Below are 72,089 nucleotides of genomic sequence, written 5' to 3' on the forward strand. Positions count from 1 at the left end.
AAATACTTTAAAGATATTAATTTATATATATATACTTTGGTTTTCTAGTAAATTTGATTTGTTTTAATGATTTTTTAATTTTGAACACGTCTTGTTTTAGTTGAATCATTTCTGGTGGCAAAAAATTTGGCAGGTGTTATGTGGCAAAAACTTTGGCTGGTATATTAGTTGAAATCTTATAAATTTTAACCAGGGTTAACCAATGGAACACGTCTAATTGAACTAATGGAACACGTCTAATTGAACTAACAGAACATGTCTAATTACAACTAACGGAACACGTCTAAATGCAACTAACGGAACACGAATAAATAAGAGTTTTAAGACCGGTTCCTTGAACCGCTCTAACTGACATCGATCAATTAGTGCTGTCACAGATAGACGTGTTGGAAAACACGTCTAAAAGGCTCTTTTAACACGTCTTAATGGTGATTTTTGTAGTAGTGGTAAAGGGTTAGGAAGATCGCTTAATACATAGTTGAACTTAATGAGCTAAATGGTACAAAGTTTGATTGGATCAGGCCCACGGCATAAGGCGCGTCGCGGCCTTGCTTGGCGCGTCGCGGCCTACAATGTGTTTTGAATACAGAGCTTGTATGTAGGAACAAGTTTCAGTTCCAGGTCTGAGACGCGACGCGGCCCTATGTGGCGTGACGCGGCCTAAAGCGTAAAATGTGAACAGCTGCTTGTTGACCCAAAATTAAGGCATGTTGGTCCAAAACATTGTATATTAATTCTTGGTCATTTTGGAACGGTCTTAAGATCAAAATACACTTGTTTAGACACCATTTATGTAATAACCCGCATTTTTCCGTTAATTTATTTTAACGCCCGTCTTTTTATTTATATAATATCTTTCGTTATCTATATTCGTATCATCCGTTTATCTATTTTAAAGTCCGTTATTTAATAATAACACCTCTCGTTCACTCTAACGTATTTAAATTAACTCTTTCGGTTAATTCACACACCCGCTTTTAAACTCGAGGGACTAAACTTGCCAAGGGACCAAACTAGTTAACTAGGTTAACTAGTCAATCCCTCCTCCTCCACTCATTCATTTAACCTCCCATCTTCTCTTTTTCTCTCTAGTTTCAAGAACACCCATTTCACCCAAATCTTTAATTCATCATCTAAATCCAAATCAAGAAGCTAACACCAAAATAAATTGCATATTTGGAATCCTTGCATCTTCATCTACAACATGATACTAATTTCATCTCTTTTGGATAACTTTCTAAAAACTCTAGATTTCATGTTCTTGATGTTCTTGACTTAAAAGTGTGTTAATTAGTGTCTATGGCTCAAGTCTAACATGAATATGTGATTGGTTTGCTCGATTTTATTGTTTTGAGTAACTAGCATGAACACTTGAAATGGGTGTGTTTAATCTTTGATTTTGGTTGATTAAATGTTGATTAAATGTTAAAGTTCATGTATTAAATGTGTTACTAGTATCATTAGCTTCGTTTTGGTATGTAGGTTGACTTAGAAAAACTTCATTAACAAAAATGTTGATTTCATGATTCTTGGTTAGCGTTTGGTAGCATTTAAAATGAACTTTTGATGCCTTGAATGCTATGAGATGTTGCTAATAAGTGTTTAGTTGCAATGTATGTTTAGTTACATTCGAAACGGCGTATCGTATGTGTAAATTGGATTCCCGAATCATGAAATGCATTTTATGAACTTGAAACTTTAAATGATGAACTTTTAACGATCATTCGATGAGGATTTTGTTGTGGTAAATGATGAACTTGATTTATGATATGTGTTTAGTTGTATTCTTTGTCAAAATACCTTTCCAACGATATATGATATGCGTTTCATTAGTTGTGTTAAAATGAAGTTTGATTCGTGCATTAAGTGTTCAAAACTGCCCAGATTGCTGATCTGACACCCTAAGCGCCGCTCAGGGCCCCTGGAGCACCGCTCAAGGCCCCCATATGCCTATTTGAGCGCCACTTGGAGCTCAGCTCCGATTCCTGCTAACCAAACTCACTTTGTGATTTCACGTTTTCACCCCCGCTTACTCGCAACTCCGATTAACATGAAACTTGGCGAATATGTTTATATATGATTACTAATTGAAGAAAAACTATCGGATACCCGACCCGACCCCGCTGACTTTGACTTCGACTTTGACTTTGACCAACTTTGACTTTGAGTCAAACTTGACCAAACACTTATACAATCATTCTAACGTGCTTTTATACTTATATCTTGCATGAAACTTGACAACTTGATTCACATGCTATATTAATCGAGTCGTAACAAGCCATAGGACTAATTGAACACATTTCGCCCGATCTTGTGTCATAACCGGTAATTGATACAACTTATTTGTTTAGGTCAAGGCTAAGCAACTTTCATTTGCACAACGTTTAATTTCAAATACTTTGGTGTGCAACTACGGTGAGATCATAGTCCCACTTTTACTCTTTTATACTTATACTTGGGATGAGAAAACATAAACGTTTCGTTTTACAAAGTGAACACAAGTACGAAAACAAACATTCTACGTGCGAGTTAGAACAAAAATCCTCAAGTCCAATTATCATTAGTTACACTTGTAGGGTGTAAGCGATAACTTATGTTGTGTGGCCATACGGGTTTGACGAACCCTCATTCAGACGGTTCGCTACCGTTAGCGGATGAAATGTATTTTCGTGTATAGTGTAGGTTCTAACACTATGATGCAGATGTACCATTCAGTAAAGCCTTGATAATTGGGTGCTCGTGATACAAACAACATCTTTGGAATGCAAACCATTTGGATAATCAACTTATACTAAATCTTATGGTTCAATACAACTTACTTACTAAACCTATGATTTCACCAACATTTTTTGTTGACAGTTTTCTATATGTTTCTCAGGTTCATACTTGGCTACTTGATACATGCTTCCGTACACTTTGATTACTTGCTTGGGGTCAAGCATACATGCATACGCTAGTGATAGCACCTTTGGATTCAAATTTAATTTTTACATGCATACGCTATTGATAGCATTCGTGATTTTTAACTTATATTATGTCGCAAGTTATTTCAATTATACTTATTATACTTGTTGTCGAACCGTTTGGTTTACTTAAAAATTTTTGCAAGTCATGCACGTTTCAATTGAATGAAACATAATTTTGGTCAAACGCGTCTCATTTAGGGACTATGACCACGTAACGGGACCTAAGTTGACGGCGCCGTCAATGGCGATTTTGTCGGGTCGTCACATGTGGTATCAGAGCATTGATTGTAGGGAACTAGGATATGTTTTAATGTGTCTAACAGAGTCGTTAGGACGAATTAGTGAGTCTAGACTACAACCCGATAGTTAGCCATTGCATTCTGACATACATTTCCTATAGATAGCACTTACTTGACTACTTGTGCATTAATACTTGAAACTTTCTATGGTGAACTTCTTAATTGTACCTAACTCTCATGCAAATCCGTATTCTGCCATTTTCTGGTAACACGTATAAACTTAAGATTCATACGCGTAAGGATGACGTGACTTCATTCGTTAAACAAGTTTGGATATTCCGTCCTCCCATGTTTTTCGCCGCCGTCCCGGCTTACTATCTACCAGTGTGGTAAAACGTTCACAACTATTATGGTCACTACTCACTACTCACTACAGATATTACACTAGTGCTCCTCATTATATATCATCAATCGTTACTACTACCACTACTATTGATGAGTATCGTCATCACTACCTATCACTACTGTTGTGTACTACTCGTTACCACGATTCATTACTCTCTTTATACTTAAGGATGCCACTAATCAACTTTGAACGTTTTGACGTGAACAATCAGTTATACATTTTCCGCGGGAAACACATTTTCAGGGATTGCACTAACTTTTTCGATTAAATACGAGTCTTGTTAAAGACGTTGTTGCACCTTATTCATTTTTAATCTTCATGATTACACAAACTTAACCATATAGAGAGGTGTTGGAATGGAGGTATGAATTAGCGAAATATAACGACACTTGATCGACGTGGTTATATTACGGTAAGTCATACCAAAGTCCTAATGGATCAAAATGATGGTGGGTAAAGAATTCAAAATCTATCTAATACCTCTAGATCTAGAAAACTTCGATGTAATTTGGTATGGATTGGTTAGCCAAGATAAAATCCAACATTTCTTGTGATCTCAAACCACTTGTATCCCTATCGAGGACGGTGAACCCTTGATCGTTGTAGCAAAAAGAGTTGCACCGGGCTCAACCTCATTTCGTGCCTCAACGTTGAAGAATACCTTCGTATGGGTTGTTTTACGATCCTAGCCCACGTTTAGAAAGTCGAGACCGATGAGAAGCATATCGATGATGTGCCAATTGTTAGTGACTTTTCCAATGTAATTCCCGAAGAAATTCCGGGTCTTTTACCTCATCGATCGGTTGAATTCCAAATCAATCTTATACCAGGAGCCGCACCCGTAGCACGTGCACCTTATAGACTTGCTCCCTCCAAAATGCAAGAAGTACAAAGTCAACTCCAAGAACTAATCGACCGTGGTTTTATCTAACCTAGCCATCCACCATGGGGAGCCCCGATCATATTTATTAAGAAGAAAAATGGTTCCTTTAGAACGTGTATCGATTATCGTGAACTAAATAAATTATCGGTTAAGAATCGATATCCTCCTCCTCGTATTGATAACCTCTTGATCAATTACAAGGCACTCGTGTGTATTTTAAAATCGACCTCCATTCCGATTATCATCAATTGAAGGATTAGGGAGAAGATGTCTCCAAAACCGTGTTCCGAACTCGCTACGGTAATTATGAATTTCTTGTAGTGCCGTTCAGTTTAACTAATGCTCCGGCCATATCCATGGATCTCATGAATCGCGTATGCAAGCCTTATCTAGACAAATTCGTTATCGTATTCATAGATAATATCTTAATCTATTCAAAAAGCGAAAGAACATGAACAACATCTTCGTCTTGTGCACAAACTCTTGAGAAAAGAATAACTCTATGCCAAGTTTTTCAAGTGTGAATTTCTGGTTAAACGAAGTCCAATTTCTAGGCCATGTTGTTAGTGGTCAAAGTATTAAGTCGATCTCGCAAAAATCGAAGCCATACGTAATTGGGAAACCCCACGACTCTGACTCATATCCATAAATTTTTGGATCTCGCCGGTTATTACCGAAGATTCATTTCCGACTTTTCCCGTATTGCTCGTCCTTTAACCTCATTAACTCACGAAGGAAAGAAATTCGTTTGGTCCGCCGAACAAGAGTCGGCATTTCAAATCTTATAGAAGAAGTTAACCACCTCACCGATCTTATCTCTTCCCGAAGGCAATGATGATTTGTGGTATTTCGTGATGCCTCCAAACAAGGTTTTGGGTGTTGTTAATGCAACGAAGGAGAGTTATTGCTTACGCTTCCCGACAATTGAAATTTACGAACAAAACTACACAACACACAATCTTGAATTAAGAACCATTGTCTTTGCATTTAAAACGTGGAGACACTATCCTTATGGAACCAAAAGTACCATTCTCACCGACCACAAAAGCCTCCAACACATTTTCGACCAAAAACAACTCAACACAAGACAACGATGATGGATTGAAACTTTGAATGATTATGATTGTGAACTTCGTTATCATCCGGGCAAAGCAAACGTTGTAGCCGACGATTTGAGCCGAAAGGAAAGAATTAAACCTCTCCGTTTCCGAACCTTGAACGTGATTATCCACACCAACCTTACTAGCCAAATTCGTGTAGCACAAAAGGGAGCTCAATTATGAAAATATTTCTAAGTGAACACCTGAAAGGCCTCCTCTCTCGACTCGAAATCAAAAAGACTGAAATTCGTTATTTTTCCTGAAGAAATTTGGATACCAAATTAAGGGGCTCGATCAACCTTCTCATCACCACGTACCATGTTACATGACTCCATCATTTTTGTTGCTACCATCTGAAAACTTCGAGAATATTGACAACACAATCCAAGGATACATCTTTCTTCATTGACTTATCGTCCTTATGCTTCTGATAAATGGCCAGCTACTAAACTCCGAAACATATAACTACGTGTACTATCTCGTTTCCATCAAAGTCTCAACATTTGGCCACAAGACGCGCGATGCGACTATATCAAAAATGAAAACTCCTCCTATCATTATGCTCATACTTCCGTATAAGGAAATCTTATCATCTGATCTCTCAATGGAGAGAGACCCCACACACTATGCCAGTATACACCACGAGGGGGAATAATCTTATCAAACATTTTTAGAAACCGACAAAATGGGAAAAACTTGCACAACTATACATTGAAGGAATTCTATTCCAACACGGTGTGCCATTGTCAATTATCTCGAATCGAGATGCTCGTTTCACTTCTAAATTTTGGGGTACCTTACAAGAAACTTTAATAACATATTAGATATAAGTACCACGTATCACCCACAAACCAACGGACAAAGCAAACGTACGATTCAAACCTTGGAAGCCATAATACGAGTTGAGTTATCAACTTCAAATGTACTTGGAAAAAGTAACTGCCTTTAGCCGAATTCTCTTACTACAATAGTTATCACTCGAGTATTAACGTCGTACCTTTCGAAAATTTATATGGCCGCAAATGTCGTTCTCCTAATTATTGGTCCAAAGTAGGCGACAAGTAAATCACCGGACCCGAACTCATTTATGCAATAACCGTTAAGATCGTTCAAATCCGAGAAGGGCTCAAGACGGCCCGTAGTCGTCAAAAGAGCTATGCCGACGTTAGACGTAAACCTCTCGAATTCCAAGCGAGCGACCGCATAATGTTAAAAGTCGCACCTTTAAAAGGTGTAATCCATTTCGAGAAACGTAGAAAGCTATATCCGCGATATTTTGATCCTTTCGAAATTTTGGAGCGTATTGGATCCGTTGCTTACCGTTTCGAACTCCCAACCCAATCAAATTCCTGTTCATGTTGCATTCCATGTATCAAATCTAAAGAAGTGTCTTGCCGAACAAGAACTTTTTATTCCTTTCGATGAGCTTACTATCGATGGAAAACTTCACTTCGTAGAAGAACCCGTTAAAAATTGTGGACCGTGAGTTCAAACCTTGTAACAAAGTCGGATCCCGTTTGTTCGAGTTCGTTGGAACACCAAAGGAGAACCCGAATTTACTTTGGAACGAGAAGATCCAAATGCAACGAAAGTTTCCTCATCTACTCGGAGATCCGATGACGCAAAACCTCGAGGAGGATGCGACGTTTACTACGTCTACCTAAATTTAGGGACAAAATTTCTTTTAAGGTCTGGGTAATGTAATAACCCGCATTTTTTCGTTAATTTATTTTAACGCCCGTCTTTTTATTTATATAATATCTTTCGTTATCTATATTCGTATCATCCATTTATCTATTTTAAAGTCCGTTATTTAATAATAACACCTATCATTCACTCTAACGTATTTAAATTAACTCGTTCAGTTAATTCACGCACCCGCTTTTAAATGCGAGGGACTAAACTTGCCAAGGGACCAAACTAGTTGACTAGGTCAACTAGTCAATCCCTCCTCCGCCACTCATTCATTCAACCTCCCATGTTTTCTTTTTCTCTCTAGTTGCAAGAACACCCATTTCACCTAAATCTTTAATTCATCATCTAAATCCAAATCAAGAAGCTAACACCAAAACAAATTGCATATTTGGAATCCTTGCATCTTCCTCTACAACTTGATACTAATTTCATTTCTTTTGGGTAACTTTCTAAAAACTCTAGATTTCATGTTCTTGATGTTCTTGACTTAAAAGTGTGTTAATTAGTGCCTATGGCTCAAGTCTAACATGAATATGTGATTGGTTTGCTCGATTTTGTTGTTTTGAGTAACTAGCATGAACACTTGAAATGGATGTGTTTAATCTTTGATTTTGGTTGATTAAATGTTGATTAAATGTTAAAGTTCATGTATTAAATGTGTTACTAGTATCATTAGCTTCGTTTTGTTATGTAGGTTGACTTAGAAAAACTTCATTAACATAAATGTTGATTTCATGATTCTTGGTTAGGGTTTGGTAGCATTTAAAATGAACTTTTGATGCCTTGAATGCGATGAGATGTTGTTGATAAGTGTTTAGTTGCAATGTATGTTTAATTACCTTCGAAACGGCGTATCGTATGTATAAATTGGATTCCCGAATCATGAAATGCATTTTATGAACTTGAAACTTTAAATTGTGACGACCGGGAAATTTCTGAACAAATTTAAACTTAAATCTTTATATGTTTCCGACACGATAAGCAAAGTCTATAATGTTGAGTCTCAAAAATTTTGGAACTATGTTTATATATTCAATTACCTTTGACTATTCCTCGACGATTCATGAACAACTATTAGTAAATAGATACATATATATTTAAAAATATAAATATATATAAAGTCGAAATAAAATTTGAAATATTATATTATTTAATTATTAGAATTAATTTTGTAAAATAAAATAATATAAGATATAATAAAATTTATTATTAAAATGAATCTATATATATATAGATATAAAAGCTTATCGAATACATTGTGATACTCGGTTGATATTTCGTTAGTGTTCATATAAATCTAATACGAAATTATGGAAATTTAAAATAAAAGTTAGTCCGTAAATAGATTACGGAGATTATAGGTTTGAAGAAATATGTTTACCTTTTTAGTTTAAATTATAGTACTCCGTACGTATCACTTGGAACTAAAAATAAATATTAGATGAATCTTTTTGATTAGATTTATTACAGTTAATAACCAGAATAATAAATGGACTTAATGTAAAAATTGGAGATTTATCCGAAGACTTTTATATGTTAACTGATTAGCAATGGACACGATATAATACTTCGTGGATTGAAAGTAGGACAAGAGGCAGGCGGCTAACTATTTGACCCACTATAATCCGTGACTTTTGTTTGGATTACTAATCTTGTTTCTTGTATATGTAAACCTTATAAAAATATACTTATATATTTATGCATATAGAGATACAGCCACACACAAACATCAAATAAGGAAACCACCACAACCATCGTTCAATCTTTTTCAACTCAAATCACCACCGGCACCTTCTCCTGCAGTCGGACCACCACCCTCGTCCATCTCTATCCGCCACATTAACACCCCTTTTTCCTGTTTATATTCTATTGAACCATCACCTACAGTAACCTTTACCAAACCACCACTCTAACCCTCTTTTCTTTATTGTTTCTGTTCCGATTAACCAAACTCCATCATCACTGTTGTTGTTACGTTTCTACTTCGGTTTCAAATCACCACAATCATAAACCACCATGAAGAACTGCCACCATATACACCGTGAACCATCACCTTCATCATTAAACCCACTAAAACCACCTGTTAACTGCTTTGTTACTTCTATTTTTCTGTTACTGCTACTCGCTGTTGTTCGAACGGCTGGTTATCACCAAACACAAACCCAAAAACTGCTGTTCTTTTCTCCAGCTCACGAACAGCCCAAAAGACTATTAAAAACTAATAGGTCACTGTTAATATTTGATTCCTGTTACAACTACTAAAATTGTTTCGCTACTATCACAATTGTAATCGTTAAACAATGGTTACATCTTCCATGTTCTCTGTGCGAATGAGTCCAAGCCAAACACTCTTATATTCAAGATTAAACGACTGCCACTGCTCAATTTAAATGTTTATGTTATGATCAACTGGAAAACAACCACCGGATCATAATTTTTGTTTATCTCGCGTTGCAAACCCATAACTTACAACCTCCATCATCATCTCCAAACCACCGCAGCCCCATCTTCAAAACCCTCGCCATAATCACTGCAAGAACCCACAAAGTTATTATTTGTTTTCTTTCCTTTTTCCTTCTTCTTCGAAAAAACCGTGAACCAGGTTTCTTCTGTTATTGTTTCTTTATTTTTCTCGTTCGTTTTTGTACAACAATAAAGAAGATGAAAACAATTAGGTGAGCATAAATTTCTAAACCCACTTTTAGTCGTCCATGTTGTTGCTGCGTTCCTTTATGTTTCAAAACAAGGATTTAAATATTTTTTTTCGGGATGGCCGACAATATGGATCTTGAATATGGCGTTTATATTTTTTTTATAATGGCTATAAATTTAGAATATGGGAGACATAAGGGAAGGTTTGGTTTATTTTTATTAAGAAATTAGATGATAATTTAGTGATGATAATGGATGAGGAGTTGATGATGATGAAACAATGATGAGAGCAGGTGTTATTTTATTTTTATATCTTCTGTTCGATTTCCATATTACCAGATGGGATCGAGAACATAACAAGTCAATATTGTTGGGCTTAATATAGAAAACGGGCCGGTATTACTTTAGTGTGTGTGGACTGTTGGGCCTATTGTTGATAAGTTGGGCCGAAATCCATTTTAAGTTGCTGTTGGGCTGAAAGAAGCTGAGCCAGACGTAATTTATATATTTAAGTGGTGAATTAATCAGATAAAGAGAGAGAGATGGATGGTTATGTGTGTTGTTGGATTAACAGGAGGTCACAGGTTCAATCCTTGACTGTGGCATTTCTTTTTAGAAAATGAAGAAGATGAAAACAAAATAATGGGTTCTTTAAAAAGAAAACCGAATTTTGGGTTAAAACAATTTGGATCCGTATTATATCAGGAAATCACAAATGGAGTAATGGTTAAGGATATTATCGGGTTAGCGGGACGTCGCGGGTTCAAACCCGGACTTGGGCATTTTTTTTAGTGCTACTTCTTTGAGGTAGTATTACTATTACCATTATTATTATTATTATTATTATTATTATTATTATTATTATTATTATTATTATTATTATTATTATTATTATTATTATTATTATTATTATTATTATTATTATTATTATTATTATTATTATTATTATTATTATTACTATTATTAATCGTTGTTATTAGGGATATGCTAATTATTATTGTTATCATCATTAACATAGTTAAATATTATTATCATTATTGTTATTACTAAGTATTATCATTAGGTATTAGAAGTATTATTAATATTATTAATTTTAATATAGATATTATGATCATTATTATGATTATGATTATTATTACTAATATTATTTTAAAAACAATACAAATTATTAGTATTTTCATCAACATTAGTATTAGTATCATTTTTATTATTATTATTATTATTATTATTATTATTATTATTATTATTATTATTATTATTATTATTATTATTATTATTATTATTATTATTATTATTATTAACATAAGTATCACTATTAACAATATCATTTTTTATTAATAAAGTTGTTATTATTATTATTATTATTAGTGAATCATTATTATCAAAACTATTATTTTTAAACAGATAAATATTTTGTACATAAAATATACTTATTTCATATACTATAATTATATTAATATTTCATATAACTATATATCAAAAATATTAACATTACTTATATAAATACTTACATATAACAAACTATTGATATATTTTTAAATAATACTAATCATATATATAATATATAGATATATTAATATAACTAAATGTATTGATATTAATCATTTTAAATATATATACAAAATAAATGTATATAACATATAATTTAAGATATAATATAGGTATACGTTTTAAATGGAATTTAGTATAAATTCTATATAACTACAAATATATAAATACTATATATTAATAAATGAAATTATGTGATTTCCATTATATGTTTTAATAGATATACAATTGATATAGGTTCGTGAATCTGAGGCCAACCCTACATTGTTCAATATCGTCATATGTATTTTTACTACAAAATACAGTATCGTGAGTTTCATTACTCCCTTTTTAAATGCTTTAGGAATATATATTTTTGGGACTGAGAATACATTCGCTTTTATAAATATTTGACAAAATAGACACAATTAATTGAAACTACATTCTATGGTTGAATGATCGAAATCGAATATGCCCCTTTTAGCTTGGTAGCCTAAGAATTAGGGAACTGGCCCCTAATTGACACGAATCCTAAAGATAGATCTATTGGGCCTAACAAACCCCATCCAAAGTACCGGATGCTTTAGTACTTCGAAATTATCATGTTCGAAGGGAGTCCCGGAATGATGGGGATATTCTATATGCATCTTGTTAATGTCGGTTACCATGTGTTCAATCCATATGAATGATTGTTATCTCTATGTATGGGATGTTTATTTTTGAGAAATGAAAATGAAAATCTTGTGGTCTATTAAAATGATGGAAATGAATATTGATGATAAACTAATGAACTCACCAACCTTTTGGTTGACACTTTTAAGCATGTTTATTCTCAGGTATTAAAGAAATCTTCCGCTGTGTATTTGCTCATTTTGAAGATATTACTTGGAGTCATTCATAGCATATTTCAAAAGACGTTGCATTCAAGTCGTTGAGTTCAATAGATATTATTATTAAGTAAATGACAGATTAGGTCATTTATAAGTTGGATATTATGAAATGGTATGCATGCCTTTCAACTTTCGATGAAATGAAAGTTTGTCTTTAAAAACAAATGCAATGTTTGTAAAATGTATCATATAGAGGTCAAATACCTCGCAATGTAACCATATGTTATTGTATTCGTCCTTATGGATAAGGACGGGTCGTCTCATCTGGTATCAGAGCGGTGGTCTTAGCGAACCAGGTCTTGCATTAATGTGTCTAACTGATAGTTGTTTAGATGCATTAGTGGGTCTGGACTTCGAACGTGTCTGCATGTCAAAAGTTTTGCTTATCATTTCTTGTCAGAAATTACCTGCTTATCATTCTTAGTCTAGACACGTTTTACTGCATTGACTTCATGAATAGTGAATAGAAAAAATTCATATCTTAGCGTATCTGTTACTGTAGACTTGCCTGACATATGCCGTAAATTCCTCCGTAGTCTATGAACTCTTTAGTACTATATATATATATATATATATATATATATATATATATATATATATATATATATATATATATATATATATATATATATATATATATATATATTCTATGTAGTTAGAATATCATCCAATATTCGAAAATCGTTTCATATCGAAAAATCCTTTATTCGAAAGTACGAAATGGAACTCGTCACTAGTTCAAGCTCCTCAGATTCCGATATGGAGTTTCACTCAATCTCCGAAAGCAGCGTCATCGGAATGAATCAACCAATCAGCCATCATTAATTCTGGATGAATTGGAGATGGGTTCGTAATCGACTTAATCAATGGAGACGAGAAGAGGGCGATCCTTTCCATCAACCGAGTTCACCTCTTGGTGAAGAACCTGAAGCACTTACCGGCGAACCTGTCCGAAACACCATATTCACCCTCATTGCCAGGATATTTCACAACAATTATATGATATCCCAAATTCTGAACCTTATTCATCTGCTTGTTCCGACCGACAATCATTCCGGAATAATAGAAGAAGTCAATAAACTTCGCGCTCGAGTAATCAATTTGGAGAATATGGTGCAAAACTTACTAGCTTCAACAACATCACCAGCATCAGCAGCACCAGCAGCATAACCAATACCACCATCATCAACATCCGCATCCCACACCTCCACATCACAATCTGTACCTCGAGCATCAATGTCGTACGCACCATAGATACCAAGGAGTACCAACAACAACAACCGATGAAGTATTAATCTATAACATCTTTGGAGAAACATTTTGTGGCAATTAAGTAACCTCCAAAGCCTCAGAGATTATTTATTCTAGCTCAAATCAAAAAGCAAATGAGATTAATATCATATTAACTCATTAAATCCATGATTACATCTGAAGAAAATATATATGTATATATGTTTTCATAAAGGTTGTAATTAAAAATTCTTTTGTACAAACTGTTAATGGTGAAAATATTTTAACGGGTACGTAATACCCGAGGAATATTTAAATTTCACATTAATAAGTTACACTGTATATTCTTCAAATATGATTCAACAGTCATTTACTATCCTACTTACATCCACAGATATACGAATCCGTTCACCACAGACTAACCATTTTCATTCAATTTCAGATTTGAATTTTGACTTATCAGAATCCAACAAGTGGTATAATGAAGAAAACATTGGACAAAAATAAAATTTGTTAGAAACAAAAAAATTATGAGAAAATTTGTTAAGAATCCACGTTAACAAAATCCTAGCTAACTGTTCCTAGCTAACTGTTAATTCCTTATTACATTTATTTATCGCAATTTTATTTAACACAATTTTAATTCTCGCAATTTTATTTATCGTCATTTAATTTCTATTATTTATTTTATGCACTTTATTTATCGTCATTTAAATACTGTTATTTACACATTTTAAATATCGGGACACGTATACAAAGTTTTGACATATCATATCGACGTCATCTATATATATTATTTGGAATAACCATAGACACTCTATATGCGGTAATGTTCGAGTTAGCTATACAGGGTTGAGGTTGATTCTAAAATAATATATATACTTTGAGTTGTGATCGAGACTGAGACATGTATACAATGGGTCACGATACGTATTAATTAATTCGAATATTATATATATGAATTATTGAATTACTAAATGTGGACTACTAACTGTGGACTACCAATTTTGGACAATTAAAATGAATTAAAATATTAATTATAACATATGAAACTAAACATTTCTTCAAGTTTGCCACTTGATTTTATCTTAAACCTCATTTGTATCTTGACGATCACAATCTGCGTTCAAACCTTACATGATTCTTGAAAACACCTCAATCGAGAGGATGAACCAACCGCACTTCATCTACGGAAGAAAAGATTGATGCATATAGTTATGCACCTGAAAACACTCAGAACCTGAGTAAACGTTTAACACGTATCTGTGCTGGCTCCTTTAGCATTGTTATTTTCGAAAATAACAATGCAATTCCTCTCCAAATTAGCCAATTTTGTCACAGCTCCAGCAAATCAACTTCGACTTTTATTCGGATTAGCATTATTATAACCTCGATATATAAGTTTGCCCTTCGTCGTCGTTACCGGAGAACTGTTTATATCCCATCACATTAGTAGTAAACTTACCAGCAACTTCATTACTCATTGGCTTAAGTCTCTCCGAAAAACCATGATAGGTGATCATTAAAACCCTATCATATACTCATCTGCATCTTGTAACGATAATTGTCATACCAAATACCGAGAAGCAGCAATCAGTAGTTTGAATCTCGCAGCGTTTCTACATCAACAGTTATATGTATACATATAACATTTATCTCTTAGAATTATGATCTTCCATTCTGAAATTCTAAAAAGCACCCAGTCTACGAATCAATACACTAAATTTTGAAAAGAAAAAAAAAACTGAAAGAAGCAGCAGAAACTATAGACAACCGTAACTGTCAAAAGTTTGATGATAAAGAATAGTGTGTTAGAAAAGCTCAGAAAAAGAGAATGTTTGAAACTGGAAAACGGATTAAGCAAACCATGAAGGAGGATGTAGACAAATCACAAAGACTAAATTGCCTTCAAAGAATTCAAATGATTCAGCATCTGCTGAAGTCTTTAGTGAATACTTTGTTCCTTACTCTTGAAAGGACCCGTTCATATACATTATAAACGATTCACAATAATTGATTACATCGCGAGGTATTTCACCTCTATATGATACATTTTACAAATATTGCATTCGTTTTTAAAAGACAACTTTCTTTACATTGAAAATTGACAGGCATGCATACCATTTCATAATATCCACTATCCAACTATAAATTGACTTAATAATAATCTTTGATAAACTCAATGACTCAAATGCAGCGTTCTTCGAAATATGCCATGAAAGACTCCAAGTAATATCTTTAAAAATGAGCAAATGCACAGCGGAAGATTTCTTTAATACCTGAGAATAAACATGCTTTAAAGTGTCAACTAAAAGGTTGGTGAGTTCATTAGTTTATCAAAATCGATCATTTTCATCATTTTAATAGACCACAAGAATTTCATATCCAGTTCTCATAAATATACGTCACATGCATAGAGACAAAAATCATTCATATGGTGAACACCTGGTAACCGACATTAACAAGATACATATAAGAATATCCCCTATCATTCCGGGAAATCCTTCGAACATGATAAAACAACATCGAAGTACTAAAGCATCCGGTACTTTGGATGGAGTTCGTTAGGCCCAATAGATCTATCTTTAGGATTCGCGTCAATTAGTAGATCGGTTTACTAATTCTTAGGTTACCAAGCAAAAGGGGCATATTCGGCTTCGATCATTCACCCATATAATGTAGTTTCAATTACTTGTGTCTATTTCGTAAAACATTCATAAAAATTGCCCATGTATTCTTAGTCCAAAAATATAAAGGGTAAAAAGGCAAATGAAACTCACCATACTGTATTTTGTAGTAAAAAATACATATAACATCATTGAACAAGTGCAAGGTTGTCCTCGGATTCACGAACCTAAATTAATTATGTATATTAATATGTTGGTCAATATTCGTCTAACAATTTAGGTTAAGTCATAGTGTACCACAATCCTAATGTTCGAGACTAATTGGAAAAGTCAACAAAAGTCAATTTGACTCAAAATGATTCCCAAAATTTATACATGATTATCATATAGTTTAAATATCATCGTTTTATATTTTTAAATACTTTTAAAAGATTATATTAGAATAAATAATATAATTCATTTATTATTAAAATTTATATAATAAAAATATACTTTTATATATCCTAAGTAATAAAATTTATAGAGTTCATTTAATATTATAAATGTAATATGATAGGTATTATTAAAGTAATTTTATTACCCATAGTAAAATATGTTTGTGTCACATATTTATTTGATAAAATAATATCTATGATAATAGTAAGTAAAAGTTGTATTATTTTGTAATAATAATTATTATTATTTTATTAATAAAAATATCAATATTTATAATTACTAAGATGACATTATGATAAAATGATAATTCTAATTATGAAAACTTTAATATTTACAACACTTTTTAATATTATCTTTAAAATAATAATTCTATTTAAAATGATAATAATAGTGATATTTTATAGTAATAATGACATTTCTATTAAAATGATAATTTTTGTTAAAATGATAGTTTTAATACTAACGATACTTTTAATAATAGTATTGATAAAATAATAAGAATGATAATTTTGTCTAAATCAATATCTTACAATATTTTAGTTTCATCATGATACCCATACTCATTATTTCCTAATTGATTTGTTAATAGTTTTTAAATCGACTTTTATATCGTGTTCATAATAATGATAATAATAGTAATAAAAAAAATTAGGTGTTACTAATATTAGTTTTAATTATAATAATACTAATAATGATAATTACTATGACATTATTAACGATAATACTAATAATTATTTTAATGATAATATAATAATTATAATAATAACAATAACAATAACCATTTTTAAATAATGATATATATATTAATAATGATAATAACTAGAAATGTGACGGACTGCGCATTGCTGCAGTCGTTTCTGTGATGATCCGGTCTCGACATGGTTTGTATGCATAATGCAGCTATATTCACAATGAAAATGGATGCAATTACAGATAGGAGTACGTATTTATCCGAGATAGTTTATGGTTTATATGCATAATGAAACTATATATATTCACAATGAAAATGGCTGGAATTACAGACAGGAGTACGTATTATCCGAGATACGTTTGCTTGTGCAACATTTAATATGTACAGAATGAAAATTGTTGCGCTTATTATACTACGGATTTGTTTTTCTTGTTTTTGCGGATCGATTTACTGCTTGGTCTTTCTTCTTTTTCGACGTTTCTTCTTCTAGTTGGGGTGCGAGTGATCTTTTTGTGTCCGTGCGGGTTGTTTTTTGTTCTTGTTCTTTTGCTGGGGTGGGAGGGATTGGCGTATGACTCTGGTTACTGATTTCTTCTTATTTTTTCCTGCATTGTGGTTTGGTAATTAGTAATTTATTTTACTGAATGTGTTTTATTGGTTAGCAGTTTGCTTATTTGCACAACCTGGAGTTATGAAGGGGTGAATTATTAGTTGAGGTTAGACTACGTCATTTTTATAAGCATTTTGCAAAAGGATAACCTGATGATGTTGAAGTTGTTGCAGGGTGGGTTGTCATTTGTTCTTGTTCCTTTGCTGGAGTTTGAGGGACAGGTCTCTGAAGCTGGCTGCTGAATTTCTTCTTGTTTTTTTTTCCTGCATTGTGATATGGTAATTGGTTGTTAGTGCTACTGAATATAAAAACATGTTATTTCTTGTGTATGGTATAGCTTTCCTTCTCGGTTTTTATTATGTTATTAGATTGGCTGTTTGTTCAAGCTTAGTTGGTTGTTGGATAAAGTAGTCGATAGTCGTCTAAATTTGTTACCTGGTGATGATGGAGTTGTTGTGGTTGTTTTTGGCTGTTGTGTTTCCGTCATTGTTTTCGTTGGTGATGATGCTGGGAAATGGCGTTTGAAAACGTAGTTGGGTTTTCTATATTTGTCGGTACTGATGCTCATCTCAATAATATGATGTGTTCCTTCTAATTGTTTGATTTGAGGCGGTATCTCCTTCTTGTTATCATGTCCCATTGTTGTTACCATGGTCTTGCAGTCGATGCCTACCAATGCATCAGCTGAGTCTGAGAAGAATGTGAGAATTGTTGAGGCGGTGTCGTCCATGACTGTTGCCTTTAATGAATAACTGCAATTTTTGTACGATAAGGATCCGTTTGGATAATTATAATTATGATAATACTGCAGATTCGTTGTTTTACTTTCAGCTACGCAAAATTTCTAGTCTTACATGTACGTAATTGAAGCCCATCTCTGCATTTAAATGAAATTAATGGAGCAAGATATACGTTATGACACAAATATGCATCAGAGGTATAAATGATGCTAAAGAAGTCATTTTAACCTACTGGTTGCAGGTCAAATATAAATTACACATCTAAACTTTTTAAATCAATATTTGTAGGAATAAATTTAACAATGAATCATAGAAAATCATCATCTATATATATGAAAGACATGTAAGGATGCATTCTATTTAACAAAATTCATCACTTTTAAAACAGATTCTTTTGTCAAAATTAAAGTAATTGTCATTTTTTCCAGCGAAATGAATGTTTTGAAACTCAAACCAATATCTGATTGAGCATCTCGAATCATCATCCTAAGTAATCTTTATTCTATTTTATCTCGAATCATCATCCTAACTCAAAATCACTACTTAATATTCAGCAATTAAATCAAAATGCTAAGCCCCCAACAAACATACTACTTATGATGTTATACAATACGAAATAGAGTGAAAAAAAGGAACACACGCACACACACACACACACACACACACACACACACACACATATATATATATATATATATATATATATATATATATATATATATATATATATATATATATATATATATATATATATATATATATACACCTGACTATAACCGAGAAGGCAAGATTTTGAAGTCCACCGAAGCGAAATCGGCAAAATAGCAGCAGCAACAAAGCCTAATGAAACAGTAAAACCCTATGACTTTACGCAAATAGCAACAGATAAAATCGGCAAAAAATCAACAATAATAAAAAATCTCAAAATTGCTACTTAATATTCAACAATTAAATAAAAATGCTAAGATCCCAACAAACTTACTACTTATAATGTTCAACAAATAAAATACGAAATTGAGCAAGAAAGGGAACATACACATACGTATATACTAAATTATTCATAATATTTTAATACCTCTAAAAGTGTGTTAAAGTGAGTTTAACAAAAAAACAACATATATGTAAGATGATCAATATGTAGTATTTAAAACAAAGAGGTAAGTTGAATTATGAAGGATAATGGACAACAAAATAAAACAATAGATGTATGCAGATTGATATACAAAGAAGATCCTAAAGAAGTTAATACAGTTATTGCAAAAACATTATGAACAACAGAAAAAGTAAATTGTCAAACTTACCATCTTGAATAAATTGAGAATATAGGCACAACTTTACATGTGCATAAACATTGATATTAAATAGTGAGTTAAACAACACGTAAGCAAGTATGTATAGCAACCTCATAATGAACTTAACTATAACAGTTGATCCGGGTCTATATTTTTGATTCAAAATAGAGGTCATACACATACAAACTACTTCCCTTTGCCCAAAATATGTACTTAGTCATAACAATTACTATATTTTTCATCCAAAAAAGTCATTCTAGGTCTTACAGCAACATAGCAACACAATTTTTTACGATGCGATAGAACTAACACGTCTGTAACTATTAATGGCTAATGGCTATCTAAAAAGTTTCTATACAATTACCTCATTGTAATCTGAATACTTAGTGGACACTATTGAGGTTTGACACCATTTCTTTACTGAAACTTATTCAATCATCTTTATAAATGATAAATCTAACTAAAACCTCAATTTATCATCAATTAAAACATTTAGTACTCTCATTAGCATTATAGTGCTACCAATTTTGAAAACGCAGCCCAGCATGCAGGAGCAGTCATCTTTGCTTTCAAGAATAAACTGGTAATAAACATTTACTTCTTTTAATATATATTTCCCCACCAAAAAGTTTCTTTTTTAGAGTTTTATCTTTGACATTACATTTCATAATATTTTAATTAAATTTCTTAAATGTAGGATATAGTTCTAGGTGTGTCAGTAGGTTCTACAACCCAAATTGCTATTTTTTTGGTCAGTTTTGAACCACTAAATTGACCCACTTGACCCGCTAACCCATCTGACCCATTGACCCATATATGGTGTAAACTAAAGCGAAATCCACAAAACAACAGCAGCAATAAAGCCTAATGAAACAGTAAAAACCCAATAACTTTATGCAAATAGCAACACATAAAATCGGCAAAATAGCAGCAACAACAAAGCCTAATCAAGAAGCAAAAACCCTAGAAATTTATAGAAATAGCAACGGATAACATTCGGACTATAAAATGTAAATCAAAACCGTAATAAAAACCCCTAAACATACCCGTTTAAAACATTACTTGGTAATGTGCGTAAAAATTTAATAAAAGAAGTAGGAAATGACAATCAGAATAATAAGAAACGGCAGATTTTCTGAGGGGGTTTAGTATATAAGATTAATGATGATAATAATAATAATAATAATAATAATAATAATAATAATAATAATAATAATAATAATAATAATAATAATAATAATAATAATAATAATAATTAGATAATATTAATAATATTACTAATTATAACTTTAACAATAATAACGATAGTAATAATAATAAAAATAACAATTTTTAATGATAAATCCCTTTTATTGATAAAGATAATAATAATAATAATAATAATAATAATAATAATAATAATAATAATAATAATAATAATAATAATAATAATAATAATAATAATAATATAAAACTAGAATGACGATAATAACGACGATAATAATAATCATTTTTAATAATAATACAAAAATTCGGTTGACTATAACTTCTAATCCGTTCATCAAAACCATTCGATATCTAAATGAAAAATTCTTAATTTTTCGCTAGCTTTCCAACGACATGCATATCTTATACCTTATCTCAACCGCATATGTAACTAATTCAAGATTCAACATAACCTATCTAACGGCAATATCAAAAATACAAGCATGCATAATCCTATATACTCAAGCACTAGTCAGGGATACACTATTAATATGTACAAGTTAAATTATGAGTGCTTACGTATCAATATTGAGATTAAATATTGCAGGAAAGGTACGTATTAGCAACGGAGATGATAAACACGAGATTGCCCTCACGAGTATACCCCCGAATAATACCCATCACCTCCATAGCTATAACCCATAATTTCCTTAATTCAATCCCGCTCGAAAAACCCGTTTTGAAATAACCCGTTCATGACCTCGTCGTAATATTTTATGTATAATACTAATAATAATGTGGAGTAAATATATATATGTAAATCGATTGAGAGAGTTTAGAGAAATATATTTTCAAGTTTCTATGAAATAATGAAACCTATTGAATTCTATTTATAATAGAATTTTGAATTATTAAAGTGAATTATTAAAGTATGAATTATTAAAGTGAATTATTAAAGTATGAATTATTAAAGTGAATTATTAAAGTGAATTATTAAAGTGAATTATTAAAGTATGAATTATTAAAGTGAATTATTAAAGTATGAATTATTAAAGTATGAATTATTAAAGTGAATTATTAAAGTTAAAGTAAAGTAAAAGTAATGTAAAGGTAAAGTTAAAAAGTATAATACTATGTACGTATAATACGAGTATAAATATATATAATATTAATTTAAATCGTTATATATTCAATAAAATAAAATATAAATATCGTTATATTTATCATACTGGTTAAGTAATGAGTTGTCAAAAGTGGTTCTAGATATTTATAAAAGTTATATACGTTTTAGTAATAAAGTTCTTTTTAAACTGAAAGCGTTTTTGTACGTTTGAAACTAAATCAATTAAATATGATAATTTTGTTTTCCAAAACTAAATATTTTTAAGAATCATTTTGTTAAAAGGTTAAAATAATGAAAATCGTTATATCATAAAACGTTTTAGAAAAGTAGAATTAAATATACTCATAATAGATTTCAAGTTTTTAAATTATCGTTTGTTAGTGAGACGTGGGATAAAGTCCAATGATTAATATAAGCGTATGAAACCATCTTAATGTAAAATGTCGATTTACTTAACTTTTCGATATCTATTTCCTAAGTTATCTATATTCCCAAATTTCACTTTCACCCTAAATAATATGAAAGTTATCTAGTTAACACCTATATAGGAAATTGAACAGGAACTCCACTAACCCTTGTCTAGTTTCCGTTAATTGACACATTTGTTTTTACTTATGAATTACTTTACCATTTTCCGAATGTTGTCAAAAAGAATAGATTTCTTAAATCACAGTGGACCTCATAACATAGACCCGTAATCATATTACAATATAACTGTTAAATCAATCATTTGATAACATCTTCTAATCCCATCGATAAAATATTTTGAAATAAATACGTTCATGTATCATATTATACATCTAATACTTTATTAACATTTTCAAGTTATAATATATGCACATATACATATATAATTATATACGTTCATTTAATGGTTCGTGAATTGTTAGAATTTGGTCGAGGTTAATTGAATGTATGAACATAGTTTAAAATTCTTGAGATTCAACTTACAAACTTTGCTTATCGTGTCGGGAATATATAAAGATTAAAGTTTAAATTTGGTCAGAAATTTCCGGGTTATCACAGTACCTACCCGTTAAAGAAATTTCGTCCCGAAATTTGATTGGGATGGTCATGGCTGACAATAATTATGTTTTCATGACGCATATGGGCTGAAATTTATAGTTTTATCATCAGCGAATAATTTGGATAAACAATCCATTTATATGAAGAGTACGAATGAAGCTAACATAGAAGAGTGAAATGAGTAAGTGTAGATTCATCTTATTATTTGACGTAGATATGATTGATTTCTAGATTTCAAGGGATTTGAAGAAAATCTTCGTAATAAGATTTGATTCTCCGGTAACCAAGGGAATTAGGATCCGCTTTAAATGCGATTGTCCATTTTAATTGTTCTGTCAGAGATTTTCTTATAAATTCACCTCCTTCGTTTCCTTACAACTCACACCTTTTGTTGATGCATTTTATGCAAGTCCCTAGACATCTACTCACGTTCATTGCAGGTACAATAATTTACAGGCCACCATGATTGCTCGTTATTAACCTATCTGTGTTTGTATGTGGTTACAGGAACTGCAGGAACGAGATTTGGATGTTTGACTATGTTAGACTTAGTCAGATGTATGAGTGAAGCCTCACTAGTACGGCTGACAGGCTCATACGCACGGTTGATGCTGAGCTAAGTCACAATTACAACCTAAATGAGAAGACACGAGTGAGTGATCACCCGTACGGCTGATGAAGCCAACTCGTACGTGTGATGGATGAATCGTACGAGTGAGTCAACAGCAGGGGTATATAAAGTCTTATGTTCTTCATTTTAGGTTAAGCCTCTCATTAGTTACACACACTCAGATCTGGTGAGCTCCTCCGATTCTCTTTCAGTCCAAATCACCCAGGTGGTGAATAATAGCTCTAGGTGTTGATCTAATCACACTTGATTTAGTTGTGGTTTGACTTAATTAATCTCAAAAAGTTTAACCTATTCACTAGAGGGTTTGATTCACTTATTCCTTCATTGTGTGAGTTAAATCTGTTGATTTCTAAGTTCCTAGTCATGTTTCATCACCTTCTATTCTTTCCTCCTCAACTCATATTTTAAAGCATTCATCAATATGCTCCATCCAGTTCTGATTCTCGGTATACTTCTAACTTTCATATCGGTCATTCTTCTTTTTCATCTACCGTCGGAAGAATCTATTTACTTCTGCTATACTTTTGGATTTATAGTGTTTCTAGTTCTCCCATGTCTTTATATTGCTATATGCATCGATATATATGGTTTATAATTTCTGGTTTGTCGTTGGGCTTTATATCTTCCTTTATATTTCAAAGTCTCTGCTTCTGTCTTCTATAATCATTGTCATTCACAGTTAATGCTCTCTTTTATTTCCTACAATTTATACCCCAATTTCTATTTCGGAGTTTTGTCCTTTCGTTTCTTCTTCTTGCGATTAAGCACCGCTTGTAATGGTCCAGAATTCACAGATATGAATTTTGGAATGAACATTGTTAATGTTATAGGAAGGAAATTGTGATGGCACGATCTTGACTTATCAAATTACCAGAATGCCTTGTAAAAGGCCGAATCATCAAGAAATATTTTCTTGATATTTTAGAGGTTAAATAGAATACAAGAGTCGTATAACATGGCACATGATGATGTTATGATCTGTGAATCATCACGTTCCATTTAGAAACTCAGCATGACTTACTGTAATATAATCACGTTGATCAAGTGTCATTATATTATATTAACTCATGCTTCAGTTCCCAACACTATTTCAAAATATTCTTATTTTAAACTCGAAGGTTTCAGAATTTAGAAACTAAAATAGTTTCTTTTATGATGTAACACAGATAACGCGAGGAGATAAATCATTTCAGATAAGAATAATTATGGAAATATCTTCAGAAATATGGAGGATATTTATAATGAAAGATACGATGATATCTTAGAATTTCTAATATTAGAGGATGATGGAGGATATTGTCCGCAGGGGTTTAGAGTCAGGAGCAAGGTATTTTTTAATGATTTCAGCAGATACTGAATCATTTAGATTCTTTGAAGGCATGTTCAGTCTTTGTAATTTGTCCACAGCCTCCTTCATACTTTGCTCAATTCGTTTTCCAGTACAAAACTTCTCTTTTTCTGCGCTTTTCCAGCACACTATTCATTATCATCAATCTTTTTACTGTTAAGGTCATTTTATAGTTTTTGCTGCTTCATCAACATTTCGAGAACTATTCCACAGTTCAGGGTGTTTTTCAGAAACTTCACATTCAAGTATGTAAGTCCAGGAGATAGACGTTATATGTATAACTGTTGGTGTCAACATGTTGCGAGATTTCAAAATATTGATTGCTAATTCCCAATGATTCGTATGGCAATTCTCATTACAAGAGGCAGATGAGTAAATGATGGGGTTTTGATAAATATAATGACTTTTCGAAAAATCTCAGATCATTACGGTTGCTGATAAGTTTACTGCTAATGTGGCGAGATATGAAAGGTTCCCCGATAACAATGGCGAAAGGGCAACATATATATCAAGATTATGATGAGGCTACTCCGAATGAAAAATCAAAGTTGTATTGTTGGAGCTGTGATAGAATTTGCTACTTTAAAAAGGAATTGCAAAGTTATTTTTGCTAATAAATGCCAAAGGATCTGACACAGATAGGTGTTGAATTATGACTTTGGTTTCGAGAGCTCTTTAAGTACATAACTGTGGGTAATATGTGGTTGAATCATCATCTCGATTGCTCATTATTTGAAGTGTCTTCAGAAATTTTCAAAGGGTTTGAACACAGGTTGTAATCGTTAATATACATTTGATGTTCTAACACAGTTTTGAAGTCAAAATATAGCTTTGAAAGATGTAGGAATCTAAAAGTGATGGTACCGGTTATATCTCGAATTGAATTTTGAGATTTCAAAATCAGAATATATAATTGGGTGAGTATGGTTGTTTTGATTGTCATGAGAGAAGGTATGTTATTGTGAAAGTAGGAAGTATAGTTGATAATTTGCTTAATCAGATTCGAAGAATGTAACATATTAATTGTGAATATATATATATATATATATATATATATATATATATATATATATATATATATATATATATATATATATATATATATATATATCTCGGGTATTACCTACCCGTTAAAAAAATTTCACAATTAATATTTTGTACAAAAGAATTTTATTACAGTCTTTATGAAAATATATATGTATATATTCTCTTCAGATGTAACATAGATTTTAATGAGTTAATACTAAATTAAACTCATTCGATTTACGGTTGGAACTAGAATTGAATAATCCCTTGAAGGCTTATAAGTATTTCTTCAATAATATTGAAATTATGAATCAATACTTCGTTATTTGTTGAGGTGTGATGTTGGTTTTCGTTAAATGCTTGTAAACTTCGCAAAGTACGAATGATATTATCTGAAAAGTTTCGGTTACATCAATGATGAAAGTGTAAAATCAAATCTATACTTGATTTATTAGGAATTGGAATTTGTTGAATTGAGACAAAGATTGTAGTTAACGATGGTTAAGTTGCGGGCGAAGGACGTACATTATTGCATATTTGTAATATGAATTAACCGAGTAGTTAAGATTCACACACAATAGCTTAGCAAGGAAAGATTTATTTTTTTTATTTCAAAATATATATATATATATATATATATATATATATATATATATATATATATATATATATATATATATATATATATATATATATATATATATAATATACATATAATTTCTTCAGAGGGAATGAGTTAATTCTTCATAACTCGTTGATACAATATACGCGTTATTGATTCGTAATGATGTCCACAATTATTCTTGAACTGACGGAGTTTGTGATGTTATAGGTGTTGTTGATTCTGATGTTGACTGTACTGACGATGCTGGTGACGCTGGCGGTACTGCTGATGCTGTTGGTAAAACAAGTTTAGCTTGTTAATCACACATCATTTTTGTCAGGGTTTCTACTCTTCCTTCTATCATTTTGGTTCGCTTAACTGATTTATGGTTAGGGCTAGATTAGATAATCTCTAAGACTTTAGAGATTACATAATCACCGCAGAATGTTTCTCCAATGAAGTTATGAATTAATACTTCGTCAGTTATTGTTGTTGGTACTCCTTGGTATCTATGGTGCGTATGACGTTGATGCTCGTGGGACAGATTGTGAAGTTGAGGTTTACGACGCGGTTGTGGTTAGAGGTGGTAATGGTACTGTTGACGTTGATGATGGTGGTACTGGTTATGCTGCTGGTGCTGCTGCTGGTGTTTGTAATCTTTGCACCATATTCTCCAAAGCCACTACCCGAGCGCGAAGCTTGTTGACTTCTTCTATTACACCGGGGTGATTGTCGGTCCGGACGAGCGGATAAATAAAATCTAGAATTTGATGTAGTATATAATCGTGACGAGATACTCTGGAAATGAGAGAGAAAACGGTGTTTCGGACAGGTTCGTCGGTAAGTGCTTCAGGTTCTTTGTCAAGAGGGCAATGTGGTGGATGGAAAGGATCGCCTTCTTCTTGTCTCCAATGATTGAGGAGGCTACGAACCCATCCCCAATTCATCCAGAATAGGTGATGACTGATTGGTTGATCGATTCCGGTCACACTGCTTTCAGAGCTTGAGTGAGATTCCATTTCGGAATCCGAGTGACTTGAACTAACGACGAATTCCATTTCGTACAATTGGATAAAGGATTTTTCGATATGAAATAATCTTCCGGCTATCGGATGGTATTCTAATTACATAGAATATCTATATATGTAGAGAAAAAGATTTTGTAAATTACGGAGGAATTTACGAAATATATCAGGCAAAGTCTAAAGTAACAGATACGATAAGATATGATTTAGCAGATACGCTAAGATATGAATTTTGTCCATACACTACTCATGCAATTAATGTAGCAAGACGTGTCTAGACTAATAATGATAAGCAGGTAATTTTCTAAGGATGATAAGCAGATGATTTCTGACTAGGAATGATAAGCAAAACTTTTGACATGTGATAATGCTAAAAACGAACATATATTTCATAGCATTATCCCTCAAAAAAGACAAGCTTTTAGTTGCAATTGTTCTATTTACAAGTGATATTCGTTTAAATAATAAAAGGTGAAGACAAAAGACAGATTCGACGAATTGAAGACGCAAACGACCAAAAAGCTCAAAAGTACAAAATACAATCAAAGAGGTTCCAATTATTGATGAGAAACGTCTAAAAATTACAAAAGTACAAAATTCAAAACGCAAAGTACAAGATATTAAATTGTACGCAAGGACGTTCGAAAATCCGGAACCGGGACATGAGTCAACTCTCAACGCTCGACGCAACGGACCAAAAGTTATAAATTAATTATGTATATAAATATAATATAATATAATATATAATTAATTATATAAATTATATATTTATATTATATTTATATATTAAATTCCTTCGGCAAACAAAGATCCAAATTGGAGTGAGCTGTAAAAGCAAACTCCGCGACTCGCGGAGTTTGAAGAAGAAAAAGACCACGACTCGCGGAGCCTCCCTGGACAAAAATGCCTATAAAAGCCAGCGCAATTCGACGTTTTATATCATCCATAAAATCAATCTCTCTCTATATATGTATACGTAAATATTTATATTTTAATTTTAATTTTAATTTTAAATCCTAATAATAAGGGTATGTTAGCGAATGTTGTAAGAGTGTAAGTCGAAATTCTGTCCGTGTAACGCTACGCTATTTTTAATCATTGTAAGTTATGTTCAACCTTTTTACATTAATGTCTCGTAGCTAAGTTATTATTATGCTTATTTAATACCGAAGTAATCATGATGTTGGGCTAAAAATATTAAAATTGGATAATTGGGCTTTGTACCATAATTGAGGTTTGGATAAAAGAACGACACTTGTGGAAATTAGACTATGGGCTATTAATGGGTTTTATATTAACTAAACAATACCTTGTTAATTTAATATACAAACTTATAATTTGACGTATTTATATATAACCACATACGCTTGACTGGGTACGGTGGGCGGGATACCTATAAATACCAATAATTATTCATTTTACCGGACACGAAACTGGATTAATAGTTAATAGACTTGTTGAAACAGGGGTGAATTACATTCAAGGGTAATTGGTGTAATTGTTAACAAAGTAGTAAAACCTTGGTTTACACGCAGTCGATAACCTGGTGTATTCATTAAACAAAGTATTAAAACCTTGTTACAATTCGAATCCCCAATTAGTTGGAATATTTGACTTCGGGAATAAGAATAATTTGACGAAGGCTTTCGCTCTTTATATTTATGACTGATGGACTATTATGGACAAATCCGTATGGACATATTAAATAATCCAGGACAAAGAACAATTAACCCATGGGAATAAACTAAAATCAACACGTCAAACATCATGATTACGGAAGTTTAAATAAGCATAATTCTTTTATTTCATATTTAATTTCCTTTATTTTATATTTAATTGCACTTCTAATTATCGCAATTTCATTATCCTTATTTACTTTACGCTTTAAATTAAGTCTTGTATTTATTTTTAATATTTTACATTAGGTTTTAACTGCGACTAAAGTTTTAAAATCGACAAACCGGTCATTAAACGGTAAAAACCCACCATTTATAATAATAATATTACTTTTATATATTTGTATTTTTATAAAATAAAACTAATATAGCGTTAAGCTTTGTTTAAAAGATTCCCTGTGGACGAACCGGACTTACTAAAAACTACACTACTGTACGATTAGGTACACTGCCTATAAGTGTTGTAGCAAGGTTTAAGTATATTCATTCTATAAATAAATAAATATCTTGTGTAAAATTGTATCGTATTTAATATTATTTCCTGCTAAAATTTAATAGTATTTTATACCCCTTAGCTTTAACTATCAAGTATTTTTGGCGCCGCTGCCGGGGAACTTAAAATCTAGCTTAAAAGCCGGAAGCGCAACGCTAAATAAAAAAAAATAAAAATTTATTTTTAATTTACTTTTATAAAAAATACGCTTTTGTAAAAATACGTTTTAAATATTCAAAAATATAAAAAGAAAAATATAAATATAAATATTTTTAAGAGTTTGTTAAATTTTTAAGTTTTATAAAGTTTCTTTATTTTTATTTTATAAAAATATAAGTCTTATTTAAATATTTTGTTTTTATTTAAAATATATAAAAAAAACCAAAAAAAAATATATATGTAAATCTATTTTTAAGATTTTTATAAAATTATAAAGTATTTTTATTTTTATTTTAGTTTTTAAAACATAAGTTTTTATATAATTTATATAAATATTTTATTTAATTATTAAAACAGAAAATATAAAACAGAAAAATATAAAAACAAATTAATAAAAAAAAACTGGCCTGTCGAATTTAACCTGCACCTCTTTTGGACCTGCAACCTCCGCGACTTGCAGAGGTATTGAACTGGTTCAACCGCGACTCGCGGAGCCGTCTGACACGGGCTACACAGAAACCCTAATCTGCATTAATTACTGAGTATTATTTATTATTACTAATTAAATTTTATGTAACACCTAGGCAAATCCCACACCGCCCACAGACATGAGTGATCATGGGATTATAAGGTAATACCCACGCTTAAATGACACAACGCGTTTTGGGACCACAGCTAGAGCATATGTGCGAGTACGATGCAGTTAAGCGCGCTCGAGCGAGAGCACTACCAGGATGGGTGACCTCCTGGGAAAGTGCTTCTCGTGTGTGGTCACCAAGAAAAAGCCGTGCGCCTACGGGCAAAGCGGACAATATTGTGGTCATGTTAAGCTGGGGTGTTACTGAATGGTATCAGAGCCACTCATGTGCCGTTAGGGGTGGTGGGGAAAACCTCATCGAGGACAATGAGTCCCTGAGGGGGGGTGAATGTAACACCTAGGCAAATCCCACACCGCCCACAGACATGAGTGATCATGGGATTATAAGGTAATACCCACGCTTAAATGACACAACGCGTTTTGGGACCACAGCTAGAGCATATGTGCGAGTACGCTGTAGTTAAACGCGCTCGAGCGAGAGCACTACCAGGATGGGTGACCTCCTGGGAAAGTGCTTCTCGTGTGTGGTCACCAAGAAAAAGCCGTGCGCCCGCGGGCAAAGCGGACAATATTGTGGTCATGTTAAGCTGGGGTGTTACTTTGTATTTGGGGTTAAATATTTAATTAATTTAGTATTTAATTTAAGTTTTAATTAATTTGTAATATTAAGTTTAATTAGTTTTATTAATATATAAAAAGTAATACTTTTATAAAATAAATAATATAAAAATAATATTTTTATAAAAATTGTACTTTTTACAACTTTTAGTATATTTTTATATTTTGTCCCTTTTTAATTGTTTTAGTGTATAATTTGTATTTTTTCGCTCGTAATTAGTTTTAAGATATAGTTTTTGCCATAGTTATTTTTATTTCTAGAATTTTAGGCTTTGCCGTAAAATCCCTTAAGTGCTTTTTCTTTAGACTAAGATTTAGGTGCTTTAGAATTTTGCGACGCCTTTTTAAGTTTTAGTACCTTTTTAAGATATTGCCATTTGGGATATAGTATTTCTTTTAAGCTTTAATATTTTTAGACGCAACTTTTAATTTTTAGTTTTTAATTTCTTTTTAAGTTTCAACGCGCTACTTTCTTATTTTTATTTTTTGACACCTTTTACCTATGTATCAATTATCACTCCAATTAGTAATCTCAATTTGCAATTTTAATTTTAAGTTAGTGATAGTAATAAGGTTAGGTTAGTCGAGTGTTTTAAAGTTTTATAAGTATCTCTTTTTCTTTCTTATTTTTCGACGCCTTTTATTTTTCAACCCTTTTCTTTTTCGACCTTTTTCAACGCGCAATCTTTTTCTTTCTTATTTCTCGCCATTCTAGTTTTAGGACTTAGAATTTTATTCTACTTCTTATCTAAATTTCTTTAAATTACGAAAATTTATTTTAAGTGGTTAAATTGATAGACATCAAAATTTTCTGGTTCGTAGTAATAGTTGGATTTGTACATGGACCGGGTTATTGGAGCCAAACAGTACTCAATTATATTGAGACCAAACGAATCCTGCCCCTCTGCTGCATCTTTTAGCTATTCGAAACGTGGGCAAAATCAGAAAAGTCTATTAATTGGATAACTTATATAATTTTTCTTTCCTTTTAAAAACTAATAGGATATTCAGTGAATGCACCGAGCAAGACGTTCACCACCTTTTGTACGTTCACCACCTGTAACTCGATCAAGACATCTATCTAATATTACTGCCGTTGATTTTTCTTTAGAATCTTCATCCAGTCGACCAAGTACTCCAATTCAAATTTCCGATAATCCATTTTTTGAACCCGACCTCACAATTGAGAATCCGGAGAATATTCAGGGACGATTCATAGATCCTGAACCATTAATTTTTCCTCCAGAACCACCAATCATTCAAACAGAGATTGTTGAGGAACGAACCATTAAATCAGAATCCTCTAGTGATTCAGATTCAACAAATTCAATTATGGAGAATGTGGAACCTTTAAGTATGGAAGACCGAATGCGAGCTAAATGCACTCGCCAAGGTCACGCAATTACTCATCCAGACATTAATGCGCCAGATTATGAAATCAAAGGACAAATTCTACACATGGTGACTAATCAATGCCAATTTAGTGGTGCGCCGAAAGAAGATCCAAATGAAATCTTCGTACCTTTAATAGGATCTGCACACTATTTAAAATAAGAGAAGTTGAAGATGAACAGATATATCTCATGTTATTTCCCTGGACTTTAAAGGGAGAAGCCAAAGATTGGTTGGAATCGTTACCTGAAGGGGCGATTGATACATGGGACCTTTTAGTTGAAAAATTTCTTAAATAATTCTTTCCGGCATCTAAAGCCGTAAGACTTCAAGGAGAAATTGTTACGTTCACACAGAAACCAAATGAAACTCTATATGAGGCGTGGATAAGATTTAGAAAGTTATTAAGAGGATGTACGCAACATGGTTTAGACACCTGTCAAATAGTACAAATATTCTACCAAGGATGCGACATCACTACAAGAAAATACATAAATATAGCAGCTGGTGGTTCCATTATGAAGAAAACAGAAACTGATGCTTACAAAATTATTGATAACACTGCTTCCCACTCACATGAGTGGCACCAAGAAAAAGATATCGTTAGATCATCTAAAGCAGCTAGAGCTGATTCTAGCCATGACTTAGATTCCATTTCAGCAAAGATAGATGCTGTCAAGAGACGAATGGAAAAGATGACTAAGGATATACACTCACCATACTGTATTTTGTAGTAAAAAATACATATAACATCATTGAACAAGTGCAAGGTTGTCCTCGGATTCACAAACCTAAATTAATTATGTATATTAATATGTTGGTCAATATTCGTCTAACAATTTAGGTTAAGTCATAGTGTACCACAATCCTAATGCTCGAGACTAATATGCAAAAGTCAACAAAAGTCAATTTGACTCAAAATGATTCCCAAAATTTATACATGATTATCATATAGTTTAAATATCGTCGTTTTATAGTTTTAAATACTTTTAAAAGATTATATTAGAATAAATAATATAATTCATTTATTATTAAAATTTATATAATAAAAATATACTGTTATATATCCTAAGTAATAAAATTTATAGAGTTCATTTAATATTATAAAGATAATATGATAGGTATTATTAAAGTAATTTTATTACCCGTAGTAAAATATGTTTGTGTCACATATTTATTTGATAAAATAATATCTATGATAATAGTAAGTAAAAGTTGTATTATTTTGTAATAATAATTATTATTATTTTATTAATAAAAATATCAATATTTATAATTACTAAGATGACATTATGATAAAATGATAATTCTAATTATGAAAACTTTAATAATTACAACACTTTTTAATATTATCTTTAAAATAATAATTCTATTTAAAATGATAATAATAGTGATATTTTATAATAATAATGACATTTCTATTAAAATGATAATTTTTGTTAAAATGATAGTTTTAATACTAACGATACTTTTAATAATAGTAATGATAAAATAATAAGAACGATAATTTTGTCTAAATCAATATCTTACAATATTTTAGTTTCATCATGATACCCATACTCATTATTTCCTAATTGATTTGTTAATAGTTTTTAAATCGACTTTCATATCGTGTTCATAATAATGATAATAATAGTAATCAAAATAATTAGGTGTTACTAATATTAGTTTTAATTATAATAATACTAATAATGATAATTACTATGACATTATTAACGATAATACTAATAATTATTTTAATGATAATATAATAATTATAATAATAACAATAACAATAACCATTTTTAAATAATGATATATATATTAATTATGATAATAATGATGATAATAATAATAATAATAATAATAATAATAATAATAATAATAATAATAATAATTAGATAATATTAATAATAATACTAATTATAACTTTAACGATAATAATGATAATAACGATAGTAATAATAATAAAAATAACAATTTTTAATGATAAATCCCTTTTATTGATAAAGATAATAATAATAATAATAATAATAATAATAATAATAATAATAATAATAATAATAATAATAATAATAATAATAAGATAAAACTAGAATGACGATAATAACGACGATAATAATAATCATTTTTAACAATAATACAAAAATTCGGTTGACTATAACTTCTAATCCATTCATCAAAACCATTCGATATCTAAATGAAAAATTCTTAATTTTTTGCTAGCTTTCCAATGACATGCATATCTTATACCTTATCTCAACCGCATATGTAACTAATTCAAGATTCAACATAACATATCTAACGGCAATATCAAAAATACAAGCATGCATAATCCTATATACTCAAGCACTAGTCAGGGATACACTATTAATATGTAAAAGTTAAATTATGAGTGCTTACGTATCAATATTTAGATTCAATATTGCAGGAAAGGTACGTATTCGCAACGGAGATGATAAACACTAGATTGCCCTCACGAGTATACCCCCGAATAATACCCATCACCTCCATAGCTATAACCCATAATTTCTTTAATTCCATCCCGCTCGAAAAACCCTTTTTGAAATAACCCGTTCATGACCTCGTCGTAATATTTTATGTATAATACTAATAATAATGTGGAGTAAATATATATATATGTAAATCGATTGAGAGAGTTTAGAGAAATATATTTTCAAGTTTCTATGAAATAATGAAACCTATTGAATTCTATTTATAATAGAATTTTGAATTATTAAAGTGAATTATTAAAGTAAGAATTATTAAAGTGAATTATTAAAGTATGAATTATTAAAGTGAATTATTAAAGTAAATTATTAAAGTATGAATTATTAAAGTGAATTATTAAAGTATGAATTATTAAAGTGAATTATTAAAGTATGAATTATTAAAGTGAATTATTAAAGTAAATTATTAAAGTTAAAGTAAAGTAAAAGTAAAGTAAAGGTAAAGTTAAAAAGTATAAAACTATGTACGTATAATACGCGTATAAATATATATAATATTAATTTAAATCGTTATATATATTCAATAAAATAAAATATAAATATCGTTATATTTATCATACTGGTTAAGTAATGAGTTGTCAAAAGTGATTCTAGATATTTATAAAAGTTATATATGTTTTAGTAATAAAGTTCTTTTTAAACTGAAAACGTTTTTGTACGTTTGAAACTAAATTAATTAAATATGATAATTTTGTTTTCCAAAACTAAATATTTTTAAGAATCATTTTGTTAAAAGGTTAAAATAATAGAAATCGTTATATCATAAAATGTTTTAGAAAAGTAGAATTAAATATACTCATAATAGATTTCAAGTTTTTAAATTATCGTTTGTTAGTGAGACGTCGGATAAAGTCCAATGATTAATATAAGCGTATGAAACCATCTTAATGTAAAATGTCGATTTACTTAACTTTTCGATATCTATTTCCTAAGTTATCTATATTCCCAAATTTCACTTTCACCCTAAATAATATGAAAGTTATCTAGTTAACACCTATATAGGAAATTGAACAGGAAACTCCACTAACCCTTATCTAGTTCCCGTTAATTGACACATTTGTTTTTACTTATGAATCACTTTACCGTTTTCTGAATGTTGTCAAAAAGAATAGATTTCTTAAATCACAGTGGACCTCATAACATAGACCCGTAATCATATTACAATGTAACTGTTAAATCAATCATTTGATAACATCTTCTAATCCTATCGATAAAATATTTTGAAATAAATACGTTCATGTATCATATTATACATCTAATACTTTGTTAACGTTTTCAAGTTATAATATATGCACATATACATATATAATTATATACGTTCATTTAATGGTTCGTGAATCGTTAGAATTTGGTCGAGGTTAATTGAATGTATGAACATAGTTTAAAATTCTTGAGATTCAACTTACAAACTTTGCTTATCGTGTCAGGAATATATAAAGATTAAAGTTTAAATTTGGTCAGAAATTTCCGGGTTATCACAACTCTAAACCCTTGCGGACAATATTCTTCATCATCCTCTGATCTTCGATATTTTAAGATATCATCATATCTTTCATTATAAATATCCTCGATATTTCTGAAGATATTTTCATAACTATTCTTATCTGAAATCATTTATCTCTTCGCGATATCAGTGTTACATCAGAAAGGAAACTGTTTTAGTTTCTAAATTCTGAAAGATTCGAATTTAAAATATGAATATTATTGAAGTAGTATTGGGAATTGAAGCATGAGTTAGTATAATATAATGACACTTGATCAACGTGATTATATTACAGTAAGTCATGCTAAGTTTCTAATGAAAAGTGATGATTCACAGACCATAACGTCATCATGTGCCATTTTACACGACTCTTACATTCTACTTAATCTCTAAACATATCACGAACATATCTTCCTGATAGTTCTATCTTTCCCGAATATTCTGGTAATTTGACAAATCAAATCGTGCTAATACGTTCCTCTCTGCTTAGAATATTATAGTCATTCGAAACTCTATACCTACGAATTATGGACCATTACTCGCCTTACTAGAGGTCGAGAAGAGAATAAAAAGGCAAAGAGCTCCAAAATATAAGAGAAAATATAAAGCCCAATAACAACACGGAGGTTACAAACCGTGGATATTAATACGAATAGCAATATAAAGACACGGTAGAATTAAGAATAGTATCACCCCAAGGAAATAGTAGAAGTAAACAGACTTTTTTGGTGGAAGATTGAAAAGAAGGACGATAGAAATGATAATTAGGAAAATATCAAGGATTAGAACTGGATTAAGCATTTTCACAATCTTTTGGATGTATGAACTAAGAAAGAAAGTATATGAATGGTGAAAATAATGGAACGGAAAAAGTTTAATATCAGACAGAGTAATCGAGGCAGATCACCGTATTTAATTATAGAGATCTTAATTTCCTTATTCGCTGAAGAATCAAATCTTTTAAATTTCGAAGATTTTCTTTAAATCCCTTGAATTCCGAAATTCAACCAAGACAACGTCAAAAGTTAAGACGAAACTTTATTTCTTCAATTCACTCTTTTGTGATAACTTCATTCATACGCTTCGAATAATCGAATTGTTTTATCTGTATTACTAAATAATGATAAAACTCTATTTATCAACTCATATGCGTCATGAAAATATTTTTATTGTTAGCTATAACGACCTCGATCAAATTTCGGGACGAAATTTCTTTAACGGGTAGGTACTGTGACGACCCGGAAATTTTCGAACAAATTTAAACTTAAATCTTTATATATTTCCGACACGATAAGCAAAGTCTGTAATGTTGAGTCTCAAAAATTTTGGAACTATGTTTATATATTTAATTACCTTTGACTATTCCTCGACGATTCATGAACAACTATTAGTAAATAGATACATATATATTTAAAAATATAAATATATATAAAGTCGAAATAAAATTTGAAATATTATATTATTTAGTTATTAGAATTAATTTTGTAAAATAAAATAATATAAGATATAATAAAATTTATTATTCAAATGAATCTATATATATATATATATATATATATATATATATATATATATATATATATATATATATATATATATATATATATATAGATATAAAAGCTTATCGAATACATTGTGATAATCGGTTGATATTTCGTTAGTGTTCATATAAATCTAATACGAAATTATGGAAATTTAAAATAAAAGTTAGTCCGTAAATAGATTACGGAGATTATAGGTTTGACAGAAATATGTTTACCTTTTTAGTTTAAATTATAGTACTCCGTACATATCACTTGGAACTAAAAATAAATATTAGATGAATCTTTTTGATTAGGTTTCATACAGTTAATAACCAGAATAAATAAATGGACTTAATGTAAAAATTGGAGATTTATCCGAAGACTTTTATATGTTAACTGATTAGCAATGGACACGATATAATACTTCGTGGATTGAAAGTAGGACAAGAGGCAGGCGACTAACTATTTGACCCACTATAATCCGTGACTTTTGTTTGGAGTACTAATCTTGTTTCTTGTATATGTAAACCTTATAAAAATATACTTATATATTTATGCATATAGAGATATAGCCACACACAAACATCAAATAAGGAAACCACCACAACCATCGTTCAATCTTCTTCAACTCAAATCACCACCGGCACCTTCTCCTGCAGTCAGACCACCACCCTCGTCCATCTCTATGCGCCACCTTAACCCCCCTTTTTCCTGCTTATATTCGATTGAACCATCACCTACAACAACCTTCACCAAACCGCCACTCTAACCCTATTTTCTTTATTGTTTATGTTCCGATTAACCAAACTCCATCATCACTTTTGTTGCTACGTTTCTACTTCGGTTTCAAATCACCACAATCATAAACCACCATGAAGAACCGCCACCATTTACACCGTGAACCATCACCTTCATTATTAAACCCACTAGAACCACCTGTTAACTGCTTTGTTACTTCTATTTTTCTGTTACTGCTACTCGCTGTTGTTCGAATGGCTGGTTATCACCAAACACAAACCCAAAAACTGATGTTCTTTTCTCCAGCTCACGAACAGCCCAAAGGACTATTAAAAACTATCAGGTCACTGTTAATATTTGATTCCTGTTACAACTACTTAAATTGTTTCGCTACTGTCACAATTGTAATCGTTAAACGATGGTTACATCTTCCATGTTCTCTGTGCGAACGAGTCCAAGCAAAACACCCTTATATTCAAGACTAAACGACTGCCACTACTCAATTTAAATGTTTCTATTATGATCAACTGGAAAACAACCACCGGATCATAATTTCTGTTTATCTCGCGTTGCAAATCCATAACTTACAACCTCCATCATCATCCCCAAACCACCGCAGCCCCATCTTCAAAACCCTCGCCATAATCCCTGCAAGAACCCACAAAGTTATTATTTGTTTTCTTTCCTTTTTCCTTCTTCTTCGACAAAACCGTGAACCAGATTTCTTCTGTTATTGTTTCTATATTTTTCTCGTTCGTTCTTGTACAACAATAAAGAAGATAAAAACAATTAGGTTATCATAAATTTCTAAACCCACTTTTAGCCGTCCCTGTTATTGCTGCGTTCCTTTATGTTTCAAGACAAGGATTTAAATATTTTTTTTCTGGATGGCCGACAATATGGATCTTGAATATGGCGTTTATATTTTTTTATAATGGCTATAAAGTTAGAATATGTGAGACATAAGGGAAGGTTTGGTTTATTTTTATTAAGAAATTAGATGATAATTTAGTGATGATAATGGATGAGGAGTTGATGATGATGAAACAATGATGAGAGCAGGCGTTATTTTATTTTTATATCTGTTGTTCGATTTCCATATTACCAGATGGGATCGAGAACATAACAAGTCAATATTGTTGGGCTTAATATAGAAAATGGGCCGGTATTACTTTAGTGTGTGTGGACTGTTGGGCCTATTGTTGATAAGTTGGGCCGAAAGAAGCTGAGCCAGACGTAATTTATATATTTAAGTGGTGAATTAATCAGATAAAGAAAGAGAGATGGATGGTTATATGTGTTGTTGGGTTAACAGGAGGTCACAGGTTCAATCCTTGAGTGTGGCATTTCTTTTTAGAAAAAGAAGAAGATGAAAACAAAATAATGGGTTCTTTAAAAAGAAAACTGAATTGTGGGTTAAAATAATTTGGATCCGTATTATATCAGGAAATCACAAATGGAGTAATGGTTAAGGATATTATCGGGTTAGCGGGACGTCGCTGGTTCAAACCCGGACTTGGGCATTTTTTTAGGGCTACTTCTTTGAGGTAGTATTACTATTACCATTATTATTATTATTATTATTATTATTATTATTATTATTATTATTATCATTTATTATTATTACTATTATTAATCGTTGTTATTAGGGATAAGCTAATTATTATTGTTATCATCATTAACATAGTTAAATATTATTAACATTATTGTTATTACTAAGTATTATCATTAGATATTAGAAGTATTATTAATATTATTAATTTTAATATAGGTATTATGATCATTATTATGATTATGATTATTATTACTATTATTATTTTAAAAACAATACAAATTATTAGTATTTTCATCAACATTAGTATTAGTATCATTTTTATTATTATTATTATTATTATTATTATTATTATTATTTTTATTATTATTATTATTAACATATGTATCATTATTAACAATATCATTTTTTTATTAATAAAGTTATTATTATTATTAGTGAATCATTATAATCAAAACTATCATTTTTAAACAGATAAATATTTTGTACATAAAATATACTTATTTCATATACTATAATTGTATTAATATTTCATATAACTATATATCAAGAATATTAACATTACTTATATAAATACTTACATATAACAAACTATTGATATATTTTTAAATAATACTAATAATATATATAATATATAGATATATTAATATAACTAAATGTATTGATATTAATCATTTTAAATATATATACAAAATAAATATATATAACATATAATTTAAGATATAATATAAATATACGTTTTAAATGGAATTTAGTATAAATTCTATATAACTACAAATATATAAATACTATATATTAATAAATGAAATTATGTGATTTCCATTATATGTTTTAATAGATATACAATTGATATAGGTTCGTGAATTTGAGGCCAACCCTGCATTGTTCAATATCATCATATGTATTTTTACTACAAAATACAGTATCGTGAGTTTCATTACTCCCTTTTTAAATGCTTTAGCAATATATATTTTTGGGACTGAAATACATGCACTTTTATAAATGTTTGATGAAATAGACACAAGTAATTGAAACTACATTCTATGGTTGAATGATCGAAATCGAATATGCCCCTTTTAGCTTGGTAGCCTAAGAATTAGGGAACTGGCCCCTAATTGACGCGAATCCTAAAGATAGATCTATTGAGCCCAACAAGCCCCATCCAAAGTACCGGATGCTTTAGTACTTCAAAATTATCATGTCCGGAGGGATTTCCGGAATGATGGGGATATTCTATATGCATCTTGTTAATGTCGGTTACCAGGTGTTCAATCCATATGAATGATTTTTATCTCTATGTATGGGATGTTTATTTTTGAGAAATGAAAATGAAAATCTTTTGGTCTATTAAAATGATGGAAATGAATATTGATGATAAACTAATGAACTCACCAACCTTTTGGTTGACACTTTTAAGCATGTTTATTCTCAGGTATTAAAGAAATCTTCCGTCGTGCATTTACTCATTTTAAAGATATTACTTGGAGTCATTCATGGCATATTTCAAAAGATGTTGCATTCAAGTCGTTGAGTTCAATAGAGATTATTATTAAGTAAATGACAGATTAGGTCATTGTGACGACCCAGAAATTTCCGACCAAATTTAAACTTATCCTTTATATGTTTCCGACACGATAAGCAGAATTTGTAATGTTGAATATCAAAAAGTTTGGAACTACATTCATGTAATCAATTACCCTTTGACCGTGTTCGACGATTCACGAACAATTATGAGTATATAGATATGTATATATAATATATAATATTAACTGAAAACATTAACAAAGTATTAGATATATGATACTTTACATGAACGTATTTGTTTCGATATATTTATCGACAGAATTAAGAGATAATATCAAATGATTGAATTATCAAATACATTATGATATGATTACGGGCCTATGTTATGAGGTCCACTGTGATTTAAGAAATCTATTCTTTTTGACAACATTCGGAAAATGGTAAATTGATTTATAAGTAAGAACAAATGTGTCAATTAACGAGAACTAGACAAGGGTTAGTGAAAATTCCTGTTTAATTTCCAAGGCATGTTTTATAATATTTTCCTCGTGACCTTGATAAGATAACTATGTTAACTTTCATTTTATTTAATATAAAAATAAGAACGTGGAGTGTAAATAACTTAGATGTTGGATATCAACAAGTTAAGTAACTCGACATTTTTCATTAAGATGATTTCATACGTTTATTCAACCTTTGGACTTTATCCCATGCTTCACCAACAGACTGTAATTTAAAAACTTGAGACCTATTATGAATATATATAATTCTACTTTTCTAAAATGTTTTATGATATAACGATTTCCATTATTTTAACCTTTTAACAAAATGATTCTTAAATATATTTAGTTTTGGAAAACAAAATTATCATATTTATTTGATTTAGTTTCAAAAGTACAAAAAACGTTTTCAGTTTAAAAAGAACTTTATTATTAAAATGTATATATCTTTTATAAATATCTAGAACTACTTTTGACAACTCATTACTTAACCAGTATGATAAAGATAACGATATTTATATTTTATTTTATTAAATATATATAACGATTTAAATTAATATTATATATATTTATACGCGTATTATACGTACATAGTTTTATACTTTTACTATACTTTAACTTTACCTTTACTTTACTTTTACTTTACTTTAACTTTAATAATTCATACTTTAATAATTCACTTTAATAATTCATACTTTAATAATTCACTTTAATAATTCATACTTTAATAATTCACTTTAATAATTCATACTTTAATAATTCACTTTAATAATTCACTTTAATAATTCATATTTTAATAATTCATACTTTAATAATTCACTTTAATAATTCATACTTTAATAATTCACTTTAATAATTCATACTTTAATAATTCACTTTAATAATTCATACTTTAATAATTCACTTTAATAATTCAAAAATCTATTATAAATAGAATTCAATAGGTTTCATTATTTCATAGAAACTTGAAAATATATTTCTCTAAACTCTCTCAATCGAATTACATATATATATATATTTTCTTTGTATTATTTTAAGATATTATTAGTATACATATAATACTACGACGGAGTTATATTCAGACGATTTCAAAATAAGTTTTCAAACGGGATAGAGCTAAGGAAATTATGGGTTATAGCTATGGAGGTTATGGGTATTGATCGAGGGTATTGCTCGTGAGGTCAACCTAACGTTTATCATTTTCGTTGCGTCTACGTACTTTCCTGCAATATTGAATCACAATATTGATACGTTCGTGAATTCGAGACGAACCCTGCACTTGTTCAGTGCCGTCATATACATAATTGCTACGAAATACAGTATTGTGAGTTTCATTACTCCCTTTTTATATATATTTTTGGGCTGAGAATATATGCGTTGTTTTATAAATGTTTTACGAAATAGGCACAAGTACTAAAACAAATTCTATGTGGGTTTAAACCAGAAATATACCCTTAGCTTGGTAACATTAAACTACTTGTCTATGTACGGTAGGCGCGAATCCTAAAGATAGATCTATTGGGCCTGACAAACCCCATCCTGACTATGGGATGCTTTAGTACTTCGAGGTTATTTTAAACACACTTGATCTGGTGTACTTCAGAGGGTAAAACATGAACGTTAAGGCTTGTTACTGGGTGCCTACAACTTATAGAATACTTTTATACACTTGCGAGTGTACATATATTTATAAACGGAAATCTTGTGGTCTATTAATATATTGAAATGATTGATATGATAAACCTATGAACTCACCAACCTTTTGGTTGACACTTTTAAGCATATTTATTCTCAGGTATTAAAGAAATCTTCTGCTGTGCATTAGCTCATTTTAAGGATATTACCTGGAGTCATTCATGACATACTTTGAAATACATTGCATTCGAGTCGTTGAGTTCATCAAGATTAATATTAAGTCAATTATAGTTGTATGCAATATGAAATGGTTTGCATGCCGTCAATTTTTGATGTAAAGAAAGTTTGTCTTTTAAAAACGAATGCAATGTTTGTAAAATGTATCATATAGAGGTCAAATACCTCACGATGTAATCAACTATTGTGAATCGTTTATAATGTATATGAACGGGTCCTTTCAGTTGGTATCAGAGCGGTGGTCTTAGCGAACCAGGTCTTCATTAGTGTGTCTAACTGACAGTCGTTAGGATGTATTAGTGAGCCTGGACTTCGACCGTGTCTGCATGTCAAAAGTTTTGCTTATCATTTTTTGTCGAAAATTACCTGCTTATCATTCTTAGTCTAGACACGTCTTACTGCATTGATTGCATGAATAGTGTATAGACAAAATTCATATCTTAGCATATCTGCTAATCCATATCTTAGCGTGTCTGTTACTATAAACTTTGCCTGACATATCCCATAAATTCCTCCGTAATCTACAAAATCTTTTGCGCTATATATATAGATATTCTATGTAATTAGGATACCACCCGATAGCCGAAAAATCATTTCATATCGAAAAATCCTTTATTCAATCGAATGAAATGGAATTCGTCATTAGTTCAAGTCCCTCAAATTCCGATATGGAATCCCACTCAAGCTCCGAAAGCAGTGTGACCGGAATGGATCAACCAACTAGCCATCATCTATTCTGGATGAATTGGGGATAGGTTCGTAGCCTCCTCAATAATTGGAGACAAGAAGAATGTGATCCCTTCCATCCACCACATTGCCCTTTTGGCGATGAACCTGAAGCACTTACCGGTGAACCGGTCCGAAACACCATTTTCTCTCTCATTTCCAGAGTATCTCGTCACGATTATATACTACATCAAATTCTAGATTTTATTTATCCGCTCGTCCGAACCGACAATCACCCTGGTGTAATAGAAGAAGTCAACGAGCTTCGCGCTCGAGTAGTGGCTTTAGAGAATACGGTGCAAGGGTTACAAACACCAACAGCAACACCAGCAGCATAACCAGTACCACCATCAGCAACACCAACAGTACCATCACCACCACCAACAGTAACATCCGCATCCCACACTTCAACATTACAACCTATATCCCACGAGTACCAATGACATACACTCTATAGATACCAAGGAATACCAACAACAACAAACGATGAAGTATTGATTCATAACTTCATTGGAGAAACATTTTGCGACGATTATGTAGTCTCTAAAGTCTTAGAGATTATCTATTCTAGCCCTAATCATAAATTAGATGAGTGAACCCAAATGATAGAAGGAAGAGTAGAAACCCTGACAAGAATGATGTGTGGTTTACAAGCTAGACTTGATTTACCAACAACATCAACAGTACCATGAACATCACCAGTACAGTTAGTGCCATCAACGTTGTCAGAATCAGCAGCACCTATAACATCACAAACTCCGTCAGTTCAAGAATCATCGTGGACATCATTATAAATCAACAACAAGTATGTCATATCAATGAGTTATGAAGTATTAACTTATTTCCACTGAAGGATTTATATGTATATCTTATATATATACATTTTTAGACCATAATAAATATTTCCGTACTAAGCTATTATGTATGAATCTTAACTACTCGGTTAATTTATGTTAATAATATGCAATAATGTACGTCCTTCGTCCACAACTTAACCATCATTAACTACAATCTCTGCCTCAATTCAATAAATCCCAATTCATAATAAATCAAATGAATTATTCAAATATAAGTTTGATTTTTCACTTTCATCGTCGATGTACTCGAAACTTTTCAAATAACATTATTCGTACCTTGCGAAATTCACAAGAATTCCACAAACACCAACAAATAACGAAGTATTAATTCATAATTTCAATTTTATTGAATAAATAATTCGTAAAAGTTATGTAATTTCTAAAGTCTTTAGGGATTATTCAGTTCTAGTTTCAACCGTAAATCAAATGAGTTTAATTTAATATTAACTCATTAAATCTATGTTACATCTGAAGAAAATATGCACATATATATTTTCATAAAGACTGTAATAAAATTCTGTTGTACAAAATATTAATTGTGAAATTTTTTTTTAACGGGTAGGTAATACCCGAGAGATATATAAATTCACAATTAATATGTTACATTTTTCGAATCTGATTAAGCAAATCATCAACTATACTCCCAAAATCTCACAACAATATACATTCTTGTATAGAAATCAAAACAACCATTCTCACCCAAATTTGATTACGCATTCTGATTTTGACAAATCAAAATCAAAGTCATGATTTAACAGAAGACATCACTCTTAGATTCCTACATCTTTCAAAACTATACTTTGACTTCAAAACTGTGTTAGAACATCATATGTATATTAACAATTACAAACTTTGTTCAAACTCTCCGAAGTTTTTGAAGACATTTCAAACAATGAACAATCGAGATGATGATCCAACCACATATTACCCACATTTATGTACCTAAAAAGCTCTCGAAGCCAAAGTCATAGTTTGACGCGTATCCGTGTCAGACCCTTTGGCATTTATTAGCTAAAATGACTTTTCAATTCCTTTTCAAAGTAGACAGTTTTGTCACAGCTCCAGCAAGTCAACTTCGACTTTTCAGTCGGACTAGTCTTATTATAACCTCGATAAATACGTTGCCCTTTCGTCATCGTTACTGGGGACCTTTCATATCTCGCCACCTTAGCAATAAAGTTACCAACAACTTCAATTATCTTTGACTTTTCGAAAAATCATTATATTTATTGAAATCACATCATTTACTCATTCGCATCTTGTAACGAGAATTGTCATACGAATCATCAGAAAACAGTAACCAGTATTTTGAAATCTCGCAGCATGTCTACGCCAACAGTTATATGTGTACGTAAAACGTGTATCTCCTGGACTTACATACTTTGAATGTGAAGTTCTGAAAAATATTTTGAACTGCAAACTAGTTCTTGAAATGCTGATGAAGCATCAAAAACTGTAAACGATCTTAACAGTAAAAAGTTTGATGACAAAGAATAGTAAGGTGGTAAAGCTGAGAAAAAGAGAAGGTTTGGAACTGGAAAACGGATTGAACAGACTATGAAGGAGGCTGTGGACAAATCACAAAGACTAAATCTGCCTTCAAAGAATCCAAATGATTCAGTGCCTGCTAAAGTCATTAACGAATACCTTACTCTTTATTCTAAACCTTTACAGATAAATCTTCATCATCATCCATCAATATTAGAAATTCTAAGATATTATCATATCTTTCATTATAAATATCCGCGATATTTCTGAAGATATTTTCACAACTAATCTTATCTGAAGTCATTTATCTCTTTGCGCTATCAGTGTTACATCATATAAGAAACTATTAGTTTCTATATTCTATAAACTTTTGAGTTTAAATTATGAATGTTTTGAAGTAGTGTTGGGAACTGAAGCATGAGTTAGTATAATATAATGACACTTGATCAACGTGATTATATTACAGTAAGTCATGCTGAGTTTCTAATGGGACATGACGATTCACAGACCATGCCGTCATCATGTTCCATGTTACACGATTCTTACATCTACCCAATTTCCAAACGTACTAAGAACATATCATCTTGATAGCTCTATATTTTCGGATATTCTGGTAATTTTCCGAATCAAGGTCGTGCCATTACGATATTCTTCTTGGAACATTAACTATGTTCATCCAAAAATTCATATCTACGAATTCTGGACCATTATACGCTTGACTTAAGGCCGGGAAGAGAAAACGAAAGCATGAAGCTCCGAAATATAATGGAGAATATAAAGCCCGATAACAACTCTGAAATTACAAACCGTGTATATCAATGCATATATCAATATAAAGACACGGGAGAATGAAAAATACAATAACCCAAAAGTAATGGTAGAAGAAAATAACTTCCTCCTGTGGTAGATGAAAAAGAAGAATGACAGATATGAAAGTTAAGAGTATATCAAGAATCAATACTGGATGAAGCATATTAACGAATGCTTTAAAGTATGAATTGGGGAGAAATACTAGAAGGTGTGAGCTGTGGAAATAAAGAAACGAAGGGCGTGGATTTATAGTAAAATATCAGACAGAGAAATTGAGACAGATTATCGTATTTAATCACAGAAGATCATGATTTCCTTAATCTCCGAAGAACCAAATATTATTGCAAAGATTTTCTTTAAATCCCATGAATTCCGGAAATCAATCATAACTACGTCATCGGTTAAAACAAATATACGTTTACTCATTTCACTCTCTTGCGATAGCTTCACTTATACTCTTCGCGTAATCAAATTGTTTTATATATATTACTCAATGATGATAAAACTCTATTTATTAACTCATATTCGTCATGAAAACATTTTTATAGTTAGCCATGACGACCTCGATCAAATTTCGGGACAAAATTTCTTTAACGGGTAGGTACTGTGACGACCCAGAAATTTCCGACCAAATTTAAACTTATCCTTTATATGTTTCCGACACGATAAGCAGAATTTGTAATGTTGAATCTCAAAAAGTTTGGAACTACATTCATGTAATCAATTACCCTTTGACCGTGTTCGACGATTCACGAACAATTATGAGTATATAGATATGTATATATAATATATAATATTAACTGAAAACATTAACAAAGTATTAGATATATGATACTTTACATGAACGTATTTGTTTCGATATATTTATCGACAGAATTAAGAGATAATATCAAATGATTGAATTATCAAATACATTATGATATGATTACGGGCCTATGTTATGAGGTCCACTGTGATTTAAGAAATCTATTCTTTTTGACAATATTCGGAAAATGGTAAAGTGATTTATAAGTAAGAACAAATGTGTCAATTAACGAGAACTAGACAAGGGTTAGTGAAAATTCCTGTTTAATTTCCAAGGCATGTTTTATAATATTTTTCTCGTGACCTTGATAAGATAACTATGTTAACTTTCATTTTATTTAATATAAAAATAAGAACGTGGAGTGTAAATAACTTAGATGTTGGATATCGACAAGTTAAGTAACTCGACATTTTTCATTAAGATGATTTCATACGTTTATTCAACCTTTGGACTTTATCCCATGCTTCACCAACAGACTGTAATTTAAAAACTTGAAACCTATTATGAATATATATAATTCTACTTTTCTAAAATGTTTTATGATATAACGATTTCCATTATTTTAACCTTTTAACAAAATGATTCTTAAATATATTTAGTTTTGGAAAACAAAATTATCATATTTATTTGATTTAGTTTCAAAAGTACAAAAAACGTTTTCAGTTTAAAAAGAACTTTATTATTAAAACGTATATATCTTTTATAAATATCTAGAACTACTTTTGACAACTCATTACTTAACCAGTATGATAAAGATAACGATATTTATATTTTATTTTATTAAATATATATAACGATTTAAATTAATATTATATATATTTATACGCGTATTATACGTACATAGTTTTATACTTTTACTATACTTTAACTTTACCTTTACTTTACTTTTACTTTACTTTAACTTTAATAATTCATACTTTAATAATTCACTTTAATAATTCATACTTTAATAATTCACTTTAATAATTCATACTTTAATAATTCACTTTAATAATTCATATTTTAATAATTCATACTTTAATAATTCACTTTAATAATTCATACTTTAATAATTCACTTTAATAATTCATACTTTAATAATTCACTTTAATAATTCATACTTTAATAATTCACTTTAATAATTCAAAAATCTATTATAAATAGAATTCAATAGGTTTCATTATTTCATAGAAACTTGAAAATATATTTCTCTAAACTCTCTCAATCGAATTACATATATATATATATATATATATTTTCTTTGTATTATTTTAAGATATTATTAGTATACATATAATACTACGACGGAGTTATATTCAGACGATTTCAAAATAAGTTTTCAAACGGGATAGAGCTAAGGAAATTATGGGTTATAGCTATGGAGGTTATGGGTATTGATCGAGGGTATTGCTCGTGAGGTCAACCTAACGTTTATCATTTTCGTTGCGTCTACGTACTTTCCTGCAATATTGAATCACAATATTGATACGTTCGTGAATTCGAGACAAACCCTGCACTTGTTCAGTGCCGTCATATACATAATTGCTACGAAATACAGTATTGTGAGTTTCATTACTCCCTTTTTATATATATTTTTGGGCTGAGAATATATGCGTTGTTTTATAAATGTTTTACGAAATAGGCACAAGTACTAAAACAAATTCTATGTGGGTTTAAACCAGAAATATACCCTTAGCTTGGTAACATTAAACTACTTGTCTATGTACGGTAGGCGCGAATCCTAAAGATAGATCTATTGGGCCTGACAAACCCCATCCTGACTATGGGATGCTTTAGTACTTCGAGGTTATTTTAAACACACTTGATCTGGTGTACTTCAGAGGGTAAAACATGAACGTTAAGGCTTGTTACCGGGTGCTTACAACTTATAGAATACTTTTATACACTTGCGAGTGTACATATATTTATAAACGGAAATCTTGTGGTCTATTAATATATTGAAATGATTGATATGATAAACCTATGAACTCACCAACCTTTTGGTTGACACTTTTAAGCATGTTTATTCTCAGGTATTAAAGAAATCTTCCACTGTGCATTAGCTCATTTTAAGGATATTACCTGGAGTCATTCATGACATACTTTGAAATACGTTGCATTCGAGTCGTTGAGTTCATCAAGATTAATATTAAGTCAATTATAGTTGTATGTAATATGAAATGGTTTGCATGCCGTCAATTTTTGATGTAAAGAAAGTTTGTCTTTTAAAAAAGAATGCAATGTTTGTAAAATGTATCATTTAGAGGTCAAATACCTCACGATGTAATCAACTATTGTGAATCGTTTATAATGTATATGAACGGGTCCTTTCAGTCATTTATAAGTTGGATATTATGAAATGGTATGCATGCCTGTCAACTTTCGATGAAATGAAAGTTTGTCTTTAAAAATGAATGCAATGTTCGTAAAATGTATCATATAGAGGTCAAATACCTCGCAATGTAACCATATGTTATTGTATTCGTCCTTATGGATTAGGACGGGTCGTCTCATAAATGATGAACTTGATTGATGATATGTGTTTAGTTGTATTCTTTGTCAAAATACCTTTCCAACGATGTATGGTATGCGTTTCGAGTGTTTACGGTTCATTAGTTGTGTTAAAATGAAGTTTATTCGTGCATTAAGCGTTCAAAACTGCCCAGATTGCTGATCTGACACCCTGAGCGCCGCTCAAGGCCCCTGGAGCGCCGCTCAAGGCCCCCATATGCCTATTTGAGCGCCACTTGGAGCTCAGCTCCGATTCCTGCTGACCAAACTCACTTTGTGATTTCACGTTTTCACCCCCGCTTACTCGCAACTTCGATTAACATGAAACTTGGCCAACATGTTTATATATGATTACTAATTGAAGAAAATTGTCGGATACCCGACCCGACCCCGTTGACTTTGACTTTGACTTTGACTTTGACCAAGTTTAACTTTTAGTCAAACTTGACCAAACACTTAACGTTCTTTTATACTTATATCTTGCATGAAACTTGACAACATGGTTCACATGCTATATTAATCGAGTTGTAACGAGCCATATGACTAATTGAACACATTTTGCCCGACCTTGTGTCGTAACCGGTAATTGATACAACTTATTTGTTTAGGTCAAGGCTAAGCAACTTTCATTTGCACAACGTTTAATTTCAAATACTTTGGCGTGCAAATACGGTGAGATCATAGTCCCACTTTTACTCTTTTATACTTATACTTGGGATGAGAAAACATAAATGTTTCGTTTTACAAAGTGAACACAAGTACGAAAACAAACATTCTACGTGCGAGTTAGAACAAAAATCCTCAAGTCCAATTATCATTAGTTACACTTGTAGGGTGTAAGCGAGAAATTATGTTGTGTGGCCATACGGGTTTGACGAACCCTCAATCGGACGGTTCGCTACCGTTAGCGAATGAAACGTATTTTCGTGTATAGTGTAGGTTCTAACACTATGATGCAGAGGTACCATTCAATAAAGCCTTGATAATTGGGTGCTCGTGATACAAACAACATCTTTGGAATGCAAACCATTTGGATAATCAACTTATACTAAAATCTTGTGGTTCAATACAACTTACTTACTAAACCTATGATTTCACCAACGTTTTTCGTTGACAGTTTTCTATATGTTTCTCAGGTTCATACTTGGCTACTTGATACATGCTTCCGCACACTTTGATTACTTGCTTGGGGTCAAGCATACATGCATACGCTAGTGATAGCACATTTGGATTTAAACTTAATGTTTACATGCATACGCTATTGATAACATTCGTGATTTTTAACTTATATTATGTCGCAAGTTATTTCAATTATACTTATTAACTTTTATAAACTTATACTTGTTGTTGAACCATTTGGTTTACTTAAAACTTTGCAAGTCATGCACGTTTCAAATGAATGCGACATAATTTTGGTCAAACGCGTCTCATTTAGGGACTATGACCACGTAACGGGACCTAAGTTGACGGCGCCGTCAATGGCGATTTTGTCGGGTCGTCACAATTTAAGTGGTGTTGGTTCCAAATTGTTGTACCATTTCATTATGTTCATGTTTGAAAGATTGTAACTAATCATTGCACCTTTTGGTCAATCATAAATACAAGACTTCTTCATTTGAAAAAGGGTTCCAGAATTTTGTAAAAATTCATTCACATTCAACATTCAAACTTACAGATTTTACAATCTACAATTGCAAGGAACAAATATTCTTTTAGTCAAGAAAGAGTGTTCATAATAGTTTAATCTTAATAGTGATTTCGTGTAACCCGTGGCCAAGTGAGTCGAAATAACCTATTAAGAAAGTGTTCACATGATTCTAGTATCAATCCGGTGATAGATTCTTTACCCACTAACACATAATTTTCTACAAATTAATAGAGTATTTGAAAATCAAGACCGGGGATAATCTGTGAAGGAAAAGAATTTCAAATTGGTGTAAAGTTTGAAGAAATATATTTTGTATATGGCAAAAAAGATATAAAGTCATATGGGATTTTGTACGGTTTGATGGGGACAAGTTTTGGATTCTGAAACCTACTTAATGAATGGTGAAACAACGTACGGGTACGTATATTCTATTCATCCTATTTATTTTCATGGCATGATTTGGGATGAAATGTGGTATTTGTAATTGAACTTAAAAACACAATTGCATGGATAAGGGTCCACTGAAATTGTATGTGTATCCGTTGATAAATGAACGTATTACAAATAATTTATTTAATTAAGATAATTTGATTTAACAAAATTGTTCATTTCGTCCCTGTGTTTTCCCATTTTATCCATTTTCATCCCTGTGTTGTGTTTTATTTTCTGCAATTTTCATCCCTAAAAGCATTTTCATGTCCCAATTTCATCCCTCACTCTAACGAAAGTTAATTGTCCGTTAAATAGGGTAAAATATGATTATATTGAGAATTTAGGGTACTTTTTATAAATAATCCAAAGTCATCACCAAGGTTGCACTTTGATTTGTCAGAGATCAAATATAACCTGTATTGACACGTGCATTATCAAATGGATAGAAAGTGCAACATTAAGTTTTAATTACCGGGTGCATGGTTGTTGCGTAATCGTAAATTTCTTATCCAGGTATTTTCGGATTTTCCAATGATGAATCAACGGGGGTGAATTATGAAATATTCAGTACATAACCACAATATATTTTTTAGAGAAGATACTACAATATTTTATAAATATATATAACCTATTATTTATCAACTAGTCATTTTCTGGTTTATCTTCCAAGTCATCTGGTGTGGACTTGTTTGTCGACTCGAACATTTAGTTGTGGGTCATCTGCAACATCTATATTTAGAAGTGTGGTTAACACATTTTATTCAGCAAAAGGTTTAGTCAACTAAATGCTATCTCAGTTTATTTTATTCAGCGGTTGTTTGGAGAGGATTAAATAAAAAGGTTCTGTATTTGATTCGCTTACTCAAATGATGTGGCAATTTGGAACCATTTACTTATCTATATGGGTCAACATAATTAGCTTATTTTTTTCTTCTTGATTTTGTTGAAGTCGTACTGGTCGTATCTATACATGTTATAGTTGATTTTTCCTACAGAAATTCAAGACAACCAATACTCATCATAAAAGATTGTATATGTCATCAACTGTTATTGTAGCAGAAAATCAAAGAGAGTATTATCGAGGCATCGAGCATGCATAAAACTTATGTACATAGAAGACCTCCTCTAAGTAGATTAGTTGACAATTAGGATTAACAAACAATTTGGAAGTAGTTTAAATTTTTCCGCATTTTATTCTAGTTATGAAAATATTTGTATTATTCGTTTTCAAATAGAGTTTTGAATTGTGTTTGGGGAAGGAGTAAATGGTGTTTGTGATTTAATTTTAAGGGTTTTGATAGAGTTCTAGTTTGAAGATTTGATGACGAATCTAAGTGATATGTGTTGAAATTATTTTAATAGGTTGACTAAATTAGGGCTTATGCTCTTTAACACACGATGGAGATGAAGTAGTTAGTAAGTCACTGATGGAATTTAACAAGTCCATAATAACATGTTCATGTAGTTTACTCAATCATAAAACCAATTTTAAGAAAGTAAAAGCAAGCGGAAGCATTAAAAGAACAAGTACTTTTGTTAAGCCATTTTGTTAAATCCCATATTAATATCAAGTCATGGATAAATGCTTTTATATATATATATATATATATATATATATATATATATATATATATATATATATATATATATATATATATATATATATATATATATATATATATATATATATATATATATATATCAAGAAGGAAGAAAGTAATACCTCCTCAAGTTAATTGAGGGTGAGTTTGAAGAACAAGAAGATGAACAAATAGTGTAAAAGCCTAAGCTATTGTTGCACCAACACAACCCTTAATTGAGTTTGGATTTAATGACACTTGATCACCTTCAAACCAAGCTTAGAACCCTTTCTTTTACACCCTATAATCTAGACAGCAGCATGCTCCAAGGAATGATGATGAATGAAGCCTCAAAACAATGAAACCTCAAGTGATTATACCCCAAACTGTACACCAACACCTAATACTATGGTTAGGATTTATTGACACTTGAAGATAAGATTCCAAACAAACTCAAGAACTCCCTCTTCTCCCTAAAAGTTTCGGCCAGAAACACAGCAGAAAAAGAAAGAGAGTATTTTTCTTATCTTGTGATGTTTGAATGCATGTATGTATTATCTTACTTGAGTCAAAGCATTGGTAAACTTGTTAAGCATGTACATGAGGAGTTGTGTCATCTTGAAAATCACAAACAAGCATGGGTGAGTCCCTTTTGACTAGCCAAAACCGCCACCCATCATGGGTTATAAAAAAAATGTAATTTTTTTATAAAACTTGTTATTTGTTTAGTTACTTTCATTTTATAAACCATTTTATAAAATATAACACAACTTAATTATTTAAAACCTATAAATAATTAAATCCTTATCATATAAATTATCCAAATAATTTATCTCAAGTAATAAAATTTTAGAAAATCGATTTTCTAAAATCCAAGTGTCGCGTATTCATTTAATGATCCATTCAGTAAGATTAAATACGTTTAAGGTGTCAGTAAGCTTGTTATTGGGTATGACCCGACTTGGATCAAAACATATTAGCCACATTAATTTAATATGTCTCTCGGGCATACGAAATACCTTCAATCTCCCACTTGCACGAGAAACATAAGAAATTAATGCAAGTGATGGATACCACCTAACGACCGTCCATCACCCCCAATATGTTATGACTTAGTGCCATTCAATAACATCATCCCTTTCGAGTTCCCATCTCGAATATGAATAGGTGAATATTTCATCACATCCTTTCGTCCTAGATGTCATGTTAAATCTAAGAGATACAGAGTGATCACTCTTTTTTAGATTTAACTTTATCAGGCCTTAGACATCTGACTCTCAACGAATAAGAGGGATAAATTCCATCTTGACTACATACGTCCTAAATATATACCTTGTATTATACCTGAGCTCTTCCTTATGAACTACCATATTTCAGAATAGCGAAGGAAAGAATCAAGGTACAATTCTTGGTAAATATCCGAACCCAATATGTATCTCAGGTCAGAGGATACAATGATATTCGCCTTTACTCAAGATTACATGTGATCAACCACAAAGGCTCCATTTAGTAAGTCTTGAGAGCGGGTCTTCCAATATTTGTGTCCCACAAATATCTATGAACCTTGGTTGCAACCTTGCCCCACATTCATCCCGTGAATGTATACTAATCCAAGTTCATAATAGTCTAAACCTCACACTTGTTCCCACAAATGTGATCGACTACGAAATTTAGAATAATTACTTATTTATGGATAAAATATGCAAAATAGGAACATGACTCAAAATAAATTAATACCATAATTATATTAATGAGTTTGAACAATTTCGTTCCGTTACAATACTTAAAACAGATCATGACCAATCACTAGAATATCGAAGCCCTAATGCACAAACATGTCCTGCATGTTTTGCTCCATGTAAGAGCTTCGTGAGAGGATCCGCTATATTAAGATCTGTGTGAACTTTGCGAATACATAACTTTCCCTTTTCAACTTCATCCCGTATGTAGTTGTCATAACCCGTCCTTAACCATAAGAACGTGTTAGATAACGTATGATTTCATTGCGAGGTATTGACCTCTATATGCGACATTTTTAAAAGAACAACTGCATATATTTTACATTACAAACCATAACTCTTATTTTAATACAAGCTTTAGACAATAAAAAGATGATTATCGTTTAGCGATAATCTTAGACTTACAAACTTTACATGTGATGATAACAATACGATTTCTAGCATATTTTACATTACAATTCATCGGATATGCAGTTTTATTTTTGACACAAATATGCATACTCAAGATCTTGCTTAAATTCAACATGTTGCAGCGGAAGCTTCTAATTATCACCTGAGAATAGACATGTTTAAAACGTCAACATAAAGTTGGTGAGATATAGGTTTAATGCCGGCAGCAATATATATATAGACCACAAGATTTCACATATAAACATTTTAATAAAAATATTCTAAGTGGTTGAGCACTTGGTAACCATACTTAACATTTAATCACGTCGCATATTCCCTTTATTATGAAATCTTACTACACCGTACCAAGTGTAGTCACGAAACGAAGTACTGTGCAACCGTTGAATACTGGTCGTCCAGTCCGGTTGGGGTTGTCAGGCCCGATAGATCTATCAACAGGATTCGCGTTTACAATACCGCTGTAAATAACAGTTACCAAGCTACAGGGAAGTATGCCAGTGGTACAACTAAACGTAGAATATATTTTTTAGTTACTTGTGTCCATAACGTAAAACATAAAATACATGTATTCTCATCCCGAAATACTTAGAGTTTAAAAGTGGGACTATATACTCACTTTTGCCTTGAAGATATATATATTTTGACTTGGTCTCCGGTTGATATCACGAACCTATCCATATATAATATATCAATACCTTTTCTTTTTAAACAATCGTCACATATATATACTTGTAATACTTTTAATACTTTTAATAATTCCTTAGTCCGTAGTTAGCAGTCCGATGTTAATAATTCAATTTTAAATGGTTCATTTTTAGGTGTTTAATAAACCCCCAACGAAATAAATAAATCCCCCATCGTATATGTATTGGTCGAGATTAATCTTGACCCATGGTACCGGTGTTGTCAAATGACGTGTTGCGTACATAAAGTACCGGTGTTGTCAGATGACGTGTTGCGTACAATCATGGGAATCTTATGATTAATCTTCTCGTATTATTTACGGGTGATCCTGAACCATATAAAATTAAATTATGAGTACATATATATGAAATATCATGTTATTTTAAAAATATGTGATTTATTTAATTTTCTCCAATTATTTTCGTAGCTAAACTAGTCTTAGATATCCGATCTCGTTTTGGTCATAGTTTCTTAGTTACAACTCCGTTTTCGTTGGTTCAACTTGCCACTTCCTTGGATCGAGTCCCTCTTTAAGAATATGAACTGTAAATACCTTAGTTTGTATTCGAAATCACAGGTCATAGGTCAAACTTTGGTGAAACTTATGAAGTTAATCATTTTCCATCATGTAAACAACCTTAAATGATTATTTTTCTAAAAATACTTATACTTTGAGTTAAATCATGAAATTTTTATGTGTTAACATATTCATAAGAAATATCATTTTTCCAGAATATAAACCTCCAATTCAAAGTTCAAAATAGTTTTTAATTATCCAACCCAAAACAGCCCCCGGTTACACTCCGACGTCGTAAAAACAGTTTTTAAGGTAATCTTTGTAAAACCAAGTTATACCTTGTTAAGTTAACATATATTTAAGTTATATTACAGGTCTTGAAGTATCTTAAAAGTTAAGTTAGAAGGATCTATTTAGTTTGCAAACAAGTTTGAAAATATTCAAACTATGTTCTTGTTGTTAAAATCTTATACCACAAAATAAGATAGCTATATATATATATGAATCGAATAAGGTTATGAACATAGTTACTACCTCAAGTTCCTTGGACAAGGTTGCTGTAAAAGAGGAGTAAAAAGCTAGAACCAAAAGGGTGATGGAATTGGATGAAAGATTGGAAGTAAGTTTGTGTTCTTGGAAGGATTTCTTGAAGTGTTGTTGTAAGAGTTTTCTTATGGTGATTAAGTAAGGTTTTTATGGCTAGATCTTCTTGGTAACTTGCTGGATGATTATGGAGTTTAAAGGTTAAGAAAGAGTGTGTGTTTTAGCTAAGATAATTGAAGTTAAAATGAATCAAAATGAGGATCCATGAAGACCCTTTAAAAACGTGATATGGGGGGGGGGGGCAAGGACAAAATTTTTAGCTTGTAATCTTGTGTATTTGTCAAACAATCATACAAAAGCAATTACCTCTACCTTAGGGCAGTAACAAGGGCTAGTTAGGTGGTGATTTGATGTGTATATACCAATAGTAAATACGTATAGGAGCTAGGTATGATACGAGTACTTATACTCTAGATATACGTATAGAAATTTTGTGAAAAATGGAATGAGGATTCAAATATAGCTATCTTTTGTGAATACACTTATATGGTTTTATGTATTTAAGTCCTTAAAAGTGATTAAATACATTACTTATACGATATATGTATAAACATTATAGATTATAAGTATTTATGTCAAATAACGTTACGTATGGTTATCGTTTTGAAAACTTAAGTTAGTAGTTTCAAAACATACTTATAACTTATTGTTATTAATACAAAATGAGGTATTAAAACATTCATTAATCATGTTAAATATGTATATATACATATATATACACAAACGTATAATTATCATATATTGTATAGTTCGTGATATCATCGGTCAAACTAGACGGTCAAACGTTGTGTAAAACTCTTTTCGGAGACATAAATCTCAACAATTTGGATTGCTTATCATGTTGGTAAGGTTTAATTTATATAAATATTAATCTTATAAGTATAGAACGATCGAAAAAGTGCGGGTCATTACAGTACCTACCCGTTAAATAAATTTCGTCCCGAAATTTTAAAATTGTACCTATTTTGCGTCATCGGAAAACAAGTGTGGATATTTTTGTTTCATTTGATCCTCTCGTTCCTAAGTAAACTCGGGACCCCTTCGAGCATTCCAACGAACCTTAACGATCGGTATGTTGCTCTGCTTGAGCCGTTTAACTTCACGATCCATGATTTCGATTGGTTCTTCGATGAATTGTAGTTTCTCGTCGATATGGATTTCTTCAAGAGGAATGGTGAGGTCTTCATTTGCAAGACACTTCTTAAGGTTTGAGACGTGAAAGGTATTATGTACTCCGGCGAGTTGTTGCGGTAACTCGAGTCGATAAGCTACCGGTCCAATGCGTTCGATGATCTTGAACGGGCCTACATATCTTGGGTTCAGTTTACCCCTTTTTCCAAAACGTATTACACCTTTCCAAGGTGACACCTTTAACATAACCATGTCACCGATCTGAAACTCTAATGGTTTCCTTCGAACATCGGCGTAGCTCTTTTGGCGACTACGGGCTGTTTTCAATCTCTCCTTGATTTGTACTATCTTCTCAGTCGTTTCGTGTATGATCTCGGGACCACTTAATTGTCGATCTCCTACTTCATTCCAACAAATAGGAGATCTACACTTCCTTCCGTACAATGCTTCGAATGGCGCAGCTTTAATGCTCGCATGATAACTATTATTATACGAGAATTCTGCTAATGGTAGATATTTATCCCATCCGTTTCCAAAATCGATCACACATGCCCTTAGCATGTCTTCAAGAGTCTGAATCGTTCTTTCACTCTGCCCGTCGGTTTGCGGATGATACGCGGTACTCATATCCAAACGAGTTCCTAGGGGCTCCTGTAGTGATTGCCAGAACTTTGATGTAAATCTACTATCACGATCGGATATAATGGAAATAGGTATTCCATGCCTTGAAACAACTTCCTTTATATACAATCGTAATAGTTTCTCCATTCTATCTGTTTCCTTTATAGGCAAGAAATGTGCAGACTTGGTGAGATGATCAACAATCACCCAAATGGTGTCGTATCCCCAGGCAGTCTTTGGTAACTTCGTGATGAAATCCATGGTAATACCATCCCATTTCCATTCTGGGATTTCTGGTTGTTGAAGTAACCCTGACGGCTTCTGGTGTTCTGCTTTGACCTTGGAACAAGTTAAACACTCCCCAACATATGTTGCAACGTCTGTCTTTAAGTTAGGCCACCAATAATGCGTCTTAAGATCTTGATACATCTTTTCGACTCCAGGATGTATTGAGTATCTTGTCTTATGTGCCTCGTTCAATATCAACTTCCTTAATCCACCCAACTTCGGTACCCAAATACGATTTGCAAAATATCGAATTCCATCTTCCCGTATAACGAGTTGCTTCTCATACTTCTTCATTATTTCATTCCCTATATTTTCTTTAGTAAGTGCTTCTCGTTGAATTTCTTTGATTTGTGAGTTGAGATTCATGCGAATTTTTAAGTTCATCGCTCGTACTCGAATTGGTTCTCGTTCCTTTCTGCTTAAAGCATCGGCCACCACGTTCGCCTTCCCGGGATGATAACGAATTTCACAATCATAGTCGTTTATTAACTCGACCCACCTACGTTGTCTCATGTTCAGCTGTTTCTGATCAAAAATATGTTGAAGGCTTTTATGATCAGTAAACACAGTGCATTTAACCCCATACAAGTAGTGTCTCCATATCTTCAATGCAAACACGACTGCTCCCAGTTCTAGATCATGCGTCGTATAATTCCGCTCGTGAATCTTCAATTGTCGGGATGCGTATGCAATAACTTTCTTTCGTTGCATAAGAACGCAACCAAAACCTTGTCGCGAAGCGTCACAATATATTTCAAAATCATCGTTCCCTTCTGGTAACGATAAAATAGGCGCCATAGTCAACTTCTTTTTCAGTAACTGAAATGCACTCTCCTGCTCAGAAGTCCATTCATATTTCTTCCCTTTTTGCGTTAACGCTGTCAACGGCTTAGCTATTCAGGAAAAATCTTGAATAAACCTTCTATAATAACCGGCTAAACCCAAAAATTGGCGTATCTGCATTGGTGTCTTAGGAGTCACCCATTTTTCAATGGCTTCAATTTTTGCTGGATCAACCTGAATTCCTTTGCTACTAACAACGTGGCCAAGAAATTGCACTTCTTTCAACCAGAAAGCACATTTAGAAAATTTAGCATATAGCTGTTCTTTTCTTAACAACTCTAATATCAACCTTAAATGCTGCTCATGCTCTTGCTCACTCTTGGAATAGATAAGAATATCATCAATGAAAACGATAACAAACTTATCTAGATATGGACTACAAACTCGATTCATGAGGTCCATGAATACAGCTGGCGCATTCGTCAATCCAAACGGCATGACCAAAAATTCGTAATGACCGTAGCGTGTCCGAAAAGCAGTTTTCGGTATATCTTCTTCTTTGACACGTAATTGATGATAGCCCGATCTTAGGTCAATTTTCGAGTACACACATGATCCTTGGAGTTGATCAAATAAGTCGTCAATTCTCGGTAGTGGATACCGATTCTTGATAGTTAACTTATTTAATTCACGATAATCTATACACATTCGGAAAGATCCGTCTTTCTTCTTGACGAATAAAATTGGAGCTCCCCACGGTGAAGTACTTGGTCGTATGAATCCACGATCCAGTAATTCTTTTAACTGACTCTGAAGTTCTTTTAACTCGGACGGTGCAAGTCTATATGGAGCACGGGCAACCGGTGCAGCTCCTGGTACAAGATCTATTTGAAATTCTACAGATCTAAATGGAGGTAATCCCGGCAACTCTTCCGGAAATACTTCAGGAAAATCTCTTGCCACAGGCACGTCATTGATGCACTTCTCTTTTTCTTTCTTTTCGACTTTATTAACATGTGCTAAGATAGCATAGCACCCTTTCTTCAAGCACTTTTGAGCTTTCAAATAACTAATGAGTTTTAGCTTTGAGTTACCCTTCTCTCCATAAATCATTACTGGCGTTTTATCCTTACGAGGAATGCGAATTGCCTTCTTGGTGCACACAACTTCAGCTCCTATTTTGGACATCCAGTCCATGCCGACTATTACATCAAAACTTCCTAATTCTACGGGTATCAAGTCAATTTTAAACGTTTCTCCGGCTAAATTTATTTTACAATCACGACAAATTTTATCGGCTTTAATTAGTTTACCATTAGCTAACTCAATCATGTACTTAGCATCTAGAGGTAATGATGAACAATTCAATTTAGCGTAAAAGCCTCTACTCACGTAACTTCTATCGGCACCAGTATCAAATATAATAGATGCGGATAAGTTATTAATGGTAAACGTACCCGTAACAAGCTCCGGGTCTTCACACGCCTCTCTAGCATTAATAACAAATGCTCTCCCTCGTGCAGGTCCGATATTCTTCTCTGGATTCGGGCACTGGCTCTTATAATGACCCTGTTTCCCACATCCATAACAAGTAACAGTAGCCAAAGCAGTTCTATTTGCATTAGTGGCAGGAGTCTTGGTACCATTTGTATTTGTAACGAGAGCCCTACAATCTTCAGCAAGATGACCCTTTCGATTACATTTGTTGCATACCACATTACAGTAACCAGAGTGATGTTTGTGGCATCGGTTGCATAAAGGATTTTGTCCTTTATAACCAAAGCTTAAACCACTACCCGCACCTTGCGTGATTTCTTGTTTCTTAAAAGATTGTTGTTGGTTACCTCGATCATAATTTCCATTCCACTTTCTTTTGTTACCTGATACCTTCACATCAGTATTGGATACTTTCTTATCCATGATGACCTGATCCATTAGCTCGTTTGCCATGGTTATAGCTTCATGAATTGTCTTAGGTTTCGATGCTGTAACATTTGCCTTGACCTTTTTGGGCAAACCATCTTTGTACATTTCAATCTTCCGTTCTTCGGTTGGAACCAATTCAGGACATAGCAAAACTAATTCCATGAATCACTGATTGTAGTTGGTGATTTCAGTACCAACAACCTTCAGGCTTCGTAATTCATCTTCCAACTTCCTAACCTCATTCCTTGGACAATACTCGTTGATTAACATTATTTTAAATTCTTCCCATGGGGTATCATAAGCTACATCTCCTCCTACAGCCTTCACATAATTTTTCCACCACGTGAGTGCACTATCTTGTAAAGTGCACGATGCATACTTGGTCATGTCCTTTTCAACACAACCACTGATTTTAAACACAGTCTCCATCTTTTCTATCCACCGGGTTAAACCGATCGGTCCTTCTGTTCCACTGAATGATGAGGGCTTGCAAGCTTGAAAAGTTTTGTAGGTGCATCCTACACAAGGATTTGGGTTAACTGCAGCAGTTCTTGCAGCCTCGACCCATAACATTCTGTCGTTCACTCGCTGATTGATGAGTTCCTGGATTTCTTGTTCCGTCATTCGGTTCAATCGCGCCATAATCTTCAATAAGAATGAAAAAAAAAATAATTATTCACATGGAATATTATAGATGTAGTATGTATTTACAGTACATCGTAGCTTATTAATAATATGAACCAGTTATTATTATAAAAGCCTTTTCTTCTTATTAGCATTTTATAATTATATCTAGGGTAGTACCTACCCGTTAAAGTTCATACTTAATAGCTTAGTACGAAAATCAATTACTACCACCCAAATAATACTTAACCATGGAAAATTATTGCATTTCACACTTCACTATTTTACATATGCTTATCTTACATCGAATATTAAGCAAACCACACTAATAATATTACACAAAACATTATACGATCCCATGGTTTAATACGGCAGCGCATCGTTTGGTCTATTTTCTAGGACGTTTAGGTTCAAAGAATCGCTTAATGCTTATCCTGGCTGTCTGCCTATATTTTGGCTGTGGGACTGAAGAACTGGATGCTGGGATAGAACGAATAGAAATAGCGGGAATAGGGGTGGTAGTGTCTAGTGGAGTTGGTGCCACATCATCCTTACTAAACTCGGGATTTGAATTTTCTAATTCATTAGCCTTTCGTTTCTTTCCTAGTTCGAACTCGTCTTTTGTAATTTCCTGTATTTCTTCCTCGGGTTCACTTTCCTCCTCGGGTTCACTTTCCTCCTCGGGTTCACTTTCCGGGTTCTCTATAGTCGGTTCATCCGGAATTTGTGAGTCTTCCCCAAAGATATTATTTTCGTCATCGGATAGGTTAATGACTGGAACACCATCTGAAGATTCTGGTTCGGAGTTGCTGAATGTGATAACAAGTTTTGAGCCCGACATCTATCACACAACAACTAACCCATTAGTACTACATAATATTTACATACAAATTTTAACCAACAATGATAAGCAGTGGTTTTTAAATCAAACCCGGTCAAAGTCCAGACTTACTAATGTATCCTAACGACTTCTCGGTTAGACATACTAATGCAAACCTGGTTCGTTAAGACCACCGCTCTGATACCACATGTCATAACCCGTCCTTAACCATAAGAACGTGTTAGATAATGTATGATTTCATTGCGAGGTATTGACCTCTATATGCGACATTTTTAAAAGAACAACTGCATATATTTTACATTACAAACCATAACTCTTATTTTAATACAAGCTTTAGACAATAAAAAGATGATTATCGTTTAGCGATAATCTTAGACTTACAAACTTTACATGTGATGATAACAATACGATTTCTAGCATATTTTACATTACAATTCCTCGGATATGCAGTTTTATTTTTGACACAAATATGCATACTCAAGATCTTGCTTAAATTCAACATGTTGCAGCGGAAGCTTCTAATTATCACCTGAGAATAGACATGTTTAAAACGTCAACATAAAGTTGGTGAGATATAGGTTTAATGCCGGCAGCAATATATATATAGACCACAAGATTTCACATATAAACATTTTAATAAAAATATTCTAAGTGGTTGAGCACTTGGTAACCATACTTAACATTTAATCACGTCGCATATTCCCTTTATTATGAAATCTTACTACACCGTACCAAGTGTAGTCACGAAACGAAGTACTGTGCAACCGTTGAATACTGGTCGTCCAGTCCGGTTGGGGTTGTCAGGCCCGATAGATCTATCAACAGGATTCGCGTTTACAATACCGCTGTAAATAACAGTTACCAAGCTACAGGGAAGTATGCCAGTGGTACAACTCAACGTAGAATATATTTTTCAGTTACTTGTGTCCATAACGTAAAACATAAAATACATGTATTCTCATCCCGAAATACTTAGAGTTTAAAAGTGGGACTATATACTCACTTTTGCCTTGAAGATATATATATTTTGACTTGGTCTCCGGTTGATATCACGAACCTATCCATATATAATATATCAATACCTTTTCTTTTTAAACAATCGTCACATATATATACTTGTAATACTTTTAATACTTTTAATAATTCCTTAGTCCGTAGTTAGCAGTCCGATGTTAATAATTCAATTTTAAATGGTTCATTTTTAGGTGTTTAATAAACCCCCAACGAAATAAATAAATCCCCCATCGTATATGTATTGGTCGAGATTAATCTTGACCCATGGTACCGGTGTTGTCAAATGACGTGTTGCGTACATAAAGTACCAGTGTTGTCAGATGACGTGTTGCGTACAATCATGGGAATCTTATGATTAATCTTCTCGTATTGTTTACGGGTGATCCTGAACCATATAAAATTAAATTATGAGTACATATATATGAAATATCATGTTATTTTAAAAATATGTGATTTATTTAATTTTCTCCAATTATTTTCGTAGCTAAACTAGTCTTAGATATCCGATCTCGTTTTGGTCATAGTTTCTTCGTTACAACTCCGTTTTCGTTGGTTCAACTTGCCACTTCCTTGGATCGAGTCCCTCTTTAAGAATATGAACTGTAAATACCTTAGTTTGTATTCGAAATCATAGGTCATAGGTCAAACTTTGGTGAAACTTATGAAGTTAATCATTTTCCATCATGTAAACAACCTTAAATGATTATTTTTCTAAAAATACTTATACTTTGAGTTAAATCATGAAATTTTTATGTGTTAACATATTCATAAGAAATATCATTTTTCCAGAATATAAACCTCCAATTCAAAGTTCAAAATAGTTTTTAATTATCCAACCCAAAACAGCCCCCGGTTACACTCCGACGTCGTAAAAACAGTTTTTAAGGTAATCTTTGTAAAACCAAGTTATACCTTGTTAAGTTAACATATATTTAAGTTATATTACAGGTCTTGAAGTATCTTAAAAGTTAAGTTAGAAGGATCTATTTAGTTTGCAAACAAGTTTGAAAATATTCAAACTATGTTCTTGTTGTTAAAATCTTATACCACAAAATAAGATAGCTATATATATATATGAATCGAATAAGGTTATGAACATAGTTACTACCTCAAGTTCCTTGGACAAGGTTGCTGTAAAAGAGGAGTAAAAAGCTAGAACCAAAAGGGTGATGGAATTGGATGAAAGATTGGAAGTAAGTTTGTGTTCTTGGAAGGATTTCTTGAAGTGTTGTTGTAAGAGTTTTCTTATGGTGATTAAGTAAGGTTTTTATGGCTAGATCTTCTTGGTAACTTGCTGGATGATTATGGAGTTTAAAGGTTAAGAAAGAGTGTGTGTTTTAGCTAAGATAATTGAAGTTAAAATGAATCAAAATGAGGATCCATGAAGACCCTTTAAAAACGTGATATGGGGGGGGGGGGCAAGGACAAAATTTTTAGCTTGTAATCTTGTGTATTTGTCAAACAATCATACAAAAGCAATTACCTCTACCTTAGGGCAGTAACAAGGGCTAGTTAGGTGGTGATTTGATGTGTATATACCAATAGTAAATACGTATAGGAGCTAGGTATGATACGAGTACTTATACTCTAGATATACGTATAGAAATTTTGTGAAAAATGGAATGAGGATTCAAATATAGCTATCTTTTGTGAATACACTTATATGGTTTTATGTATTTAAGTCCTTAAAAGTGATTAAATACATTACTTATACGATATATGTATAAACATTATAGATTATAAGTATTTATGTCAAATAACGTTACGTATGGTTATCGTTTTGAAAACTTAAGTTAGTAGTTTCAAAACATACTTATAACTTATTGTTATTAATACAAAATGAGGTATTAAAACATTCATTAATCATGTTAAATATGTATATATACATATATATACACAAACGTATAATTATCATATATTGTATAGTTCGTGATATCATCGGTCAAACTAGACGGTCAAACGTTGTGTAAAACTCTTTTCGGAGACATAAATCTCAACAATTTGGATTGCTTATCATGTTGGTAAGGTTTAATTTATATAAATATTAATCTTATAAGTATAGAACGATCGAAAAAGTGCGGGTCATTACAGTAGTTGAATCTCCGCTCAATGTGACGGGTCTTTTGGTGAGCACGAGGTTCCTTGATTTGTGCAATCGCACCCTCGTTGTCACAAAAGATCTCAAGAGGGTCCTGAATGGAAGGGACTACTCCTAAGTCGTCGATGAATTTCTTCATCCATGCAGCTTCCTGAGCTGCCAATGAGGCGGCAATGTACTCCGACTCTATAGTGGATAATGCAACAACGTCCTGTTTTGAACTCTTCCAAGAGACCGCACCTCCATTTAACGTGAAGACATAACCGGATTGTGATCGAGAATCATCTCGATCAGTTTGGAAACTCGCATCCACATAACCTTTTACAGCGAGTTCCTCCTCACCAGACCCATATATTAGAAACATATCCTTAGTCCTCCTAAGGTATTTCAATATACTTTTAACCGTAATCCAATGAATGTTTCCTGGGTTATTCTGGTATCTACTTGTCAAGCTAAGAGCGCATGACACATTCGGTCTAGTGCATATCATTGCATACATGATTGACCCAATAGCAGATGCGTACGGGACTTTCTTCATTCTCTCTTGTTCATCTTTCGTGGTTGGACACTGAGATGAACTGAGAAGCGTTCCTCTTTGAATAGGTACCAAACCTTTCTTAGAGTTGCCATCTTGAACCTTTTCAAGATATTTTCAATGTATGCACTTTGATTCAAACCTATCAGTTTCTTGGATCTATCCCTGTAGATCCCAATCCCCAAAACTTATTGTGCTTCTCCAAGATCCTTAATGGAGAAGCATTTACTAAGCCAAGTTTTAACACCTTCCATTGCCGGAATATCATTTCCAAATAACAATATATCATCCACATATAGTACAAGGAACATGATTGTGCTCCCACTAGCTTTCTTGTATACACAAGTTTCATCACCATTTTTAATGAAGCCAAATTTCTTGGCCTCCTCATTAAAACGATGATTCCATATTCTAGATGCTTGTTTCAATCCGTAGATTGACTTCTTTAACTTGCATACCTTTTTAGGATATTTCGGATCAACAAAACCTTCAGGCTGAACCACATAGACATCTTCTTCAAGATGTCCATTTAGGAAAGCGGTCTTGACATCCATTTGCCATATTTCATAATTATAATGAGCAGCAATGACAAGTAATATCCTAATAGACTTTAGCATTACCACAGGCGAAAAAGTTTCATCATAGTCAACCCCTTGAGTTTGAGTGAAACCTTTTGCTACAAGTCTAGCTTTATATGTATCCAAGTTTCCATGTATGTTGGTTTTCATTTTGAAAAGCCATTTACAATCAACTGGCCTTGAGCCAGTAGGTTGTGTAACAAGTTCCCAAACTTGGTTGTTGTAGTGACCCGAACTTTTCCATGTTTATATATATTAATTGAGATTGATATTTACATGATTAAATGTTTCCAACATGTTAAGCAATCAAACTTGTTAAGACTTGATTAATTGAAATAGGTTTCATATAGACAATTGACCACCCAAGTTGACCGGTGATTCACGAACGTTAAAACTTGTAAAAACTATATGATGACATATATATGGTTATATATATAGTTAACATGATATTATGATAAGTAAACATATCATTAAGTATATTAACAATGAACTACATATGTAAAAACAAGACTACTAACTTAATGATTTTGAAACGAGACATATATGTAACGATTATCGTTGTAACGACATTTAATGTATATATATCATATTAAGAGATATTTGTACATCATAATATCATGATAATATAATAATTTAAAATCTCTTTTGATATTATAAACATTGGGTTAACAACATTTAACAAGATCGTTAACCTAAAGGTTTCAAAACAACATTTACATGTAACGACTAACAATGACTTAACGACTCAGTTAAAATGTATATACATGTAGTGTTTTAATATGTATTCATACACTTTTGAAAGACTTCAAGACACTTATCAAAATACTTCTACTTAACAAAAATGCTTACAATTACATCCTCGTTCAGTTTCATCAACAATTCTACTCGTATGCACCCGTATTCGTACTCGTACAATACACAGCTTTTAGATGTATGTACTATTGGTATATACACTAAAATGATCAGCTCTTAGCAGCCCATGTGAGTCACCTAACACACGTGGGAACCATCATTTGGCAACTAGCATGAAATATCTCATAAAATTACAAAAATATGAGTAATCATTCATGACTTATTTACATGAAAACAAAATTACATATCCTTTATATCTAATCCATACAACAACGACCAAAAACACCTACAAACACTTTCATTCTTCAATTTTCTTCATCTAATTGATCTCTCTCAAGTTCTATCTTCAAGTTCTAAGTGTTCTTCATAAATTCCAAAAGTTCTAGTTTCATAAAATCAAGAATACTTTCAAGTTTGCTAGCTCACTTCCAATCTTGTAAGGTGATCATCCAACCTCAAGAAATCTTTGTTTCTTACAGTAGGTTATCATTCTAATACAAGGTAATAATCATATTCAAACTTTGGTTCAATTTCTATAACTATAACAATCTTATTTCAAGTGATGATCTTACTTGAACTTGTTTTCGTGTCATGATTCTGCTTCAAGAACTTCGAGCCATCCAAGGATCCATTGAAGCTAGATTCATTTTTCTCTTTTCCAGTAGGTTTATCCAAGAAACTTAAGGTAGTAATGATGTTCATAACATCATTCGATTCATACATATAAAGCTATCTTATTCGAAGGTTTAAACTTGTAATCACTAGAACATAGTTTAGTTAATTCTAAACTTGTTCGCAAACAAAAGTTAATCCTTCTAACTTGACTTTTAAAATCAACTAAACACATGTTCTATATCTGTATGATGTGCTAACTTAATGATTTAAAACTTGGAAACACGAAAAACACCGTAAAACCGGATTTACGCCGTCGTAGTAACACCGCGGGCTGTTTTGGGTTAGTTAATTAAAAACTATGATAAACTTTGATTTAAAAGTTGTTATTCTGAGAAAATTATTTTTATTATGAACATGAAACTATATCCAAAAATTATGGTTAAACTCAAAGTGGAAGTATGTTTTCTAAAATGGTCATCTAGACGTCGTTCTTTCGACTGAAATGACTACCTTTACAAAAATGACTTGTAACTTATTTTTCTGACTATAAACCTATACTTTTTCTGTTTAGATTCATAAAATAGAGTTCAATATGAAACCATAGCAATTTGATTCACTCAAAACGGATTTAAAATGAAGAAGTTATGCGTAAAACAAGATTGGATAATTTTTCTCATTTTAGCTACGTGAAAATTGGTAAAAAATCTATTCCAACCATAACTTAATCAACTTGTATTGTATATTATGTAATCTTGAGATACCATAGACACGTATACAATGTTTCGACCTATCATGTCGACACATCTATATATATTTCGGAACAAC

This window comes from Rutidosis leptorrhynchoides, chromosome 1, assembly GCF_046630445.1.
Source record: "Rutidosis leptorrhynchoides isolate AG116_Rl617_1_P2 chromosome 1, CSIRO_AGI_Rlap_v1, whole genome shotgun sequence".
Taxonomy (NCBI): domain Eukaryota; kingdom Viridiplantae; phylum Streptophyta; class Magnoliopsida; order Asterales; family Asteraceae; genus Rutidosis; species Rutidosis leptorrhynchoides.